This window comes from Gossypium hirsutum, chromosome D13 (assembly GCF_007990345.1).
Source record: "Gossypium hirsutum isolate 1008001.06 chromosome D13, Gossypium_hirsutum_v2.1, whole genome shotgun sequence".
NCBI classification, from domain to species: domain Eukaryota; kingdom Viridiplantae; phylum Streptophyta; class Magnoliopsida; order Malvales; family Malvaceae; genus Gossypium; species Gossypium hirsutum.
The window spans coordinates 4069249-4141337 of NC_053449.1; the positions used below are offsets into that span (position 1 = coordinate 4069249).

General features: G+C 34.3%; 4 protein-coding genes across 5 annotated transcripts; all 4 read left to right on the forward strand.

The window, feature by feature from the left end:
- Positions 1 to 7361: 7361 nt before the first annotated feature.
- LOC121225472 (cytochrome P450 CYP749A22-like) lies at positions 7362 to 7679 on the forward strand. The gene has a single exon (XM_041109789.1). It carries the CDS (start codon positions 7362 to 7364, stop codon positions 7677 to 7679), a length of 318 nt encoding a protein of 105 aa, XP_040965723.1.
- A 19683-nt stretch (positions 7680 to 27362) lies between these two features.
- Positions 27363 to 29479, forward strand: LOC107919925 (cytochrome P450 CYP749A22). Its single transcript, XM_016849367.2, has 5 exons — positions 27363 to 27752; positions 27838 to 28061; positions 28131 to 28352; positions 28434 to 28812; positions 28896 to 29479. The coding sequence occupies exons 4-5, from the start codon at positions 28483 to 28485 to the stop codon at positions 29334 to 29336; spliced, it is 771 nt and encodes a 256-aa protein (XP_016704856.2). The 5' UTR covers positions 27363 to 27752; positions 27838 to 28061; positions 28131 to 28352; positions 28434 to 28482; the 3' UTR covers positions 29337 to 29479.
- Positions 27440 to 28331, forward strand: LOC121225473 (cytochrome P450 CYP749A22). The gene is made up of 3 exons (XM_041109790.1): positions 27440 to 27752; positions 27838 to 28061; positions 28131 to 28331. The coding sequence occupies exons 1-3, from the start codon at positions 27440 to 27442 to the stop codon at positions 28329 to 28331; spliced, it is 738 nt and encodes a 245-aa protein (XP_040965724.1).
- Positions 29480 to 37485: 8006 nt separating the features above from the next.
- LOC107919924 (cytochrome P450 CYP749A22) lies at positions 37486 to 60446 on the forward strand. 2 transcript variants are annotated; one of them, XM_016849366.2, is made up of 5 exons: positions 37486 to 37783; positions 58829 to 59052; positions 59121 to 59353; positions 59435 to 59813; positions 59897 to 60446. In XM_016849366.2, the coding sequence occupies exons 1-5, from the start codon at positions 37501 to 37503 to the stop codon at positions 60335 to 60337; spliced, it is 1560 nt and encodes a 519-aa protein (XP_016704855.2). In that variant the 5' UTR covers positions 37486 to 37500; the 3' UTR covers positions 60338 to 60446. The 2 variants fall into 2 exon arrangements, with proteins under 2 accessions (XP_016704855.2, XP_016704853.2); XM_016849364.2 differs by lacking the exon at positions 37486 to 37783 and adding an exon at positions 58253 to 58745.
- Positions 60447 to 72089: the final 11643 nt, after the last annotated feature.

Here is a 72089-nt window from a genome sequence, read left to right on the forward strand (position 1 = left end):
GGGGCATCTCATTTCGACGGCTAAGATTACCGACTTTTTGACATTTTTCACAGGTTTTACAGAATAAGAAGGCGTCACGAAATATACTTGGCCAAAATAGTCCACACTCAAGAATTTTATGTGCGGTGCGTTTAGGTCCAAAGTGTCCTCCACATGCATAAGAGTGACAAAAAGTTAAGATAGACTGTACCTCTGTTTCTGCTACACACCGTCGAATTACCTGATCGGAGCAATGCTTCCATAAGTAAGGATCGTCCCAAATGTAATATAGAGAATCCTTTTTAATCTTATCTTTCCTGGACCTAGGTAATTCTGAAGGTATAGTACCTGTGATGAGATAGTTTACTATGTCTGTGTACCAAGGATGAACCACATTTGCTGAAAACAAGTTTTCATCTGGGAAGTTGTCTTTCAATGGTGTGTCATCTGTTGGAATCGATAATCGACTCAGATGGTCAGCTACTAAGTTTTCGCATCCCTTCTTATCCCGGATTTCAAAATCAAATTCTTGTAGGAGTAGAATCCACCTGATCAATCGAGGTTTTGCCTCCTTCTTCCCTATTAAATACTTTAAAGCTGCATGATCAGAAAAGATAATTACTTTAGTTCCCAACAGGTAAGATCTAAATTTATCTAAAGCAAACACAACAGCTAATAATTCTTTCTCGGTGGTTGTGTAATTGCTTTGGGCAGCATCCAAGGTTTTCGAAGCGTAATAGATAACATGAGGCTCTTTCTCTATTCTTTGGCCAAGAACAACTCCCACACTTCGATCACTTGCATCACACATGATTTCAAACAGGAAGTTCCAATTCGGTGGTTGTACTATGGGGGCAGAGACCCATTTCTGCTTCAGTACGTCAAATGCATCTTTACAAGTCTGGTCAAATTTAAATTCTTTATCCTTTTGTAACAGACTACAAAGCGGTTGCGCGATCTTTGAGAAGTCTTTTATGAATCGTCTATAAAATTCTGCATGTCCAAGAAACGAACGAATTTCCCTCACAGATGTGGGATAAGGTAATGAGTTAATAATATTCGTTTTTGCTTTATCGACCTCAATACCTTCCGAGGAAACTATATGACCTAAAATCAATCCTTTGTCAACCATGAAGTGGCATTTTTCATAGTTTAAAACAAGATTAAATTCTAGGCATCTTTGTAATATCTTAGCAAGATTATCGAGACATTCATTAAAAGAGTTACCGTACACCGTGAAGTCATCCATGAAGACTTCAATGATTTTCTCGACGTAATCAGAGAATATGCTTACCATGCATCTCTAGAAGGTGGCCGGAGCATTACAGAGTCCAAACGGCATTCGTCTATACGCAAACGTTCCAAATGGGCACGTGAAAGTTGTTTTGTCTTGATCCTCAGGTGCCACCGGAATTTGGAAAAATCCTGAATATCCATCGAGACAACAATAATGAGTCTTACCAGCTAATCGCTCGAGCATTTGATCAATGAAGGGAAGTGGGAAATGGTCCTTCTGGGTAGCTACATTCAACTTTCTGTAATCGATGCAAACCCTCCATCCATTCTGGACTCGAGTAGGAACTAGCTCTCCTGATGAATTTTACACCACTATCACGCCAGTTTTCTTGGGCACGACATGAACTGGGCTAACCCAATCACTGTCAGAGATCGGGTATATCATTCCAACATCCAACATTTTCTGGATTTCCTTCTTTACTACATCCGTCATGGGTGGATTAAGGCGCCTCTGAGCATCTCTTTTTGGTTTCGTGTTATCTTCAATGGAAATTCTGTGCATACACGTGGATGGACTTAGCCCTTTTATGTCGGCTATTGTCCAACCAATAGCTTCCTTATATTCTTTCAGAACTCGAACTAGACTTTCCTCCTCGTCTTTGGTTAGTCTGTTTGACACTATTACCGGTAAGGTGTCTTTCTCTCCCAAAAAGACATACTTGAGGTGGTCTGGTAACGCTTTAAGCTCCAATGTTGGTGGCTGCAAAATTGAAGGCAACACTTTAACTTGGGAAGGTAATAGCTCAAGATGGTTACCTCGACTCGTCAATGATGATTGCGTCTCCAAGTGTTTGACAATTTCTCGCAACGAATCTTCTATGACTGCTAACTCCTCGAGACGACTCAATACATCCATGTCAATGCTTCTGTAAAGGACAGTTTCCAACTCATCAAAGTCATGATATTCAGAATAATTTTGAGTTAAACAATCTATACTATCGATACTGGAAATATTTGATAATGAGTTAGGATGACTCATGGCTTCGTAAACATTGAATCTCACGATTTCGCCATCAAACTCCATTGTCAATGTTCCACTCTGGACATCAATTTTTGCACTTGCGGTGCTAAGGAATGGTCTCCCAAGCAAAATGTCGGACGAATTAGTTGAGTTATCGTCCTCCATATTAATAATGTAGAAATCTGCAGGGAAAACTAATTCGTTAACTTTAACAAATACGTCTTCAAGCAACCCTTCGGGATAGATGACTGACCTGTCCGCCAACTGGATTATCACTCCTGTCTTTTTCAGAGGACCCGCGTTAATCAACTTATATATAGGATAAGGCATAACATTAATGGAATCCCCTAAATCACACATGGCTTTCTTAATGCCTACATTACCTATCTAACAGAAAATAGTGAACATATATTGGTCCTTGTATTTGGGCGGAATTTCTTTTGCAGTACTGCGGAGACATTTTCTCCTACATTTACTCTTTCGTTACCTATTAACCTCCTTTTGCTAGTGCACAATTCCTTGAGAAATTTCGCATAACGAAGGATTTGCTTGATAGCGTCGAGCAAAGGGATATTTACCTCCACCTTCCTGAACGTTTCGAAGATTTCTTTTTTCTTCTTTTCTTTCTTATCCTTCGCGAGTCTCCCTGGAAAAGGAGGTGGCATCACAACTGGTTTCTGAATTTCTGATTTCGGTCTGGCTTTTGGATCAGAGATCTGCTTTTTCCGTTCCTTGTCTTGCCCATGACGTTTGTCTGGAACTGTTTCCAGAATTTTTCCACTATGAAGAGTTATTGCACTCGCATTCTGTCGAGGATTCGGCTCCATCTGGGAAGGTAATTTACCTTGAGATTCCAAACGATTTACCGCCATCGAGAGTTTACTAACTTGATTAGTTAACTCTTATATTGATGTATCTGTCCTTTGTTGGTATTTTGCAACATCGACGGCAAGTCTTTCCACAATAGCTTCTAGAGATGTGCTCGGCTTGGGTGGCAGTTGCGGTGGTCTTGGCTGGAACGATGGATTATATCGGGGATTAGCTTCGTAACTCAAGTTGGGATGATCCTTCCACCCGGGATTGTAACTGTTGGAGAAAGGATCATAGCGTCTTTGTGGAGGTCCCGGAAAACCTCCGACAGCATCGACATGTGCCGTTGAATTTTCGTTAAGGATTGGGCACAAATCCGTCGGATGTTCAGACATAGTACATATCCCACACAATTGGGTACGATTCTTCTTTTCTGTAAGCATAGATTGAACAACATTAGTGAGCTTATCCAATTTATCTTTTAAGGATGAAACGTTTACCCCATTAACCCCTCTTGTGGGTTCTGAATTCGGCCGATACTGTTGAGAATTTGCTGCCATGGTGGATATCAGTTCTCTTGCCCTTTGAGGAGTCATATTGACAAGCGCCCCTCCACTAACAACGTCAATCATCTTTATTTCCATAGGGAGCAAACCCTCATAGAAATATTGAAGAAGTGATTGCTCGGTCAAACCGTGTTGAGGACAACTTGCACACAGTTTCTTGTATCGCTCCCAATAGTCGTAGAGCGATTCACTCTCCAATTGGCGGATTCCCACTATGTCTCTCCTTAGTTCAGCTGCTCGTGATGCTAGGAAGAACCTGTCAAGAAAAGTACGAGATAAGTCATCCCATGTTGTAATTGAACCGGGGGGTAAGTAAAATAACCATTCTCTTGCTGTATCAACTAAAGAAAAAGGAAAGGCCCGAAGTTTAATTTCATCTTCGGTTACTCCCTGTGGTTTCATGCTTCAGCAGACCATGTGGAATTCTCTCAAGTGGGTATGTGGATTCTCATTCTTCAAGCCTCGAAAAGTAGGCAAAAGATGGATCAGGCCTGACTTCAACTCGAATGGAGTTTCTCCGGCTGGATAGTTGATGCATAACGGTGTTTGTTCGTTGGGAGCAGCAGCTAGTTGACGAATGGTTCGGTTTGCCATCCTTTCTGGTTCACCGAGGTTGTCTTCTACTTCTTTTGTTGCAGGAGGTGGTTCGGTCTCAGGATCAACCACTTCGACTTGTTTTCCACGTTCAATTGCTGCTACACGCTTAAGAACTTCCGTCTCTTTACGTCGTGCTCGTGCTAATTTTTTGATCTCTGGGTCGTATTCGAGATCTCCGGATGAAGATCTGGTCATGAAGATAATTTAAACAATTTGTAAGTGTTGCCAGTCCCCGGCAACGGCGCCAAAACTGATGGGTGTCGAATTCACCAATATAAACCTACGCCTTAGTTCGCAAATTATGCAGTATAGGGAGTAGGGTCGATCCCTCAGAGACTGGTTTACTGCAAATTGTTCCTCTCTTGACCAGATTTTTGTCGGGGCAGCTGTCGTGCCCAAGACGTTCGGGGGATAAAAATCTGAAAACCTGAAATTAACAGAAAAATAATGTCAAAAGTAAAAGTTGAAAACAGAATAATAAAAACCGTGAAATAAATATTAAGAAGAATTAATTAGAATGAGCTCAGCTTTAGGCGCGAATTTTCCTCGTCTTTGAACCGATCCTCGAAATTGGATGAACCCTTCTTTTCCAATAAGCTAGTTATAGCTACCAAGGATGCCTCGGACACCAACTCTTCCTCGTGTAAATTAGTTATGGAACGTCCAATAACTAACTCTTACCGATCGAACAATCAAGAAACGTTCGTGACTTAGAACTCCGGCAGCTTTGCGTTCTATAAGAGCCTAGCTCGAACCAATGCCCTCAACCGCGTGGGACATTTAAATCCGGTTACTACTTCCCTTGACGGAACCAAACAGCAGCCTCCACTTGGCACGCCAATGTGTTCACAGAAAACCGATTAGAAACGTTCTTTTCGGAATTCCAACTGTACGTCCAATCACACCAAATCAAACGACGTCTTTTTTGACTTAGTGTTGATCTGACTTTATGAGCTGACAAAATCATACTCTTAATCCGTAGAAGTAATAAGTACTGGAATTTTAGGAGTTAAATGGCTCGGGTTCGTAACTCACGGGTTTTGACGAGGTTAATTTCGGCCTAAAGCTGAAAATGGGTTTAGTTGGCTAAGGTTTGGGACATGTTGGTATTTCATAAATTAATTAAGGTAGAAAAGGTGAAAAGATGGGTGGTGTAATTGAGAATGGGGGTGGTTGAAAAAGGGAATTTGAAAAAAGGTGTTGTAATTGGAAAGTAGTAAAAGCTGGAAGTTTTTAGGAATTGAAAGTTAAAGAAACTAAAGACAATAAATAAATTTGTGAAAAGTTGAAAATAAAGGTGAAATGGATGGTAGGCTACTGGAACTAATAAAAATTGAAGGAAAGCAAGCTAAGAAATAACAAAGGCTACGTGAGAAAGGAGAGAATTGAAAGACAAAAGCTAAAATATTTTTTGATTCATGAAATGATGAACAATACAAGCTCTATTTATACTAGTTGATTTACTAAATTAGGAGCCAACTAGTCATAGGAAATTAAGGAAAAAATATCCCAAAATAAAATAAATCCCAAAATATTCTCCCACTAACTCAAAAATTTCAGCTAATTAATCTTGGAAAAATTCTTCTTTGGCCCTCCTTTTTCGCTTCATTCTTCAATTCAGCCCAATTGTTTCATTTTTCTTCTATTTAGCCCCAAATTACATTCCTGCACAAAATTCAATAAATATGGCAAAATTAGTGGTGCATTCTCATAAATATACCAAATTAATTACATAAAATATGTAATTTTAGTATTTAATCAGCAACAAATGAGAATTCTTTAAATTAAATAATCTTCTGGATCTTTAATGAATGTCCATATGAATTTTCAATTAACTTTTGAATCATATATTATCCAAGATGGTCTAACTGGTTACGCCAAGTAGTAAATGCATTTGTATTAGTAAACTTCTGGTTTACTTTAACATGTGTTTCAATTGTACTAAATTGTAATAAATTGATAATTTTATTGTCTTTCTTTTATTTTGTATCCACATATAAATACTATTGTGACATTTACTACTAGAAATGTCTAAATCTATGTGAAGTCTATAATGTCACTAAGTCAATAAATAAATATAATTTCAAAATAATTATATATAATATTCGCTTTAGGGAATATGTCAAAATCTTCAAATATAATAAATTTGGTCTAGTGTTATGATTCTCGCTTAAAGTGTGAGAGGTCCTGAGTTTGATTCAAAATATAAATTACTCAATTCTCTTTTGATTCATATCATATATAATCTTTTCCTCATTCACAATCTCAACATGAGATGCATTATGAATATCTTTCAAAACTAACGCATTAACAATCACAAACTTTGTGCTTTTTAGATATTGATATATTAGCTCTTCTAGAGCTTTCGACTAATTTTTTACTATCAAATATTCTAATATATTTGTTTATTTCAGTACCAAATAATATAAATATTTTCTACCTGTAACGATAAAATTTATTACTACATTCTCATATCCTTCCTTAAAGAATATTAATAGAGACAAAATATTTGGGCATACACCACATATGTGGCCAATAATCTTTCATATCATATTCATAACATAAGTTATATTTACCTTTTGAAAATTTATATTGACAACTCTCATTGTTCTCTTATTTATTACTACGTTACCACTTTTAGTGGTCTATGAGTATATCTTTTATTTTTTTTATGTTTACATTCACTTCGGGGAATGCAACAAATTTAAAAGGATTACTTGTAAATGCTTATCACGAGGAGGACAAGAAATATAGGCTTTCAATACAAGATTTGCTAGATGAGTGTAAAACTTTCTATTTTTCTGGGCAAGAAACAGTCAACTCCTTGCTTGCATGGGCAACCCTGCTTTTAGCAATACACACTGATTGGCAAGATAAAGTAAGATCAGAGGTGATTGAGGTCTTTGATAATCAAAACCCAGATTCTGAAGGGCTGGCCAAATTAAAAACCGTAAGCAAACTATACAAATTCAATAGCTTGAAAACTAACACTGACCATTTATATTGCCTTTTGGATTTTTTTTCTCCAACAGATTACCATGATTATTAATAAAACTTTACGGCTCTATCCTCCTATAAGTGCCGTGATAAGAAAAGTAGGAAGAGAAGTCTGATTGGGAACACTTTTCCTGCCTACTCATTCAGAGGTTGACATGCGAATCATAGCACTTTACCATGATCTTGACTTATGGGGAGGTGATGTTGATCTTTTCAAACCAGAGAGGTTTGCTGAAGGGATAGCTGAAGCTACTAAGTACAATGCAGTTGCATTTAAGCCTTTCGGATTGGGACCTCGATCTTGCATAGGCATGAGCTTTACAATCATTCAAGCGAAAATTGCACTTCCCATGATTCTGCAACGCTACACTATCAACCTCTCCCCTAGCTTTGTTCATGCACCTTTACAACGTCTTACACTCAAGCCACAATATGGGATTCAGTTGTTTCATTCACTACATTATGATGCTTAAAATTCTAGGCCGTTGGTCTCCAATATAGTAATATATAATAAAATGTGGATAATATTGTATTTTGTAACCATATGATGATATATGGTATTAGGATTTCATGTTTTGGTGACAAGATTATATGTTTTTTTTGTTGATTTTGTTGAAGGTTAAAAAGGTATTACAGCAAATGTCGCCACCACAGGAGCAGGCCCTACAGTCCTGTAAATAACATAATCGACAACAAAATAGTCCACCAAAGAAAAATCAATTCAAACTACCCCAAAAAGCTGAACAGCAGCAGCAAATCAAGTTAGCTCCCTGAACATCATACAGCAACAAGAATATCACAACCCAGTCATATACACGCCATGAAGACATTAGGCTCTACATTTTGCTAAAGTATCAGCAAAGCAGCTAGATTATCTATACACATTATGTTGAGTATGACTCCTATTTCAGTCAAATTGAGAAATAATCTTTCAGTTAAACTTTGTTTATTTGTTTCAATCAAACTCTGATTAGTCTAGATTATTTTATTATTTAACCTATGAATTTAGCCTATAAATAGACTCTTTTACAACCTTAGAAAATACACCCATCAGATATTAGAACTCATAACACATTTAGAGAATTTTGTGTTTACGTTTTGAGGGTTCTTTATTTTTGAGTTTTTGGGTTTTAGTTTTTATCTTCATCTTTTGTACTCTTTGTTTCTTTTGCCATTATAGTAAAATTATTTTTTCCCGTGATTTTTTATCATCTTTGGAAGATTTTTTTCACGTTAAATTTGCGTGTTCAATTTCTCAATTTCTTCTGCTATTTTTACTTATTCCTTACTTAATTGGGTCAATACCAACAAGTGGTATCATAGCTAGTTTAATTTTTATAGATCATCCCATTCAGAGATTACAGCAACAAGGTTTGAAATTAAGAAGTTCGATGGTGAGACAAATTTCAATATGTGGCAAGTTCGGATGATGGCAATTCTAGTTCAAGCCGGCTTGAAAATGGTTGTTACCGGGAAAAAGCCTAAGAATCTAAATCAAACAGAATAAGAAGAGTTTGATGAAAAGGTCTTGTCTACAATCTAATTGTGCCTCACGAATGCGGTATTACAGGAAGTATTGATGGAGAAGACCTCATCCGCATTGTGGAAAAGGTTAGAAACTCTTTATGCAACTAAGTCTCTGGCTAATCGTTTAGTGTTGAAAGAAAATCTATTTACTTTTCGCATGAATGAAGGTGAGCTTCTTAGAGATCACATCAATCAATTCATTACTCTTTTAAATGATTTAAAGAACGTTGAGGTTCATATTGACGATGAAGATCAAGTTATGCTATTATTGTGCTCTTCACCCTATTCATACAAGTTTTTCAAGGAGACCCTGATTTATGGCAGAGACAAACTCTCATTTGAATATGTGAAGGGTCATTTGTTGAGTAGAGACAAACTCAACAATGAGTTTGGTTTGGATAGCAAGACAGATAAGCAAGCTTCCATTTTGGTAGCATCAAAAAAATGAGACAAAAGGTGTCGCTATTGTAAAAAGTTAGGTCACATCAAAGCAGGTTGTTATAAACGGCGAAATAAAAAAGCTACTAAGAGTAACGAGAAAGATGTAGCTGGTGCTAATTTGGCCGATGAAAGCGGTGATAATTTCTTGTTAGTGTCAACAAGCGATAAATCTAAGCTCACGCCCGAGTGGATCCTAGATTCGGGATGTTCTTTCCACATGTGTCATAATAGAGAATGGTTCTCCACATATAGTTCGGTTGAAGGTGGAGTTGTGCACATGGGAAACGATTCATCTAGTAAGGTAATTGGTATTAGTACTATTAAAGTTAGGATACACGATGGGACGATTAGAACACTCTCAAATGTCAAGTATGTACCTGATTTACGAAAAATTTTCATCTCCTTGAGTATTTTAGACTTGACAGGATGCAAAATCAATATCGAGTCGAACGAAATTAAAGTATCTCGTAGAGCTCTTGTTTTGTTAAAAGGTAAAAAAACCCGAAGTCTTTATATTCTGAAAGGTTCTACAGTGACCGGTTAAATCAGACGTCCCTCGTCCGTTACGAAGTCAAAGTTAACTCATTTGGAGTGGAGGAAACTTGGTCATCGGAGGGAAAAAGGTATAACCGTTTTGTTGAAGAGATGTTCTCTTTTGGATGCAGGTTTTGAAAAGTTAGGGCACTGTGTTCGTGAAAATCAGACTCGGGTTAGTTTTAATTTGGCAGTGTACAAGTCGAAGGCTAGAAGGCTTCAAGTTTCTAAGCTCAGATTCGACTAAATTAATTCCCTGCATAGGTCAATATAGGCCCGTGGTGGGCTTTGACAAAGATGGCATTGTGAAAATATGGGTCAAGGTGGAGATTTGTTGAGTATGACTCCTATTTTAGTCAAATTTGAGAAATAATCTTTCAGTTAAACTCTATTTATTTGTTTCAATCAAACTCTGATTAGTCTAGATTATTTTATTATTTGACCTATGAATTTAGCATATAAATAGACTCTTTTACAACCTTCGAAAATATACCTATTAGATATTAGAACTCCTAATACATTTAGAGAATTTTGTGTTTACGTTTTGAGGGTTCTTTATTTTCGAGTTTTCGGGATTTAGTTTTTATCTCCATCTTTTGTACTCTTCGTTTCTTTTTCCATTATAGTAAAATTATCTTTGCCCGTGGTTTTTTATCCTCTTTGGAGGAGTTTTTTCACGTTAAATTTGTATGTTCAATTTCTCAATTTCTTCTGCTATTTTTACTTGTTCCTTACTTAATCGAGTTGATCTCTAACACATTAGATTCTCTATACACATTCACAACGGAGACATTGTGGGATCTCATTACACTGCTTGGAATATGACCCATCTAGCGTTTGAGAAATAGTGAAGATGTCAAGTCCAGGAGCTCTGAACAATGCCTCAGCCGGTGGATCCTATAATTAGGTGTCTTTCTTCCATTACCACTCACTCCTGGAGCTTGCCATTACATTGCTTGTTTTCATTTTTAATTTTGTAATATAATATATTCAAAAATATGAATGGTCAACATTAAAATTTATTGCTATTACCATTGCTAAAATTTTATTTTAACAAAAAAATTCGTTGCGAGTTCATCGTGTATACCTCCTTTGTATAAAATATGCACAACGGTTTTGGAAATTGAAAAGTCGTTTTTAATTATATATATTGCAACAACTTTTTTCGTTTTAAAATATAATTTTTTTTTGTAATGATATAATTTGTTTATCTAAAACTATTTTTAGTTATAATAAAATTTGTTACAATATCTTTAACACAGTGATAATATTTACAAATACTATCACGTAAAAATAGTATATTGGTTGTAAAATAAAATTTGCAACAATGTAAAATTAAATTGCTACGTTTTTTACGTAACAATAATAATATTGATTACCAAATATTAATTTGTAAGAATATTTTATTTGGTTGTGTATTATATTGTGCACTGATTATATTTCATTGTCAAAAAAATATTTTAACAACCATTAAACGTGGTTGTCAAATCATTTACGTAACAATAATACTATTGGTTGCTAAATATTATTCTGCAACGATGTTGTAATCACTAAATTTTGTCCGGCTCGATATTCGTGATTTTTTTAAAAAAATTCAAAAAAATATAAAAATAAAAAATTGCATTTTGACCCCTAAATTTTCCTAAAATTATATTTTAAGCCCTAAAATTTTTTAAAATTACATTTTGACCCATCAAATTTTTGAAATTACATTTTGACCCCTAAATGTTCTTGAAATTATGTTTTGGCCCCATAAGTTTTGCTACATTTACAATCTGGTCCTTCTGGCAGCCAAACGCGATTTTCGCACCTAATCCCTACGATTTTCAGCCACCGGCCAAGGGTATGGCCTCCCTTCTCCCTAGCAACCTGCCACCTGCAAAAAGAAGCAAATAAATCCCTATAAAATGGGTTTAAAACCCCAAAATCGGAACACCCCACGAATCAAAAAAAAAGAAAGTTTCAAAAAAAAAATTCAGCAGCAAAAAGAAAGAGGAGAAAGAGGAAGAGGAAAGAAAGGAAGAGAGGGGAGGAGCGACGGCGGTGCAGCGGCGGCGTGAAGGAGGCAGCGGCGCAACTAGGGTTTGAAGAAGAAGAAGAAGAAGAAGAAGAAGGAGAAAGAAGAAAAAAAAAGAAAAAAGAGAAAAAATAAAATTATTTTAAAATAGTCGGGTCGACCAGACCAGACCCGACCCGCAACCCAAAACCAACAGCCCAATCAAAAAAAAAAAGAAATTAAGCAAAAAAAAAAGCAAAAAGCAGAAAAAAAAAGGCCACAACAAGCTAGCCCAAAGAAGCAGCCTAGTAGCGCAGGCCTACCTGCAGACCCAGTCCAGCAGTGCGGCCCAGTGCAGCAGCAGGCCCAGCAGGCCCTCAGGCCCAGCGCAAACAGTCCAGCCCAGTCCAGAAAAAAAAGAAAAAAAAAAGAAAAGAGAAGAAAAGAAAAAAAAAGGAAAAAGAAGGGAAAAAAAGGGAAAAAAAGGAAAAAAGAAAAAAAAGGGGGCCCAAGTTGTGTAACGTGTTCGACCAGACTCGTATTTTTGGACATTTTTTGGTAATTTCGTTTATTTCACTTTTAATTTAATGCATGTATTTTTATGCCATTTCGTTTTAATATTATTGGTATTTTTATGCATTTTTATATTTTTGTATTTATGTTTTTAATTTAATTTATTGTAATTTTATTTTAAATAATTTTAATAAATAAAGCAGCGAATCGATTTAACATTAAATCGTGGATTTCATCGCTATGTTGGGTGAATATCACTGGTTTGCATTAATACGATACGCCCTTTTAAAAATCGAAAATATTCAAAAAATTTCGTGTTTTCAAAAAAAATTCTTGTGTTTCAAAATTTTCGTATCTTCAAAAAAAATTTCTAGTGCCTTAAAAAAATATTCGCGGTTTCAAAAAAAAAATAAGGCAACGAATCAGTTTGAAACTGATTCGTTGATTTCATTGTTATGTTGAGTGAATATCACCGGTTCGTGTTAAATACGATACGTGCTTAATAAAAAATAGGAAAATTTGTGTAAAAAATCCTCGTATTTTCAAAAATTCCAGTGTTTCAAAAATTTTCGTGTTTTTAGAATTCCAGTGATTCAAACATTTTTCGTGTTTTCTAAAAATTTCTGCATTTCAAAAAAATTTTTGTGTTTACAAAAATTTTCATATTTTCAAAAATTTTCGTGTTTTCAACAATTCTCGTGTTTCACAAATTTTCGTGTTTTAAAAAAAATTGTGTTTTAAAAAAATTTTCTTGTGTTTTAAAAATTGTCGCGTTTCAAAAATCTTCGTGTTTTCAAAAATTTTCGGGTTTTGAAAAATTCTCGTGATTCAAAAACTTTCGTGTTTTTTTTTTAAATCGTGTTTCAAAATTCTCGTGTTTTTTAAAAAAATTCTCATGTTTCAATCGGATCACAAATATTAAATTGAATTCGTATTTTTTGAAAATTAAGACAACATGCGTTTAACGAGATACCAATCTTGGGCGTCGCAAGGGTGCTAATACCTTCCTCGCGCATAACCGACTCCCGAACTCTAATTTTCTTTGGATTTTCGCGTAGACCTAAAATTACCTCCTTTTTTAGAAAATTTTAAAAAATTTTAAATTTTTCTTCTAAAAAGAGAATTTATTAGGTGTCCGATCACACCTTAGAAAAAAGATCGGTGGCGACTCCTTTTTCAAATAAAATCGAGATTCGATTTTCAAGTTTTCAATAATTACTTCGACTAGTGCCCATTGCCAAATTTTTAGGTCGCTACAGCTGGCGACTCCGCTGGGGACCTTTTTTTTTAGAGTCGAGTCTGATATTAAACGCGTGTTGTCAAAATTTTTAAATTTTCTTGTTCAAATTAATTTTTAATCATGATCCTTGAATTTTATTTTTGAAAAGTCATGCATCTGCATTCGGTTTTTAAATTAATATTTTTCTAACTTGTTTTATTTTTCTGTTTTGTTTCAGCTCTAAGTTTTACGTATTTTGGTTTGTTTTTTTTAGTAAAAATAAAAAAATAAAAAAAAGGTTTGTGAGTTTCTCCCCACACACCGTGCACTTACATTCTTGCATAACATAAGCTCTCTACCCGGGCTCTATCATTTTAAGTGGAAGTAAACGCTACGCCTTCGTGAGTTAACTCGTCCCTCCGCACAGGCTAGTGAATTACTTTCGGGTTATATATGACTTATGCTTTCGTGAGTTAACTTGTCCCTCCGCATAGACATAAGTAAATGTAATCCCTCGAATTGAGCTCGCAAGCCCATGACGGGTGATAACCGAGGCTCCGTACTAGCCTTAGTAGGTGACAGTATAGACAATTTGAGTATTTTTTTAGAATCAAAACCACATATAGTGAACTATATGAGCCACCCGATTAGAGCCATGTCGAGCCTCTGTCCGTTAGATAATTACCAAATAAGTACATGGGAGAAATGCCTCTTACCTTGTATTTCTTTTACATTTACACTTTTTGCAAGGGAATCAAGTCTGTTTAATAAATTTGATCGAGTAGATTGATGAGCATGTGGGGTAAGTTTATTTTTGTAAAGCATGATAGGGTAAAAAACCAAAAAAAATGTAGGTCGGTTTGTTAGATTTTCCATAGTTTTTCTTTGTTTATATTTGTCGTGATTGCTAACTAAGTTTATTTGTCTTAATTTTATTTTTCATCATGCATCATAGGCATCTCATTAGGAATGTGTTGATTAGAGACTAGTTGCCAAAAATGAGTTTCTGATGGAGAAGTCAATTACGCAAGTAATCGAGAAAAAATGCCGTAGTCAGAGACTAGTCATTGAGGACCCAGAAAGCAAAAGGGACAATTTAAAGGACAGATATATCTCTGATCTTTCCGGGAAGGCGACTTCGAATGCTCGTCAGAATAACCCCGAAGATTTGACTAGGATCTGGAAATAATGAGACTCAGGGGCATCTTCATTGGCAAAATATTTTGTAATGGACTCTTTTGATAAATGAAACGCCAAAATATGGGGCTATCTTAAAATCAACACCATTTTTGCATATTTACACATGACTAGCATCCATTGGTCATTCATTCATTCATTCATTCATTACATGTACATATCACCATTGCCATTCACTGAGGCTAAAACAGTGTAATTCACAGTTGCGACACAAGTCTGGAATCACGTCATCCTTACAGGACACGTCTAAGAACTAGAACTATGGATGCTGAACTTAATGAAAGAATCGAAAGGATGGAAAGGGTTCAAAAAGAGTTACAAGAGCAATTGGCCAAGTTACAACAAGAGGCAAGAGATATGATGGTGAGATCTCGAGAAGAATCACTCGAGCAAAGAGATCAAATGGCTTAAATTATGGAAATGATAACAGCTTTGGTTAAAGGAAAGGGACCCGTGCAAAGCCCTGACATCATGGAGCCTCAGTCAAGAGCTAATAATGATCAAGATTCGTTTTACCCCCTAGGATTCATCCACCTCACGCTCATGCAATGCAAAAAGGATATCCTCAAAGGGAATCTACAGTCCTAGAACAACGTCCTGTACCACCTGCTCATCTAGGGCAAGGTATATTTGTATCGAACCCTGAGGCTAATCCAGTAGATCCAATTGTTCCAAATCTGGACGATCCGGTGGAAATAGCAAAGTTGAAAGCTAATGATTATGACGCTCAAGATAGGTATAAAATCTTAGAAGAAAGGCTCAACGCAATAGAAGGTACTGAAGTCTTTTCTGCCTTGAGTGCTAAAGAACTCAGTTTGGTGCCTAATCTGGTTCTACCCCCGAAATTCAAGGTTCCAGAGTTTGAAAAATATGATGGAACGAGATGTTCAAAGGCACATCTTATCATGTTTTGTCGAAAGATGACTGGCTATGTGAATGAGGACAAATTACTGATACACTGTTTTCAGGACAGTTTAGTTGGATCGGCTCTTCGGTGGTATAATCAGCTTAGTAGAGAAAAAATCCAATCATGGAAGGACTTAGCATCGGTGTTTTGCGAGCAATACAAGCATGTATCAGATATGGTACTCGATCGACTAACCTTGCAGATGATGGAAAAAGCCAACGGAGACTTTTAAACAATATGCGCAAAGATGGAGGGATGTTTCAGCTCAAGTGGAACCCCCGTTGACTAAAACGGAGATAACAGTCCTCTTCATCAATACTCTAAAGGCACCGTTTTATGATAAGTTAGTAGGAAGCGCCTTGAAATACTTTGCAGATATTGTAATATCTGGGGAGCTTATAGAGAATGCCATTAAGAGCGGGAGGATGTAAGACCTTGAAAGTTCAAAAAGGGCAGTACCCGCGAGGAAAAAGGAGGCAGAAACCCATATGGTCGGAAATGTAAGCCACCATACTTCCAACCCTTACTCATCTCAACCACGACCTCATTACCGCCCGCCTTCAAACTTCTACTTTCCTCATCAAGGTCATTACTATCCAACACCTTCTCCTTATCCTGTATATGCCATGAATAATCAAAGACCGTTCGCTATGTTTCCACCAAACACCATCCCCACACAAAGCCAACCCAAAAATGAACAAAGGCTAGCAAGACCTAATTCTGAAAGACCTCAGCTTACACCAATTCCTATGTCATATGGAGAATTATACCCGAAGCTATTGGAGAAGCAATTGATATCCCCACATTACATGGCACCCCTGAAGCCCCCATATCCGAAATGGTATGATCCTAACACTAGTTGCATGTATCACACTGGAAATCAAGGGCATTCTACAGAAAACTGCATTGCCTTTAAAAGAAGGGTTCAAGATCTCATCGATGCTAGCATTCTGCAATTTGATGGCATTAGTAATCCTCTTCCTAACCATGCTGATGTGAATGTGGTAACAAATGAAGATGAGGGGCAAGATAATCCAAGAAGTGCTTTGATTGAAAAAGGTCTTCAGAACATCAGCATAAATGTTGTTGACAGCGGGGGTGATGCAATTGAGGATGTTTCAATGATACGCCACTGTCCTCCAGGATATGTTTTGAACAACTGGACTGCTGTGGACCTCCTTGTAGTTTCTAAGTCTTCTCCAGAGTAATGCCCAATGTTAATTCTCCATTATTTTGTGTGTTCCTAAATAATAGGATTCCTTTTGTAAGAGCTTATGTTTGCTCTTTATCATTTCAATGAACATTAATGAAGATACATTTTGTCATGGTCTTTTCATTTCAATTAGCGTCGCAATTATTCCCGCTTCTCATAGCTTTTTCCTACACATATATCATATCATTCCATAATATTGTGTATGTTGATTCCAATACTTTGATGCTCCTCTATAGTTTTATTTCCCATTCACCTTTCAGGTGCTCAGATATCCATGGTATGAACAATCCCATTATAAGTCCTAAAATTGATTTCGAGAAGGCTCTTTGTTTAGGAGAATTTGAAGCCGATGAAGATGCTGAAGGTTTTGTCTCGTCTCATGACTTACTGAGAATGGTAAAACAAGAAGAGAAACAGATTCTAACCCATCAAGAATCTATTAAGACAATGAACTTAAGGAGTGAAGACAAGAAATAAGAAGTGAAGATTGGGACTTCCATTTCAAGGAACACCAAACAAAATTTGATCGCCTTGCTCTATGAGTACAAAGATGTATTTGTCTGGTCGTATCAGGATATGACAGGGTTGAATGAGGATGTGGTGGTCCACAGGCTTCCATTAAAACCAGAATGCAAGCCCGTTCAGCAGAAATTGAGAAGGATGAGACCTAAAATGCTGTTAAAGATAAAAGAAGAGGTTAAGAAACAATATGATGTTGGCTTTTTACATGTCTCTAAATATCCGGAATGGGTAGCTAACATAGTCCCGGTACCGAAGAAAGATAGAAAAGTACGAATGTGCGTAGATTATCGTGATTTGAATCGAGCAAGCCCTAAGAAAAACTTTCCTTTGCCACACATCGATACGTTGGTAGATAACACAACAAAGCATTCATTGTTTTCTTTCATGGATGGTTTCTCGGGTTATAATCAGATTAAGATGGCTCCCGAAGATATGGAGAAAACTACATTTGTTACAATGTGGGGAACGTTCTGCTATAAAGTGATACCGTTCGGATTGAAGAATGCTGGGGCAACATATCAAAGAGCCATGGTGATGCTGTTCCATGACATGATGCATAAAAAAATAGAAGTTTATGTCGATGATATGATTGTCAAATCCCGGGGAGAAGAAGAGCATGTTGGGAACCTCAGGAAGCTGTTCGAAAGATTAAAAAAATTTCAATTGAAGCTTAATCCAGCCAAGTGTACATTCGGGGCTACCTCGGGAAAATTGCTAGGTTTTATTGTCAGCGAGAGAGGTATTGAAGTTGATCTAGACAAGATAAAGGTCATACAAGAACTGCCACCTCCGCGTGCACAAAAAGAAGTCAGAGGATTTTTAGGAAGGTTGAACTACATTGCTCGATTCATTTCTCAACTTACCAACCAACGTGATCCAATTTTTCGACTCATTCGAAAACATAATCCAGAAGAGTAGAATGAGAAGTGCCAAATGGCCTTCGACAAGATAAAATAATATCTGTCTAATCCTCCGGTGCTAGTATCGTCGACCTTTGGAAAACCCTTAATATTGTACCTGACCGTGTTTGAAAACTCAATGGGTTGCGTACTGGGGCAGCATGATGAGTCAGGGAAAAAAGAAAAAGCGATTTACTACCTTAGCAAAAAGTTCACAGAATATGAGGCAAAGTACTCGTCAATTGAAAAATTCTGTTGTGCATTGGTATGGGTAGTTCGAAAGCTCAAACAATACATGTTGTATCATACAACATGGTTAATTTCAAAGCTAGATCCATTAAAGTACTTGATGGAATCACCCGCACTCTCAGGGAGAACGGCACGATGGCAGATCCTATTATCTGAATATGACATTGTGCATGTGAGCCAAAAGTCGAAAAAGGGAAGCGTGATAGCTGACTTCTTGGCAAGTCGAGCAATGGAGGAATATGAGCCGCTGAGATTTAATTTTCCAGATGAAGACTTGATGGGTATTTCCGAAGGTGAATCATTAAAAGATCAATCATGGAATATGAGTTTTGATGGTGCATCGAACGCGTTGGGGCACGGGATAGGAGCAGTCTTAGTGTCACTAGAAGGAAACCATTACCCGCTCACTGCCAGATTGAATTTCTTCTGTACTAATAACATAGCAGAATATGAAGTTGCATCATGGGACTTCGTGCAGCTATTGAATGGAAAATAGAAATCTTAGAGGTGTATGGGGACTTAGCGTTAGTGATTTATCAAATTCGCGGAGATTGGAAAGTGAGAGATTCAAAATTAGTCAAGTATCGCGATTTCATGGCGAAATTGGTCAAAGAATTCAAAGAAGTGACTTTTCAATACTTCCCACGAGAGGAAAACCAATTGGCTGACGCCTTGGCCACCTTGGCTTCAATATTCAAAGAAAATAGAGAAACAGAAATAATGCCTCTCCAAATGAGCATATATGAGGCCCCCGTACATTGTTTTAGCATTGAAAAGGAATCAGATGGACGACCATGGTTTCATGACATATTGGAGTACATTAAGAATCAAAGGTATCCCGAGCAAGCAAACGAGAATGACAAAAGAACAATCAGAAGAATGGCGGCTGGTTTTGTTCTTGATGGGGATATCCTATACAAAAGAGGAAAGGATCAAATGCTCCTGAGATGCGTGGACAATGTTGAAGCTAGAAGAATACTTGAAGATGTCCACAAAGGAATTTGTGGAACGCATGCCAATGGGTTTACTATGGCTAGGCAGATTATGAGACTTGATTATTTTTGGTTGACGGTGGAAAGGGATTGCATTAGCTACGCACGAAAATGCTACAAGTGTCAAATATAAGGCGATAAAATTCATGCAGCTCCCTCACCTCTTCATGTCATGACTTCGCCGTGGCCTTTTTCTATGTGGGGCATGGATGTCATAGGGCCAATCTCCCCGAAGGCCTCCAATGGGCATCGATTCATTTTTGTGGTTATAGATTACTTTACAAAATGGGTAGAAGCCGTTTCATTTGCTAATGTGACGAAGACCGCAGTCTGCAGGTTCCTTAAAAAGGAGATCATATATCGATATTGTTTGCCTGAGAGGATCATTTTAGATAATGCTTTGAATTTGAACAACAAAATGATAAAAGAAGTGTGTGAGCAATTCCAGATAAAGCATCATAATTCCTCATCTTATCGCCCGAAAATGAACAGAGCTGCCGAAGCGGCCAACAAAAACATTAAGAGGATTATCGGGAAGATGACTGAGACATATAAAGATTGGCACGATAAGCTACCATTTGTTTTGTACGTACACCGCACCTCTATACGGACATCTACAGGAGCAACTCCATTCTCTTTGGTGTACGGAATGGAAGCTGTTTTGCCCATCTAAGTAGAAATCCCATCCCTAGTGTCTTGATGGAGATGAAGTTAGAAGAATCAGAGTGGGTTCGAGCTCGATATGACCAGCTAAACCTTATTGAAGGGAAACGCTTGAAGGCAATTTGTCATTGACAAATGTACCAGAAGAGAATGATCACAGCCCATGATAAAAAGGCGCGGCCAAGAGAATTTCATGAAGGGGAACTCGTACTAAGAAAGATCCTGCCGATACAAAAAGACTTTCGAGGAAAATGGTCACCAAATTGGGAAGAGCCATATGTTGTAAAAAAGGCATTCTCGGGAGGGGCTCTAATTCTCACTGAGATGAATGGGAAAGAATTACCTAATCTAGTGAACTCAAATGCTGTGAAGAAGTATTATGCCTAAACACACACAACAAAAAACAAAAAAAACAAAAAAAAAGAAAAAATTAAGATGAAAACCCGAAAGGGCGTCCTAATGAAATGGGCTCGAACTTAAGGAGCAAGACGACTTGAATAGGAAGTCGAATGGCGAGATTACAATATTTGAAGCATTCTCAGAAGATCGAAATCTTCTACACAGGAAGCCATGCTCGAAAAGATCCTTGACGAAGAAACGTGGAGAAGTTCATATGTTGGATATTTAGAGTATTTGTGGCCATTGAATTTGTTTTCCTTTCTTTATGATGCTTTCTTTATTTGAATTACTCTTTGTTAATTTTCTTTGTTTGTTGTTTTTGAAAAGAATATGAATGTGAGGTATTTCTTTCATGCCTACTGTGTCATTTTTCATGCATCTCGTGTTTGATTCATTTAAATGATAAATAGTAAGATGACATACTCTAAACAAAAGGAATGTTGAGCATTACCTGGATGAGAATTTGATAAATACAAGGACTCTGAAGCAAGAACAAAGTTCAACAAGGGGGCAGGAAGGTGGTATACGAATATGTGGATAACTCACAGAACTTGAGGATGAGTACAAAACTGGAGAGAAAAGTCAAGAATTGAGGAAATAAAATCGGACCCTCACGAAAATCAAAAGTGGGGCACGTGACAAACAGCCTATGGTGCATGGCATTATCATGTAGACACAAAAGCATTTAGGACAAACACGTGCATATCATAATAACATCATACATGACATATACAAGTATACCAGTAGAGCAAGGAATATTGGGAGAAAGCTGCACAGAATCAATGAAGAAGAAGGTTTTTAGTTTCACCTGATGTTTTTTAAAAAACCCTGTTTCTTTCAATAAATATTTTTCAATTTCTATTTTTTTTTTTCAAAAATCAACTCATATTGCGAAAGGTAAGTTGAGCCTCGGACTCACGCCGATGTATTTCTTTTAAATTTCTGTTTTTCAAAAATTAACTCATATTGCAAGAGGTGAGTTGAGCCTCGAGCCACACGCCGAGGTATTTTTTTTAAATTTCTGTTTTTTCAAAAAATCAACTCATACTGCGAGAGGTGAGTTGAGCCTTGGGTCACATGCCGAGATATTTCTTTTAAATTTCTGTTTTTCAAAAAAATCAACTCATAATACGAGATGTGAGTTGAGCCTCGGGTCACGCTGAGGTATTTTAAATTTCTATTTTTTAAAAAATAAACTCATATTGCGAGAGGTGAGTTGAGCCTCGGGACACACGCCGAGATATTTTTTTTAATTTCTGTTTTTCAAAAAAATCAACTCATAATACGAGAAGTGAGTTGAGCCTCGGGTCATGCTGAGGTATTTTCAATTTCTGTTTTTTTTAAAAATTAACTCATATTGCGAGAGGTGAGTTGAGCCTCGGGTCACACGCCGAGGTATTTCTTTTAAATTTCTGTTTTTCAAAAATCAACTCATATTACGAGAGGTGAGTTGAGCCTCGGGCCACACGCCGAGGTATTTTTTTTAAATTTCTGTTTTTTTCAAAAATCAACTCATATTGCGAAAGGTGAGTTGAGCCTCGGGTCACATACCGAGGTATCTTTTAAATTTCTGTTTTTCAGAAATAAACTCATAATGCTAGAGGTGAGTTGAGCCTCGGGCCACACGCCGAGATACTTTCAATTTCTGTTTTTCAAATAAAAAGAAAATTTTTGGATAGTCGAACAAAATTCAGTGCTTTTAAGTCTTTGCTCTATCCTTTTTTCACAGCGATGAGCAAAGAGGGGCAGCTGTAATCACTGAATTTTGTCCGGCTCGATATTCGTGCTTTTTAAAAAAATTCAAAAAAATACAAAAAATAAAAAAATACATTTTGACCTTTAAATTTTCCTAAAATTATATTTTAAGCCCTAAAATTTTTTGAAATTACATTTTGACCCATCAACTTTTTGAAATTACATTTGACCCCTAAATTTTCTCAAAATTATGTTTTGGCCCCATAAGTTTTGTTACAATTGCAATCTGGTCCTTTTGGTAGCCAAATGCGATTTTCGCACCTAATCCCCGCGATTTCCGGCCTCCCTTCTCCCTAGCAACCTGCCACCTGCAAAAAGAAGCAAATAAATCACTATAAAATGGGCTTAAAACCCCAAAATAGGAACCCCCCACGAATAAAAAAAAAGAGAAAGTTTCAAAAAAAATTCAGCAGCAAAAAGAAAGAGGAGAAAGAGGAAGAGGAAAGAAAGGAAGAGAGGGGATGAGCGACGGTGGTGCAGCAGCAGCGTGAAGGAGGCGGTGGCACAACTAGGGTTTGAAGAAGAAGAAGAAGAAGAAGAAGAAGAAGAAGAAGAAGGAGAAAGAAGAAGGAGAAAGAAGAAAAAAGAAAAAAGAAGAAAAAAGAGAAAAAATAAAATTATTTTAAAATAGTCGGGTCGACCCGACCCGACCCGATCCGCAACCCAAACCCAACAGCCCAATAAAAAAAAGAAATTAAGCAAAAAAAAAGCAACACAAAAAAAACCCAAAATAGCCCAAACTAAAAGAGAAGGCCCAAAGCAGAAAAAAAGGCCACAACAGGCCAGCCCAAAGAAGTAGCCCAGTAGCGCAGGCCTACCTGCAGACCCAGTCCAGCAGCGCGGCCCAGTGCAGCAAAATTCGTGTTTTCAAAATTCCAGTGATTCAAAAAATTTTCGTGTTTTCTAAAAATTTCTGTGTTTCAAAAAAATTTTCGTGTTTACAAAAATTTTCATATTTTCAAAAATTTTCGTGTTTTCAACAATTCTCTTGTTTCACAATTTTTCGTGTTTTAAAAAAATTTTGTGTTTTAAAAAAAAATTCTTGTGTTTCAAAAATTATCGTGTTTTAAAAATCTTCGTGTTTTCAAAAATTTTCGGGTTTTCAAAAATTCTCGTGATTCAAAAACTTTCGTGTTTTTTTAAAAAAATCGTGTTTCAAAATTCTCGTGTTTTTTTTAAAAAAATTCTCATGCTTCAATCGGATCACGAGTAAATATTAAATTGAATTCGTATTTTTTGAAAATTAAGACAACATGCATTTAACGAGATACCAATTTTGGGCGTCGCGAGGGTGCTAATACCTTCCTCGCGCGTAACCGACCCCCGAACTCTAATTTTCTCTAGATTTTCACGTAGACCTAAAATTACCTCTTTTTTAGAAAAATTTAAAAATAAATTTTTCTTCTAAAAAGAGAATTTATTAGGTGTCCGATCACAGCTAGGAAAAAAAATCGGTGGCGACTCCTTTTTCAAATAAAATCGAGATTCGATTTTTAAGTTTTCAATAATTACTTCGACTAGTGCCCATCGCCAAATTTTTAGGTCGCTACAGATGTTTTAATTGGTTGTGTACTAATTGCGCAACAATATAAAAATTTATTTAAACAACCATAAAATGTTGTTGCCAAATACTTTACCTAACAACAACAATAATAATATAGTTGTTAATGCTTTTACATAACAATTTTTACTTAGTTATGAAATATTAATTTACAATGACATAATATTTGGTCACGTCTTATATTACATGATATTTAAATATTATGCAAAGTTAATTTTAACAACCATAATATTTGGTTGCAAAATTTTTATATGTAACCATATTATTATGTTCGTTGAAATTTATTTTGCACCAAAATGTTATCTAATCGATAATAAAAAGAAGTAATTACAAATATTAAAGAAACTAGTTATTTGTTTAAAAACAATATTATCAAAATTTTAAGCTCGTTTGTTAGAGTCTGGCTTGAGAAGTGGGTCTAAAATTTTTCTCAAGCCCAGCCCAGATAAAAATGCTAAACTCGGTCTGACCAGGTCATATTAATTTTTTTATATAATTTTTTTAAAAATATAATACATAAAAATACTAAAAATATTAAAATAAATATTTCCCAACAAATTGAAAATAAATTAAAAAACAATATGTATAGTTAAATAATACTAAGATAAGGTGCAACTTAACAAGCAAATGCCTCTAAAATAACAACAAAATTAACAAAACAACAGTTATACAATATCCAAAATAGTAACAACATAATAGTGAAATGGTAGCAAAATAGTGAAAAAACAATAAGAAAATAGCATCAAAACAGTAAAAAAAAGAGAGAAAACAACAAATTTTTTTTTGCATATTTAGGTCGGGCCGGGCTTAAGCAAAAAAAGCCTTAGCTGAAGCTTGGCCTGTTTTCTAAATGGGCATTATTTTTTTGTTCAAACATATTTTTCGAGTCTAATTTTTACCCAAACCCTTCCATTTTTCGAGCGAGCCATCCGGCCCGACTCATAGACAAGACTAATTTAATTGCAATTAAAATAAAATAAAAATTAACAAAATTAAATAGATATATATAATAATCTAATAAAAATAATTTTGAAACTAAAATTGAAATAACCCATAAAATTTAAAGTCTAAAAACAAAAAATTTATATGTACTGTATGGTAATAAAAACATTATTAAAGTTTAGATATATTCTCCCTTTTCACTTTTAACAATTTTTTCAGGTGAATTGTAGTGGAGAAGGTAAAACACATTTCAATAAAAAAAATCACATTACTTTCCATTAATTTTTAATCCATTCGGGTGATTAATTAAAATCTTTTTACAAAATTCATTTTAATTCAAAAATTTTAAAAAAATATTCAAATTTTAAATTAAATAATTCGAGTTATTCGTGTTAATGGAGTTATTCGGATTAACTCGAATAAAAAAATTAAAATTTTCAGTTTAACTCGAATATGAATTATACAATTCAAGTTATCTGAAAATCCGAATAAGAAAATATAAAACTACGTTTTTTGATAAATATTTAAAATATCTAAATTTGAAGCCAAAACCATTAAGTTAAAAAATAAAACAGTTTTATTGTTTATGTAGTTATATAATCTTGTATTTCGTCTACTAGTTAAATAATCGTTTATGTAAATGCAACATTGAGTATAAATAATAAGATTTGTTAACTCGAATCGACTTGGCTCGAAATTTTTGACTCGATTCGATTCGAAAAATTTTAAAATTGAGTTTGGTTGCTAAAATAGGATTTGTCAACTCAAGTAACTCGAAATTTTTTTACTCGATCGAATATTCACCCCTATTTCTAAACTATAACAGTTAATGTAAACTCGTTAAGTCATAAAAAAATTCAAGTAAATGTTTTAAACTTGAGTTTTATGAATACAAAAAATAATTTTAAAAGCTATTTTAAATTATAAAATTTATTTGATATAAATTAAAATTGTATACAAAAAATAATTAGATTATTTCATAAAATATAATTTTTTAAAAATTTAAAGGTGGGGAATTTGAAGGATTTAAAAGAGATAAAATAAGAATAATTGAAACAAATTCTACATTAAGATATAAATAGTTATTTATCTAATTTTCATTTTCCACATCTTTTCGTAGAAAAATCCAATCATTAATTTGTTTTTTATTATGAATCATCAAACTCGCTTAAAAAAATAAATTATTAGAAATATTAATTTTCAGTTGATTTAATTTTTTAATTAATTATCAAACAAGCCCTCGGTTAATGTTCTCCAAGTTCAAGTGCCATTTATGTCAAAAAAAAGTTTTAGTAATAGTAACATAAACATCCATTTTATAACAATAAAGTTACAGCCATGAAATTTTTTTTTAAAATCAATTAAACCCTTGAATGTTAAAATTTCAATCAATTAAGCTCTTTGATAGTTAAAGTTAACAGTCAATTGTTATAGTTAAAATTTCAATCAATTAAGGCATGGTGTAACTTTTGTTTACCTCATCCTTTAATCATATGATTGAGAGTTTGATCCCCACTTATGGGAATGGAGCACATTTTATGGTCAGTCATTTATCTATTTGGAGAGCACTCGTAGCAAGGAGATTAACCACCGTTGTTGTTGGTGGATGCCCTAATTATGAAAAATAAAAAATAACAATTACCATTTTTTTGGATTATTTTTGCCATGTGCCATGTTATGATTGTGCCACGTGGTATAAAATTACAAAAATCATATAAAAATTATACAAGAATTATATAAATGAATAAAATTAGAAAAAAATATATAAAAAAATCTATTTTTAAAAGGTTAATAAATTTTATATTTTATTATTTTTAAAAGGATAATAAATTTTTAAAAAGTTTTTTTATTCTTATAATTTTTGAGGACAATTTAAATTTAATTTCAAAATAGGGCATGCCTAATATATTAATAGAACTTTAATTGGTGTCCAAGAGGAATCACGTCACTCCTATTTTTCATCTAGTTTAAAAATGATAATTACTTCATCAGGTATCTAAACGTTTTATATAATTATTCTTCAGTTCGATGTCACTGATAGCAACGACAACACCCAAAAAGATTATTTTTTTAATCTAGAGGTGGTGACACTAATGGCAATGACATCACCGATATTTACTGTTCAAAATGGGTCATTTACGTATATAATTTCAAAATAAGTCATTTTTATAAATAATAAAAAGTTTTGGGTATTTTTAATAAAAAAGCCTAAATTTGATGAATGGCGTCAGGCATTATCTAGGTCTACTTAATACGTAAACGAAGGCTTGGTTTTGTTGGCCAAACGGAAAATACCTTTTGGGTTTTACTTTGCCCAAATTCTAGCAAAGTCTTTGCATGCATTTGTTTGATTGGAAAAGTGAGAAATAGATGAACATGGTAAGCACAAATTCTAGACATTACCATATCACCTATAAAATTTAGTTATCTTTTTAATTTCTTTTGGCTTATTATAAACAAAAAACAAGAAAGTAAATTTCTAACAATGCCGTGATTAACAAGAAAATCTTGTTCATTGAATGATAACTAGAACTCAAATCCTGCACGCTTCCCATTTCTGTGTATTAAATTGGCTGTAATTTTCAGAGAACAATATACTAAATAAACGGGACACAATGACATGAACCTTGAAGAGGGACAAGTGTAGTCTCTTGATGCGAAATGTGTTGACTGTCACCTTGCAAAACCTAGATTACCATAACAGATGCAAAATCTGATCGGCGAAGATAAGAAAACGGAGACCATGGGAATTCTTCTAATCCTGTTTACAGCTTCTTTATGCCTCTACCTTTTCGTTGCTTTGCTCAATGTTTTCTACAAGTATTGGTGGATACCTCAACGGGTACAGTTCGCCATGAATTCACAGGGAATCAGAGGACCTCCTTATGAATTTATCCATGGAAACAACAAAGAAGCTGCCCAAATGCTCATGGAAGCATCTACCAAACCTATGGCCTTGACACACGATATATTTCCCAGAGTCATGCCTCATGTTTACTCCTGGATCAACAAATACGGTGAGAATGTCTTTTTTTTTCTTTTTTGGGTAGTATTTTCTGATTAATCTCCACTTTCCATGAAGAGAAATCATTTTTCTTTCAGGGAAGACTTGTCTTAGTTGGAATGGGATTCGAGGTCAACTGCTAATTACAGAGCCAGAACTGGTCAAAGAGGTCCTTAAAAACAGTGACAAAGCTTTTCGAAAGACAAAGGCTTCATATTTCTTCGACAAGCTACTAGGCGATGGGCTTGCTTCAACCGAACGTGAGAAATGGGCAAGGCAAAGGAAACTGGCCAATTATGCCTTTCATGGGGAGAGCTTAAAAGTAAATCATCTCTACCTTCTAATCTAATTATTGTAGTGGGACATTTACAAACTTGATAATTTTTTGCAGAATATGACTCCAGCAGTAGTTGCTAGCGTTGAAACCATGCTTGAGAAATGGAAAAGTAAGGAGGGCAAAGAGATAGAAGTGTTCCAAGAGTTCAGATTATTGACTTCAGAAGTGATATCCAGAACCACCTTTGGTAGCAGTTACTTGGAAGGGGAGAAGATTTTTGAAGTTGTCAGCAATTGCAGGCAGAAATATTTTTAAAGCAAAGATTCCAATCATCAGGTAACTTCATCAAATCTTTACTTTGTTAATCAACATACTTCAGCTTACAATGGGTTGATTTAATCTGGTTGTCCTTTTCAGCAAGTTTTGGAAATCTGCTGATGAAATTGAATCAGAAAGAATTGCCAAAATGATACATGATTCTGTGATGAGGATTGTTAAAAAAAGGGAAGAGAGAGTAGTGAACGGAGAAGCCGATAACTTCGGTCGTGATTTTCTGGGATTACTTGTAAATGCTTATCATGAGGCGGACCAGAAAAACAGGCTTTCGATTCAAGATATGGTAGATGAGTGCAAAACTTTTTATTTTGCTGGGCAAGAAACAGTCAATTCCTTGCTTGCATGGGCAACTCTGCTTTTAGCAATACACACCGATTGGCAAGACAAAGCAAGAGCAGAAGTGATTGAGGTCTTTGGTAATCAAAATCCAGATTCTGAAGGGATGGCCAAATTAAAGACGGTAAGCAAACTATACAAATTCAATAGCTTGAAAACTAGCACTGACCATTTATATTGCCTTTTGGAATTCTTTTTCTCCAACAGATGACCATGATTATCAATGAAACTTTACGGCTCTATCCTCCTTTAAGTGGCGTGATAAGAGAAGTAGGAAGAGAAGTTCAATTAGGAAAACTTGTCCTGCCTACTCATTCAGAGGTCGACATGCGAATCATAGCACTTCACCATGACCCTGACTTATGGGGAGATGATGTTAATCTTTTCAAACCAGAGAGGTTTGCTGAAGGGATAGCGAAAGCTACTAAGTACAATGCAGCTGCATTTATGCCTTTTGGATTGGGATCTCGATCTTGTGTTGGCATGAGCTTTGCAATCACTGAAGCGAAAACTGCACTTTCCATGATTCTGCAACGCTACACTGTCACCGTCTCCCCTACCTATGTTCACGCACCTGCACCACGTCTTACTCTCAAGCCACAACATGGGATTCAGTTGTTGTTTCATTCACTACATTCTGATGCTTAAAATTCTAGGATGTTGGTCTCCAATATAGTAATATATAATAAAATGTGGATGATAAAATGTGGATGATATTGTATTTTGCAACCATACGATGATATATGGTTTGGGGATTTCATGTTTTGGCAACAAGATTATATGCTTTTTTTGTTGTTGATATTGTTAAAGGTTGTTAGAGTTGTGTGACCCAAATTCTAAGAGATTACTTGCAAATCAAGTTAAACAAAAGTATATTTTCTTTCTAGAAGATTTAGTATTTATTAGTATAATATATTTAGTATTTATTAGCATAGTTTATTTGACTTAGTAATTTAGCTTATAAATAGACTCTTTTACAACCTTAGAAAGATACATCCATTAGATTAGAACTAATAACACATTTGAGAATTTTGTGTTTACGTTTTTTGTGTTATTTGTTTTTTGGGTTTTCGGAGTTTAGTTTTTATCTCCATCTTTTGTACTCTTCGTTCTTTTGCCATTATAGTAAAATTATCTTTGCCCGTAGTTTTTTATCCTCTTTGGAGGGGTTTTTCTACGTTAAATTTTGTGTTCATCTTCTCAATTTCTTCTGTTATTTTTACTTGTTCGTTGCTTAATCGGGACGATCCTAACAAGTGGTATCAAAGCTAGTTTAATTTTCATAGATCAACCCGTTCAGAGATGGCAGCAACAAGGTTTGAAATTGAGAAGTTCGATGGTGAGACAAATTTTAATCTTTGGCAAGTTCGGATGATGGCAATTCTAGTTCAAAACAGCTTGAAAAAGGTTGTTACAGGGAAAAAGCCTGAGAATCTAAATCAAACAGAATTGGAAGAGCTTGATGAAAAAGTCTTGTCTGCAATCCAATTGTGCCTCGTGAATACAGTATTATAGGAGGAATTGATGGAGAAGACCTCATCTGCCTTGTAGAAAAGGTTAGAAACTCTTTATGCGACTAAGTCTCTGGCTAACCATTTAGTGTTGAAACATCGACTATTTACGTTTCGTATGAATGAATGTGAGCTTCTTAGAGATCACATCAATCAATTCATTACTCTTTTAAATGATTTGAAGAATGTTGAGGTTCATATTGACGATGAAGATCAAGCTATGCTATTATTGTACTCTTTACCCTCTTCATACAAGTCTTTCAGGAAGACCTTGATTTATGGTAGAAACAAACTCTCATTCGAAAATGTGAAGGGTTATTTGTTGAGTAGAGACAAACTCGACAATGAGTTTGGTTAGGATAGCAAGACAGATAAGCAAGCTTCCGTTTTGGTAACATCAAAAAAACGAGACAAAAGGTGTCGCTATTGTAAAAATTTAGGTTACGTCAAAGCAGATTGTTATAAATTACGAAATAAAAGAGCTGCTGAGAGTAACGAGGAAGATGTAGCTGGTGCTAATTTGGTCGATGAAGGCTGTGATGATTTCTTTTTAGTGTCAAGGAGCGATAACTCCAAGCTTACGTCTGAGTGGACCCTAGATTCAGGATATTCTTTCCACATGTGTCCCAATAGAGAATGGTTCTCCACATATAGTTCAGTTGAAGGTGGAGTTGTGCACATGGGAAACGATTCATCTAGTAAGATAATCGGTATTGATACTGTTAAAATTAGGATACACGATGGGATGATTAAGACACTCTCAGATGTCAGGTATGTACCTGATTTACGAAAGAATCTCATCTCCTTGAGCATTTTAGACTTGAAAGGATGAAGAATCAACATCGAGTCGAGCGGTATTAAAGTATCTCATGGAGCTCTTGTTTTGTTAAAAGGTAAAAGAACTGGCAGTCTTTATATTCTGAAAGGTTCTACAGTGACCGGTGAATCGGACGTCCTTCGTCCATTACGGAGTCAAAGTCAACTCGTTTAGAGCGGAGGCAACTTGGTCATAGGACGGAAAAAGGTATGACCGTTTCGTTGAAGAGAGGTTCTCTTTTGGATGGAGGTTTTGAAAAGTTAGGGCATTATGTTCTTGAAAATCAGACCTGGGTTAGTTTTGATTTTGCAGTGCACAAGTCAAAGGCCAGAAGTCTTCCAGCTTCTAAGTACAGATTCGACTCAGTTAATTCCCTACATAGTTCAAGATAGGCCCGTGGCGGGTTTTGGCAAAGATGGCGTTGAAAGAATTCGTGTCAAGGTGGAGATTGTTAGAGTTGTGTGACCCAAATTCTAAGAGATTGCTTGCAAGTCAAGGTAAACAAAAATATATTTTCTTTCTAGAAGATTTAATATTTATTAGTATAATATATTTAGCATTTATTAGCATAGTTTATTTGACTTACTAATTTAGCCTATAAATAGGCTCTTTTACAGCCTTAGAAAGATACACCCATTAGATTAAAACTCATAACACATTTAGAGAATTTTGTATTTATGTTTTGAGGGTTCTTTGTTTTTCAGGTTTTCGGGGTTTAGTTTTTTTCTCCATCTTTTGTACTCTTTGTTCTTTTGCCATTATAGTAAAATTATCTTTACCCGTGGTTTTTTATCCTTCTTGGAGGGGTTTTTCCACGTTAAATTTTGTGTTCATCTTCTTAATTTCTTATGCTATTTTTTACTTGTTCGTTGCTTATTCGGGACGATCCTAACAAAGGTTAAAGGGGTATTACAGCAAACATCGCCATAGTAGGAGCAGGCCCTACAGTCCTGTGAATAAAATAATTAACAACAAAATAGTCCACCAAAGAGAAATCAATTCAAACTACCCCAAAACACTGAAACGGTTGCAGCAAATCCAATCAGCTCCCTGAACATCATACAAAAACAAGAACATCACAACCCAATCATATACAGGCCATGAAGACATTGGACTCAACACTTTGCTAAAGTATTAGCAAAGTAGTTAGATTTTCTATACACATTCACAACGGAGACATTATGGGATCTCATCACACAGCTTGGTATATGACCCATCCAACATTTGAGAAATAGTGAAGATGTTAAGTCCAGGAGCTCCAAACAATGCCTCAGCTGGTGGATCCTATAATTAGGTGTCTTTCTTCTGTTACTACTGCAGTAGTGAAGTTTTTATTCCACTTGGTTCCCTTCTTCCAGAGTTTCTGCTTGAAACACTCACTCTTGAAGCTGGCCATTTCATTGCTTGTTTAGCTTTCATGGAAGGCTCGAAGCTCATTAGACCAGAAACATTATTCCTTTGCCTATGTATCTTTTTGACATATTCTCTTAAGGAATAGCTACTTATATGAATGCTCCATCTTTCTGAGTGGCAGGGCAAAATTCCATTCTCCATGAAAAACTACCCATTTCCACTAAAGCACACTAGCTTTCGCCATCCCATCCGCGAAAGACCTGAAATGATACACCAGAAACTCCCCCAAGATAGACAGAGCCAAGACACTATCTCGCTAATCCCCATTAAACCCTCCAATTAAGCAAAGCCATTTCATATTTCAACCTAATGGCCACCACAATTGCCATACAAAATTTACAAATTAAAATGCAAAAAGTAATACAGAAAAATACGCAGCCAAAGCTCCAAAATGTCAAAATATGAGCCAAATTTAGATTCCAGTTTAAAAACTTGAATCTAATTGGTTTTTAATTTTTTAATATAGTATATTCACTACAAAATATGAATTGTCAACATTAAAATTTATTGCTAAATGTTGTATTACCGTTACTAAGATTTTATTGTAACAGCAAAAAAATTGTTGCGAGCTCATTGTGTATACCTCCATTGTATAAAATATGCACAACGATTTTACAAATTGAAAAGTCATTTTAATTATACATATCGCAATGACTTTTTTCATTTTAAAATATATATTTTTTGTAACCACTTAATTTATTTGTCTAAAAATGTTTTAGTTATAATAAAATTTGTTATAATATCTTTTTACACAACCATAATACTTTAGTTACAAAAACTATTATGTAACAATAATATATTGGTTGTAATATAAAATTTGCAACAACTGTAAACTAAAATGCTAAGTTTTGCACGTAACAATAACAATATTGATATGTCATTGTATTACACTACTCAATGATTATATGTCATTGCCAAAAAAATATTTTAATAACCATAAAATGTGGTTGCCAAATCATTTACTTAAGAACAATACTACTGATTACTAAATATTGTTCTACAACTATTTTAATTTGTTGTGCGATATTATTTTTAATCAAAGGGCTATATATAACTTAATCAAATTTAAAAAATATTCTTAATAAAATTAAAAAAAAAAGTTTCTTCATCCTCTAACTTAATAAAATTAAAAAAATTCTTCATGTTAGATTGAACTGACATTGAGGTTATATATTGTCATCGATCAAGCCAAAGAGAATAGCTCTACCAAAATAAAAAAATTATTTTTTATTAAAATTTAAAAAAAAATTAATTGCAGCATAGTAGTTACATCATTTTCTCTATGACTCTATCAAATCAAATAATAATTTTAATTTCAAATTAAAAATAAAAATTACTTTTAAAAAATTGACATAATAAAAGTGGTGTGACCAATTTATTTGGCTCCCGAAATATTATTATTTATTTTCTAGTTCCCAAAATATTTAAAAATATTGGTGTTAGAGTGGTATTTATACGGGTGAAGCCAAATAAATTAACTTTACCTACAAAAATTAATTTTTGTTATAAAATAAAGAGAGATAGAGAGAATGAAGAACAAAGAAAATATAAAAGCAATAGAGAATATACTTTATTGATGAAATGGATGATTATAATGCTTCATCGGAGTCTCTATTTATAGGCATAAGAAGTATAAAAGAAGTAGAGATCTAATTCTAATAACTATTAGAATTTAAGGTATATCAAAGCTTTATCTTGATCATGATGGACATCCACTAAATAAGATATTTATAACGCTCCCCCTTGGATGTCCATTGGTAGATAATGTGCCTCGTTAAAACCTTATTAGGAAAAATCCTGTGGGATAAAAACCTAATGAAGGAAAAAGAGTACACAATATTCTATTACAAGTTGTCTCATTAAAAACCTTTACCAGGAAAACCCAATTGGACAATATCTTGGTTAAAGGAAAAGAGTACAACTTATTTTAGACTCCCTCTAATGGCAACATTACATTACATCTTTGAGTTGACGCATTTCAATCTTGTGTAGTAGTCTTTCAAATGTCGAAATTGGCAATGCCTTAGTAAAAATATATGCTAAATTATCACTAGAATGAATTTGTTGAATATTTATATCACCTCTTTTCTGAAGATCATGGGTGAAGAATAATTTTGGTAAAATATGTTTCGTTCTATCTCCTTTGATGTAACCACTCTTCAATTAAGCTATACATGTTACATTATCTTCATATAAGATAGTTGGCATCTTTTCCTATAAAGGTAAATTACATATCTTTTGGATATGTTGGGTCAATAACCTTAGTCAAACACACTCTCGACTTGCCCCATTCATTGCAATTATTTCTACATGATTTGAAGAAGCAATAACTAATGTTTGCTTTGTCGAACGTCATGATATGGTAGTACCCCCCTCACATGTAAATAAATATCCTGTTTAAGATCGACCTTTATGTGGATCTGGTAAGTATCCAGCATTAGCATAGCCAACTAATAGGTATTTTGAATCATCTGAATAAAATAACCTCATATCAATGGTCCCTCTGAACTATATAAATACATGTTTAATTCCATTCCAATGCCTACATGTTGGAGAAGAACTAAATCTTACTAACAAGTTTACAGTGAAAGTTATATCAGGTCTTATGCTGTTTGTAAGATACATCAATGTCTCCATGGCACTTAGATATGGTACTTCAAGACCAAGAAACTCTTCATCATTCTCGCAAGGATGAAATTGATCTTTATTCACATCTAACAATTGTACAACCATCGGAGTAGTTAATGGGTGTGTTTTATCCATCTAAAATTTCTTTAATATCTTTTTCATATAAGTTGATTAATGAACATGAATTTTATCTTTTAAATGCTTGATTTGTAATCCAAGATAAAACTTTGTTTTTCCAAGATCTTTCATCTCAAATTCTTTCTTTAAATAATTTATTGTATTTTGAAGCTCTTCAGGAGTTTCCAATAATATTTAGATAATCAACATAAACAAAAATTATTACAAAATCTTATCCAAACCTTTTTATAAAGACACATGGAAAAATTGGATCGTTTTTGTAACCTTACTTTAACAAGTGTTCACTAATACGAACGATTGTACCACATACGTCCAGATTGTTTTTATCCATATAAACTTTTCTTTAATTTGATTGAGTAATTTTCTCAAGAAACTCTATATCTTTTTGGGATTTTAAATCCTTCGAGGATTTTCATATAAATTTCACTATCAAGTGTACCATATAAATAAGATGTAACAACATCCATTAAATGCATGTCAAGTTTTTCTCGTACTGCCAAACTAATAAGATGTCTCTTCATAATCAATGTCGGGCCTTTGCGAAAATCCTTGTGCTACAAGGCGAGCTTTATATCTTATGACTTCATCAATTTCATTTCGTTTTTGCACAAATACTCATTTATATCCTACCGACTTTACACCTTTAGGTGTTTTGGACTATAGGTCCAAAAACTTCACGTTTAGAAAGTGAATTCAATTCTGCTTGAATTGCACCTTGCCATTTTGACCAATCTTTTCTATTTTTACATTCCTTAGTAGATTTGGGCTCAGGATCCTTATTTTCTTTTGTTATTTCAATAGCAACATTATAAGCAAAATTGTTGTCGACAACTTAATTTTTTTTCGGTTGCATCTTTTTCTCGTATTGACATAATATTTGGGCATGCACCACATATGTGACCATTAATCTTCATATCACATTGATAACATAAGTTATATTTACCCTTTGAAAAGTTATCTTGAGAGCTCTCATTGTTCTTTTATTTATTACTATGTTCCCACTTTTAGTGGTCCATGAGTATATCTTTTATTTTCTTTATGTTTACATTCATTTCAAGGAATGCAACAAATCTAGTAGGATGGACTTATAAACATCCCAATAGATTCTTTATTTCATAATCACCATCGCAAACATGCGTGAGATTTAAATCAAAATTTATCTATTCATATTGTCATGATTAGTCTCCAATTATAATAAACATGATATAATACATAAAACATGATAAAATATACCTGAAGATCTTTAACATCATCGTCATCATATTGGCTATTATCACGAGCACTATTACAAGTAATAAAACAACTTTGTTTTCGTAATAACATTTACAATCTAATAATAAAAATCATTTAATAAATAATCAAAATTGTTGTGTATCAAAATTTTCATGTACGATGCTTGAAATTTATCTGATACACATTGTATCAAATTTCAATACCACATATATGTTATAAAATCCTATCTTGCTCTAATAAAATATTTATAAGTTTAATTTAAAAGATATCATACAATTATTCAATATTAGAAAGTTAATAAGACTAAATAGATCCTATCAAATTTCCTTTTAATCCACAATGGTAGGTTAATAAGACTTTCCACCATAATTTTAATAAAATTTCAAGAATAAGTAACAAGAAAAAAATTTAAAACACAAAAATATTATGCATAATATAATTTAATTAAAAAAACTTTAAAAAATAGAAAAAAGAACATACCATATTAATAGCAAACATATCTAATCAATAATTATGTCTTTTAAGTAAAAAAAATTTACCCTAAAAAGCAAAAATCAAATACTATCAGAATGTGAAATTTATGTCAAATAAAAATTAATAGTAGTTATACCTTAATTGAAAAAGAAAATATGGCCGAAATATAAAAGTTTCTTACCAAATCTATACTTTACCCATACTTGTACAATAAATCAAAGATCGAGAATAAGAATCACAATCCATTCTGAGATTGAATTTTTCAACATCCTAAAAATGAAGTTGTAAGGGAGAAAGTTTAATGTGAAAAGGAATTTAATTTGTGGGACGACTTCGAAAGATTTTGAAAAAAATAAAGACTCATCGTGCTGATAACGTGTTATAAAATAAAGAGAGATGGATAGAATAAAGAATAAAGAAAACATGAAAACAATAAAAAATATATTTTATTGATCAAAGAGATTATTACAATGTTTTATCAGAGTCTATTTATAAGCATATATAAGAAGTATAAAAAAAATAAAGATCTAATTCCAATAACTATTAAGACCCATATTACCATAACAGATGCAATATCTGATCGGTGAAGTTAAAGAAAATGGAGACCATGGGAAATCTTCTAATCCTTTTTCCAGCTTCTTTATGCCTCTTCCTTTTCGTTGCTTTGCTCAATGTTTTCTACAAGTATTGGTGGATACCTCATCGTGTACAGGTCATCATGAATTCACAAGGAATCAGAGGACCTCCTTATGAATTTATCCATGGAAACAATAAAGAAGCTGCCCAAATGCTCATGGAAGCATCTACCAAACCTATGGCCTTGACACACGATATATTTCCCAGAGTCATGCCTCATGTTTACTCCTGGATCAACAAATACGGTAAGAATTTCTTTTTTTCTTTTTGGGGTTGCATTTTCTGATTAACCTCCACTTTTCAAGAAGAGAAATCATTTTCTTTCAGGGAAGACTTATCTTAGCTGGAATGGAATTTGAGCTCTACTGCTAATTACAGACACAGATCTGGTCAACGAGGTCCTTAAAAACAGTGAAAAGGCTTTTCCAAAGCCAAAGGCTTCATATTTCTTCGACAAGCTACTAGGCGACGGCCTTGGTTCAACCGAAAGTGAGAAATGGGCAAGGCTAAGGAAACCATGGGGAGAGCTTAAAAGTAAATCATCGCCACCTTCTACTCTAATTATTGTAGTGGAACATTTACAAACATGATACTTTTTTGCAGAATATGATTCCAGCAGTAGTTGCTAGCGTTGAAACCATGCTTGAGAAATGGAAAAGTAAGGAGGGCAAAGAGATAGAAGTGTTCCAAGAGTTCAGATTATTGACTTCAGAAGTGATATCCAGAACCGCCTTTGGTAGCAGTTACTTGGAAGGGGAGAAGATTTTTGACATGTTGATGAAGTTGACAGTAATTGCAGGCAGAAATATTTATAAAGCAGAGATTCCCATCATCAGGTAACTTCATCAAATCTCTACTTTGTTAATCAACATACTTCAGCTGCCAATGGGTTGATTCTACAGTATCTAATCTCACCGCCACCGCCTATCCAAACTCAGCCTGATTTTCCTTTTCAGCAAGTTTTGGAAATCTGCTGATGAAATTGAATCAGATAAAATTGCCAAAATGATACATGATTCTGTGATGAAGATTGTTAAAAAAAGGGAAGCCAAAGTAGTGACCGGAGAAGCTGATAACTTCGGTCGTGATTTTCTGGGATTACTGCTTATCATGAGGCGGACGAGAAAAATAGGCTTCCGATACAAGATTTGGTAGATGAGTGTAAAACTTTCTATTTTTCTGGGCAAGAAACAGTCAATTCCTTGCTTGCATGGGCAACCCTGCTTTTAGCAATACACACCAATTGGCAAGATAAAGCAAGAGCAGAGGTGATTGAGGTCTTTGGTAATCAAAACCCAGATTCTGAAGGGATGGCCAAATTAAAGACGGTAAGCAAACTATGCAAATTCAATAGCTTGAAAACTAACAGTGAACATTTATATTGCCCTTTGGATTTCTTTTTCTCCAACAGATTACCATGATTATCAATGAAACTTTACGGCTCTATCCTCCTTTAAGTGGCGTGATAAGAGAAGTAGGAAGAGAAGTCCAATTAGGAAAACTTGTCCTGCCTACTCATTTAGAGGTCGACATGCGAATCATAGCACTTCACCATGATCCTGACTTATGGGGAGATGATGTTAATCTTTTCAAACCAGAGAGGTTTGCTGAAGGGATTGCAAAAGCTACTAAGTACAATGCAGCTGCATTTATGCCTTTTGGATTGGGATCTCGATCTTGCGTTGGCATGAGCTTTGCAATCACTGAAGCGAAAACTGCACTTTCCATGATTCTGCAACGCTACACTGTCACCGTCTCCCCTACCTACGTTCACGCTCCTGTACCAAGTCTTACACTCAAGCCACAACATGGGATGCAGTTGTTGTTTCATTCACTACATTATGATGCTTAAAATTCTAGGCTGTTGGTCTCCAATATAGTAATATATAATAAAATGTGGATGATACTGTATTTTGCAACCATACGATGATATATGGTTTGGGGATTTCATGTTTTGGCAACAGGATTATATGCTTTTTTTTTTGTTGTTGATATTGTTAAAGGTTAAAAGGGTATTACAGCAAACATCGCCACCGCAGGAGCAAGCCCTACAGTCCTGTACATAACATAATCAACAACAAAATAGTCCACCAAAGAGAAATCAATTCAAACTACCCCAAAAAGCTGGAACGGCAGCAGCAAATCCAGTCAGCTCCCTGAGCATCATACAGCAACACAGCAACAAGAACATCACAACCCAGTCATATACACGCCATGAAGACATTGGACTCCACATTTTGCTAAAGTATCAGCAAAGCAGTTAGATTCTCTATACACATTCACAAAGGAGACATTATGGGATCTCATCACACAGCTTGGAATATGACCCATCCAGCATTTGAGAAACAGTGAAGATGTCAAGTCCAGGAGCTCCAAACAATGCCTCAGCCGGTGGATCCTATAATTAGGTGTCTTTCTTCCATTGCTACTGCAGTAGTGAAGTTTTTATTCCACTTGGTTCCCTTCTTCCAGAGTTTCTGCTTGAAACACTCACTCCTCGAGCCGGCCATTGCTTGTTTTCATTTTTAATTTTGTAATATAATATATTACAAAATATGAATGGTCAACATTAAAATTTATTGCTAAATGTTGTATTACCATTGCTAAAATTTTATTTTAACAAAAAAAATCGTTGCGAGTTCATCATGTATACCTCCTTTGTATAAAATATGTATAGAAATTGAAAAGTCATTTTTAATTATATATACTGTAACATCTTTTTTCGTTTTAAAATATAACTTTTTTCGTAACGATATAATTTGTTTATCTAAAAGTGTTTTAGCTATAATAAAATTTGTTACAATATCACAATGGTAATAGTTACAAATACTATTACGTAACCATAGTATATTGGTTGCAAAATAAAATTTGCAACAATGTAAAATTAAATTTGCTAAGTTTTTTACGTAACAATAATAATATTGATTACCAAATATTATTTTGTAAGGATATTTTATTTGGTTGTGTATTACATTGTGCAATGATTATATTTCATTGCCAAAAAAATATTTTAACAACCATTAAGCATAATTGTCAAATCATTTATTTAACAATAATACTATTGGTTGCTAAATATTATTTTGCAATAATGTTTTAATTGGTTGTGTACTAATTACGCAACAACTATAAAAATTTATTTAAACAACCATAAAATGTGGTTGCCAAATATTTTTCGCAACAACAACAATAATAATATATTTGTTAATGCTTTTACATAACAATTTTTACTTAGTTATGAAATATTAATTTACAATGGCATAATATTTGGTCACGTCTTATATTACACGATATTTAAATATTGTGCAAAGTTAATTTTAACAACCTTAATATTTTGTTGCAAAATTTTTATATGTAACCATATTATCATGTTCATTGAAATTTATTTTGCACCAAAATATTATCTAATTGATAATAAAAAGAAGTAATTACAAATATTAAAGAAACTAGTTATTTGTTTAAAATAATATTACCAAAATTTTAAGCCCGTTTATTAGAGTCCGCTTTGAAAAATGTGCCTAAAATTTATCCCAAGCCCAACCCAGATAAAAATGCTAAACTCAGTCCGACCCGCTCATATTATTTTTATATAATTTTTTAAAAAATATATAATACATAAAAATACTAAAAATATTAAAATAAATATTTCCCAATAAATTGAAAATAAATTTAAAAACAATATGTATACTTAAATAATACTAAGATAGGGTGCAACTTAACAAGCAAATGCCTCTAAAATAGTAACAAAATTAACAATAAAATAACATTTATGCAATATCCAAACAATAACAACATAATAGTGAAATTGTGGCACAATAGTGAAAAAAATTAAGAAAATAGCATCAAAACAATAAAAGAAAACAACATGTTTTCTTTTTCTTTTTTGCATATTCAGGTCGGGCCGGGCTCAAGCAAAAAAAACCTTGACTGAGGCTCGGCTTGTTTTTTAAATCGGCCTCTTTTTTTGTCCAAACACATTTTTTGAGCCTAATTTTTACCCAAATCCTCTCACTTTTCGGGCGAGCCATTCGGCCCGACCCATAGACAGGTCTATTTCAATTACAATTAAATTAAAATAAAAATCTAACAAAATTAAATAGATATATATAATAAACTAATAAAAATAATTTTAAAACTAAAATTGAAATAACCCATGAAATTTAAAGTCTAAAAATTAAAAATTTATATGTACTGTATGGTAATAAATACAAAATTAAAGTTTAGATATATTCTCCCTGTTCACTTTTAAAAATCTTTTTCAGGTGAATTGTAGTGGAGAAGGTAAAACACATTTCAAGCAAAAAGAAATCACATTACTTTTCCATTAATTTTTAATCCATTCGGGTGATTAATTAAAATCTTTTTACAAAATTCTCTACCAACCACACCTCTTCTTCTCGAATGAGGGTTAGCAAAATTCGATTTAATTCAAAAAATTTAATAAAATATTCAAATTTTAAATTAAATAGTTCGAGTTATTCGAGTTAATCCGATAACTCGATTAACTCGAATAAAAAATCAAAATTTTCAGTTTAACTTGAATATGAATTACACAATTCGAGTTATCTGAAAATCGGAATAAGAAAATATAAAACTACGTTGTTTTGATAAATATTTAGATTTTCTAAAGTTGAAGCCAAAACCATTTATTTAAAAAACAAAACAATTATATTGTTTATGTAGTTATATAATCTTGTATTTCGTCTACTAGTTAAATAATCGGTTCATGTAAATGTAAAATTGAGTATAAATAATAGGATTTGTTAACTCGAATCGACTTGACTCGATTCGATTTGAAAAATTTTTAAATTGAGTTCGGTTGCTAAAATAGGATTCGTCAACTCGACTAATTCGAAATTTTTTTACTCGATCGAATATTCACCATTATTTCTAAACTATAACAGTTAATGGAAACTCGTTAAGTCATAAAAAATTCAAGTAAATGTTTTAAACTTGAGTCTTATGAATACAAAAAATAATTTTAAAAGCTATTTTAAATTATAAAATTTAATTGGTATAAATAGGGGTGAGCATTCGATCGAATCGAATCGAAAATTTTCAAGTTAATCGAGTTTTCAAATCTCATTTTATCATCCTAACTTTATTTGAAGTTTTCTCGAATCGAGTCGAGTGAGATGGAATTCGAATCGAATATATTTGTTCTAGTTAAATTTTAAAAAATAATTTTGGGTCCTTGTAACCACTGTCACCCATCGTAATAAAATTTGTCCACCTTAATCAATTTTTTTATTAACTTTCATCACCTCATAATTTATTTATTAATTTTTTATATACTGGTTAGCTTCTTTGCTTGCTTAGTTGTTTCAATTATCTTCAGATTTTTGTCACTATGTATTTTGGAATTAAAAAATATATTAAATGTAAAAATATGATTTTTTAATAAAAGTTATTTTAAAAATAAAATGTGAAATTGATACCAATATAAAATTTTAACACGAATATTTTATGGCACAATTAATAATTCAATTTTAATATAAATATTCAATATGACTAAACAATTCAATAATATAAATAATATAAAATATGAAATTTAATTTAATTTAATAATATAAATAGTAGATATAAATAAAATTATTACTATTTATGTTTAGTAATTTTTTGGATAATTTTGATTTTTTATTTGAGAGTAAATGGTGAGAAGTAAAAGTTTAGGGAGGAAATAAAAAGTTTGGGGGAATAAAAGTTTGAGGGAAAGTAAATAGGGGGAGTAAAATTTTGGAGGGAAAATATTAAAAAAAAATTGGAGGGGGCAGGGCTTGGGGTAGATTAGAGGTGGGATGAGAAGGGAATAAAAATTTTAGAGAAAAAGTGGGAGGGAGTAAAAATTTTGGGGAAAAGTAAAAAGTTTTGAGGGTTTTTGGAGTAAAATTTTGAGAAAAAGTAAATGGGAGAGTAAAATTTTGGTGGGAAATGAATTTTGGGTAGATTGGGGGGTTGGGAGGGGAGGGGAGTAAAAGTTTTGGGGGGAAAGTGGGAAAGAGTAAAAGTTTTGAGGAAAAAGTAAAAAGGTTTGAGAGTTTGGGGTAAAAATGTAAAATATTATAATTTGATATTCGAATTATTCGAGTTATTCGAATTCGAAAACTCAACTCGAAATTTGAAAAAAAAAATTGAGTTGATTCGAATAACTCGATTCGTTTAACTCGAAATTCGATTTTTTTTCGATATTTTCGAGTCGAACCGAATTTTGCTCACCCCTAGGTATAAATTAAAATTAAATACAAAATATAATTAGATTGTTTGATAAAATATAATTTTTTAAAAATTTAAAGGTGGGGTATTTGAAGGATTTAAAAGAGATAAAATAAAAATAATTGAAACAAATTCTACATTAAGATATAAATAGTTATTTATCTACTTTTCATTTTCCACATCTTTTCGTAGAAAAATCCAATCATTTGTTTTTTATTATGAATCATCAAACTTGCTTAAAAACATAAATTATTAGTTGATTTAATTTTTTTTAATTGATTATCAAACAAGTCCTTGGTTAATGTTCTCCAAGTTTAAGTGCCATTTAGGTCAAAAAAAAATTTTAAGTAATAGTAACATAAACATTCGTTTTATAACAATAAAGTTAAAGCCATGAATATTTTCAAAAAAATATTCAATTAAGCCCTTGAATGTTAAAATATTAATCGATTAAGTTCTTTGATAGTTAAAGTTAACAGTCAATTGTTATAGTTAAAATTTCAATCAATTAAGGCACGGTGTAGCGTTTGTTTACCTCATTCTTTAACCATGTGATTGAGGGTTCGATCTCCACTTATGGAAATGAAGCACATTTCATAATCAGTCATTTACCTATTTGGAGAGCACTCATAGTGAGGAGATTAACTACTGTTGTTGTTGGTGGATACCTTGATTATGACAAATAAAAAATAACAATTGCCATTTTTTTGGATTATTTTTGCCACATGACATGCTAAGATTGTGCCACGTGGTATAAAATTATAAAAATCATAAAAAAATTATACAAGAATTATAAAAATGAATAAAATTAGAAAAAATATATAAAAAATCTATTTTTAAAAGGTTAATAAATTTAATATTTTATTATTTTTAAAAGGATAATAAATTTTTAAAATATTTTTTTTATTCTTATATTTTTAAGAGCTATTTAAATTTAATTTCAAAATAGGGCATGCCTAATATATAAATAGACATTTAATTAGTGTCCAAGAGTAATGGCGTCACTTCTATTTTTCATCTAGTTTAAAATTGATAATTGCTTCATCAGGTGTCTGAACATTTTATATAATTATTCTTTAGTTCGATGTCACCAATAGCAACGACGACACCCAAAAAATTTATTACTTTTTTAAAACTAGAGGTGGTGACACCAATGACAATGACGTCACCGACATTTACTGTTCAAAATGGGTCATTTACGTACATAATTTTCAAAATAAGTCATTCTTATAAATAATTAAAAGTTTTGGGTATTTTTAATAAAAAAAAGCTTAAGTTTGACGTGTAATACCCAATTTTCGCCCGGCCCATATACCTTATAAAAAAACCAAATAATTAAAAATAAAAAAATAAAATGAAAGTCCAATAGCAGACTCAATTGATGTCCATTGGCCCAATAAACAGAAACCCTAAAATCTAATAGCTTCCAGCACAGCCCCAACCGCCACACTTCCACGTATACCGCCTGCAAGAATCCAATAGCAACAAAAACACAGTGTAAAAATAGAGAAAAATAGAAAATAAGTTGTATTTCTAGGCTATAAAAAGAGCCAGATTTTCTGTTTTAAAGAAAAAAAAGGGGGTATTCATAAAAAATGGAGGAAATCAGTGTAAAGGGGGAAAATCAGTGTAAATGGAGGAAAAAAGAAATCAAAAGGTTTTAAAGAAGGTGATTTTTTCACTTTTTCTTCTATATTTTTTTGTTACGTTTTTACTTTTCTATTTTTTTATTAATCTTATATGAAAAAGAAAAGAAGCGTTAGGAGATGAGAAATCTACCTGGCTTTGCCTACTCCGTTGCAATTGGAGTCGGGCAGAGTTTCAGATCGTTGAAGCGGCAGAGGGCAGAGAGGGTTTAGTTTTTTTTTCCTGATAGTTAATGTAAATAAAAAATGTTCTAATTTTAGGTTTTAAGTGGCTTTTATATTGTGCATAAAACGGCACCGTTTAGGGCCTGTTTTAGTGGCTCTAAAATGGTGCCGTATTGGCTGTTTAGCCTCAGTAACCCGCGCGGTGGCCTGACCCGGGGAAGGATCCGCGCTTTTTGTAACGCTTCGAAAAATTGCGCAAACAGTCCCTTTTCTTTCGTAGGGTATTTCAAATCGATTCTTTTATTTCATTTAAATTTGGTCACGCTTTTTAGGTTTCTTTCCAATCTGATTCATGTCAATATGCTGCGCTTTGAGGGAAGGGAATATTTCCCATTCGGTCCCCATGTTATCCACGCGTCATATTTGGGCCCTCATTTTTGTTTTATCCTCATTTTTTCCTTTTAATTTTGCTTTAAATTTCAATTTAATCCTCATTAGTTTAATTTGATTTGCTTGTGTTTTATTTATTTAAGTATCGATTATTATGCTATTTTTTAAAAAATTTTAAATCTGATATTATTTGAATGTTTATACTTATTATTATTAAATTAATCATTAATATTATCTAAGTGTATTGTATATTATTATTTTAGATTTATCATGTTTTATTATTTTTAATTTATCAATATTATTATTTTAAATTCATTGTTAACATTATTTTAAATTTATCATGTATATCTATTTCAAATTTATCATTAATATTTTTAAATTTATTGTCGAAACCATTTTTTAAATTAGAAAAAAGGGGGATCGACTTTGAAAATATAATGGGAGTCGTCATCGATCTTTTTTGAGATGCGATCGGATCACCTTGAAAATGATTTTAGGTCTGCGAATTTTGAGAAAACAAGTTCGGAAGTCGGTTACGCACGAGGAAGGGTTAGCACCCTCGTGATGCCCAAAACTGGTACCGAATTGATTGTTTAATGCCTTAGTATCGAAAACTTGAAAAGATTTTAAAGTACGATCCCTTGAATGAAATGAATTGGATGATGAGACTCATTTATTTCGAAGACATAGATTGTCACACCCAGTAAGTTAGAGTGTAACATTTTAAATCCGTGAAATTAAGTTTATCTCTTAACTTTTAAAACTTATGCATTTTGAGAAGGATATCTGATTATTTGGGTCAAATGAGAGAATCGAAACCTAGTAAGTTAGGGTTCGATTTCACAAAATCCCTAAATATCGAACATTGCCTTTATTTTCATTTGTTAGAAATCCTCGTCTCGAGAAAACAACATGTCATATCCAATGCGTTAGGACACAACGTATTGAATTCTCAAGAATGAGCTTTTTATTTGTATGTTAATTAAAATATATTCGGTTTCTTAGATCCCGAGGAATATTGGAATCCAGTGAGTTAGGAGACAATCTTTTCGAGGATCACAAATTCCGAGTGTCGCGTTGTTTTGGAGGCTTTTTGAATAAAAGTGTTTTTGATATTTAAATAATAAACGTAACCTTTTAAGCAGATATAAGGCAATAAAACGTTAATGTACAACGCGAATCGATTATTCGTAAATTTAAATATACACCAATGAATACAAACAATCAATAGATAAATACAAATAAACAAAGTAACAATAGCCTCCATTATACCAATGTCAACATCAACATTCAAAACAAATACTATATAAAAAATCAATCAAAATACATTAAATCATATACATATATTAATTCAAATAAATAATACATGTGGGAGGAAAATTTTAATAATAATATAAATGATAATGTATACATAATAATATACAAAAAGGTTGAAACAAGCAAAATATATAAAGTAGGGTTTTTAAAAGAAAATAATTATATGTATATATAGGAATAAGTAAAAATATATAATAATATATACAAAAGTTGAAATAAACAAAATGAATTAAAATAGGGTCCTAAAAAAATAAATTATATATATGTATAGATAAATAAAAAGATATAATAATGTATTATATACTCGTATATCTTTTAATAAAATGATTTAATATAAATTGTGTATAGATATAAAATAGTATTGTATAAAAATGTTAAAAACCTAAAATAATATTACATAATAACATAAAATAATTTATATACGTAAATAATGGCAATTAAATATACAAACTAATATAATAACAATATCAATAATAATATCAGTAGTAATAACGGTGATAATAATAATAATAAATTGATAATAATAATAGATTAATAATATTACTGAATAGTAAAAAAAACAAAAGGGACTAAACTGCAAACAGAACAAAATTAACAGGCCACAAAAATGATTTAAAAGAAATGGAGGGTCAAACTGCAATTCGCGAATTACGGGGGGAGCCAAATGGGAACTATCCCGCTTTCCCAAAACGCAGCGCAGTGACATGGACCAAAATGTAGCAAAAGCAAAATGAAGCATGAAATTCATAAATAAGAAAAAAATGATATGAAAACACCACGAAGAAAAGGGGACCTTATACGCTAATAGACCAAACGACCAAAATGCGCGGATCCTTTCCCGGATCGGGTCACCGCGCGGGTCGTTGTGGGCAAACGGCGCAGTTTCTTTCGTGGTTAAAAAACAAAAACCTAAGCTATTAAACATTTTCCTAATCTAACAAAAAAACCTAAAGAAATGAGAGAGAAACTCTCTCTTTGCGCCGTTCGACGATGAACATCTGGAGGCGCCTAAACCACCGCTTGATTTTGACTGCGACAAAACAAGCGACAGTCCAGCAAGCCAGGTAATCTCTTTTCCTTAAACCTCTCTTTTTATGTTGTTTAATGTTTCCTAAACAAAGAAACCAAAAAAAAAAGAACAGTGAAGAAAAACGAAAAAAGGAAAAAACGAATATACCTCTCAAATCCCTTTTTTGTATTCAATCTCTCTGTGTATTGATATTGTGTGTAGAGGAAAAAGAACGCCTTTTACAGATTCAAAAACGGCTTTATATAGCCGGATCCAAATAAAAATTAAAAATACAATCATAAAATTCCACATTATCCTTACTGTTCTTTTCCTTTTTTGCGTGGTTGTTTGTCTCTGTTTGTTTGTGTCTGCTGTAGGTACGGCCGTACGGAGGTGTGGGCGTGGAGGCGTGCATGGCAGTGTATGTGAGGCTACTGTTGTGGTGGCTCGCGCTGGGGCTGAGGGAGTTGCGGCACTTGGTCCGTTCCAGAAACCCTAGGGTTTTTTGGAAGCTGTTTAGGCCTATCAGGGTTTGGGTTTGTTGGGCCTGTAACACGATTGGGCTAAGGATTGTATTTGGGTTTAGGTTAGCTGTTTAATGGACTGTTAATGGACTTTGTATTATTTTTAGTATTTGGTTTTTATATTTGTATCGGGCCGGGCAAAATTTGGGTATTACAGCTGCCCCTCTTTGCTCGTTGTCGTGTAACAGGAATGGAGCAAAGACTCCAAAAATGACCAATTTTGCCCAGTCGTGCTGGATCTTGGTGCTCATCTTCTTTGAATTGCCTCATTCCATCTTACCGCAACATCGGGGAGATAAGATTTGTGGCTTCAATCTACTCCACTGTAATCTCGGGGAGGTAAAATCTGCCATCTTCAGTCTGCCCCACTGCATCTTCAGGGGATAAGACCTGCTTACTCAGTCTGCTCCACTGTAACCTCAGGGAGATAAGATTGGTTTCTTCTGTCTGACTGCAATGTCGGGGAAACAAGATTCGCCGTTGTGGCTTTAATCTACTCCACTGTACCGCCAGGGAAGTAAGATTCGCGGTTGTAGCTTTTATCTTTTTAACTGCAATGTCGCAAAAGCAAGATTCACCGATGTGGCTTTAATCTGTTCCACTGCATCGCCTGGGGAGTAAGATTCGCTGTTGTAGCTTTAATCTTTTTAACTGTAATGTCGGGGAAGCAAGATTCATCGATGTGGCTTTAATCTGTTCCACTGCATCACCTGGGAAGTAAAACTGATATTTTCGATCTGTTTCGTTGTCGATGCAGGAAGACAAGGTCTGCTATCTTCACTGATCTGTTCCCTGGGGAACTTGACCTATATAATGAACCTAATTATGCCTAAAGATTAAGATGGCATGATCAAAATGAATCCAATGCTCCTAACTAGACATGTGAATAATGTTTGCATGAATGCAGAGTTTTATTTTTTTCCGAGAATGATCCCGCTTAGGTTGTCATTACTCCAAGTTTATTAAGGCTTTGTGACTGACGTGCTACAACGCCTTCTCGCTTGACTGGCTTTTCTGAAGAAACATTTAGCCAGATTGGCCCCCACTGTAAACCTCAAAGTTTAATCCATTAGGGCGCACAATTTGTGCCATCATTCTTCCACTGCAATTCAAGGGTAGAAATATATGGCTTTTCCTCAATCCTCTCTTATCAAAATTCAAGGATACAGGATCTAAATCGTTCTAGTTTCTCACACCATTCTTAAGCTGTCATACCTAAGGCTCATACACAACTGAAGGCTTTCTTCTCCGAGGAAACCTCTTCCTGTTGCCTGGTGATCATTACTTACTTGTTTATTCAAGCTTTGTTATCAACATGACATTCTTGTCATTTTGTTCAATCATGTTTTTGACAACAAAATCCAAAGAGAAAGTCCAAATTTAGACTCTTCCTTCTCAAATTTCCAACCTTTAAATTTGGTGTGCTCTAAACAATAGTCCTGTTTCATGTTCCTATATTATTTAGAAACGTTTCAGAGTAATATGCAAAACTTCCTTTGTGAAAGTTTTATTAGTCCATTAATCATTATTCCAATGCAACATGCTTTCAAAAAGGGTCATAACAATGGATAAGAATAAAATTGGTTCTGGGCATAGCTCAAAATGAATAAATTATCACAAATAGTAAAGAAGGATAATAAAGAAATTGATTGGAAATGTATATCTTGGAAAATAAAAAATATTCCAAGAACAACAAATTCAATATAAATAATATGAGAATTGGGTGCCGCAGATATCGCAGCTTGAACTTCTCTGTACAAACTTTCTAAAAACCATTTTGAGTTTGACATGTGTTTAGGAGATCTACAGTGCTTTGTCGATGCCCCAAGATGTCGCCTACCCTTTCCTATTGATTCAGGTATAACAAGATTACTACATGCACAAAGATTCAAGTTGCTTTGATCGCTTCATGCCCCATTCTGATCAATATTTGAGCCGCCCTTTTCAAGTTTTCAACTTAAATCCCCTTTGGCCTAAGGTGCCCTTTGCGGGTTTTCCCTTTAGCCTCTCCATTTTTACTTTTTCATTTTTTCATTTTTCATTTTCATTTTTTCATTTTTCATATATATATTTTTGACTCAGAGTGCCCTTTGCGGGTTTTTACCTTGGTCCTTTCTTCTTCTTTAAACGAAGTGTTTCTAGACTGGATCCGAGTTTATAGGATTAGCCATCTCACTCAGGATTAATACTCCTCTGAAAAAGGTCTTCTTTAGAACACAGGGACATCCTTGGCTTAGCATTCATGTCCTTCTAGAATCCTTTAATTGAGGAAGGATCTTTTTCAACATCCAGCCCTCTCGTGGAATTCTCTGAGACGACATTGTTTATTATGGGCTCATATCATTTGGTACATCCGACCCTAATGAATAGCTTTTAACCCTTTTCCTAGGTCCAACTGATCACATCGCGATTGGATCAATTCTGCTTCATCCAATTCTAGCTCAATTAATACCCGGAGAGAGTGGATTTCAATAGGTAAAACTACTCAATCTTGTAAACCAAATAGAGAGGTGTTGCCCCAGTATAGATGTTCGACAAGAAAGAATGGCAAATGGTAATTTCTCATGCCGGTCATTGCAAGTCTCAGTCATTTTTTCACAATTCAATACAGTGATGAACTACGGTATCTGATTTTGACTTGATCACAGACCTTAACTATCATACTAACATTCATGATATCGTATTCTCTGTAATTCTATATCGGCATATGATGACATTGACGCATGAAGCAGCCTCTACCTGTTTGACAAAGTAACTAATGATCTCAAAGATGAAGCAATGCCCATTAGAAAATTTCGATGATGATAACGACCATGCCCCATTTTGCTCAAAATTTGCCCTTTTCGAGTTTTCAACTCAAAACCACCTTTGGTCACAAAGTGCCCTTTGCGGGTTTTCACTTTGGCCTCTCCTTTACTCTTTCATTTTTCCTTTTTCTTCTCTTTTTTTTCATTTTTATTTTGACTTTGACTTTGATTTTGATTTTTCTTTCTCTTCTTTTTGTTTTTGATTTTGATCTTGATTTTTTTTAATTGGATCTGAACTCATAGGATTTGGTAAGTCTTTGTTATCCCTTTTGACCAAAACCAATATTTTTCTTGATAAAATCTCCCATATAAGATCTTCCACTTTCATCTTGTATGTGAAAAAAACCCCTTTGGTATTAGATTTCTTTCATAGAGCCTTTTGGGGCGTAACTATGGCAAAAAACTTTGGATCTTCCTCTTCAATCAAAGTAAAATCCAACAACAACTTGAAGGGATGGAAACTTGACTTCAAATGGGCAAAGCTATGTTGAGTCAACGAGAGAGGCATTGCCCTGGTAAAGAATTACATCGTTCATACTACAAATTTTGACATCGTGCTGTTGTGCAGATTTCATTATCAGTGCTTAACCCGGGCATATCCTGGTATAACCATACAAAGACATCCTTGAACTCTAGAATAACTTAATGAGGTCTCACTTCATCTTTGTGGTCATGTCAATTCCAATCTTCACCCAGCTCACAATTTCTAATGGTTCATCGCGAAGTAGGATCTGTATGTCCTCTTGTTCTACCATCGTCAACAAGTACGGCGATAAGCTACGATCTATGACAATTTCAAAGTCATGAGATCCCTCTAAGACATGCCTTGCCCAAAAGGAAAATCTGAGTCTGTAGCAGCGTCATTCATGTAGTTGATATCTGGGGACCCATAGTAAGTACCGAAGAATATATAAAAGAATGTATAAATTCATGAATAATTATTTGTACCATATGATTATGAATGAATGAATAATAATTTGGAAGAAATGCCAAAAGAATGAAAGAATCTGGAATTATTTGTAAAGAATGAAAATATTGGCTCAGCAATAATTGCAAAAGATGTATTTCATTAAAATAAACGTTCAGACATGAGCCTATTTCACAAAGGAATTTCTATCATTTTTAGGCTAAAAACAACAAAGTGTTCTGAACATTACTCTAAATAAGCTCTAAAAACTACAGGGATTTCTTTCGCAATTTAATTGCTTAGAACACTCCCAGGGTTATAAGGGCGGATATCTAACAAGGTCCCTTCTTCAGTTGCTTTTCGTCAATATGAGCATTTCCCACTCTTCTTCATGCATTGCATTCACCCCATTATCAATTATAATTGGGTAACGAATTTTCTGCACTGGAGTCATCAAACTTGACAACACCCATGTTAATAAGCCTTTTAACAAGCTTTTTAAAGATGGTGCAATTTTCTATCGAATGTCCCCCAATTCCCGCATGATAATCACACTGTGCACTCGCATCATACCATTTAGGGTACAGAGGTTGCAGGGGTTTGGAGTAGAAAGGGGCAATAATGTGCACATCGAATAAGCGTTGATACAACTCCTTATACGACATCGAAATTGGTGTGAACTGGAGCTTCTCAGTACTTGGTTTCACTCCAGATTCTTATCTCAATGAACCTTGTTGACTAGTGACCCCTTTACCTAGATGACTTACTGACATTGAGTAACCTATGTTATTCATCTCATCTTCTTTTCTCCTTACGACTGATTTTTTGTTACTCTCTCCACCCTCTATTCTTCCATTTCTGATGGCGTTTTCAATAATTTCACCATTCATGATTATATCTGAGAAACTCTTTAAAGCACTTCCTAATATGTGCGTGATGAACGGGGCCTTCAATGTGTTGATAAAGAGCATAGTAGTTTCTCTTTCTAGGAGCGGCGGCTGGACTTGATAGCGACTTCCCTCCATCTTTGTGCGTATTGCCTGAAACTCTCACTCGGTTTCTTCTCCATGTTTTGTAAAGTGATCCTATCGGGAACCATATCTGTCACATGACTGTATTGCCTCATGAATGCTTGAGCTAGGTCCCTCCTTGAACCAATCTTGGTACGACTCAATTGATTGTACCATTTGGATGCTGCCCCTACCAAACTGTCTTGGAAGTAGTGTATTAGCAGCTGATCGTTGTTAATGTAGCCAGTCATCCTTCTACAGAACATAGTGATATGGGCTTAGGGGCAGCTAGTTCCATTATATTTTTCAAATTCAGGCATTTTGAATTTGGGAGGAAGTACTAAGTCTGGGACTAAGCTTAGATCTTTAGCGTCAATTCCCTGATTACTATCAGTGCTTTCCAAGGCTTTAAATTTTTCCTCCAACCATTTATACCTATCTTTCCATTGTTTTGACAATTCCGCATTCGCCTTTCCTTCTTCAGCCGTTTCATCAAAATCTGGGACGGCAAGATTAACCTGATTATCACCAGGGTTAGGACCTGATCTGGCCAGAAATTTTATCGATATTGAAACATCGATTTAAAACCGCTGAGGCCCAATTGAAATAGAGGATCTGCGCGGAGGTACTCGGTCTTAACTTGCGTATGCAGAGGCGTAAAGCCTGGAGGATAGATAGGTCTATCCTTGTCTTCATCATCATCATTTACCATAGGACCATTCCCCTTATTTACTCCTTTAGTCAGTAGATGGGTCAATTCAGCCATCGCATCTTTTTGAGCCTTGATCAAATTTTCCATCATGTCTTCTAGGATTTTATCTAGCCGCTATTGCATTTGTACTTGTAACTGTCCTTGCATATCCTATTGCATTTGCTCCAATTTCTCTAATCTTTGATCCATTTCCTTAGTTTTGCGACGAGTACCGTAAGGATGTTTGGTTGGTTGGTTGGTTTTCCAGATTAGCTGAAATAAATTTACTCAATTAGACTCTTTCAATGGATTTTAATGCATATCATGCAGATGTATGAAATGAATGCCTAAAGAGACGTTGATTCTGATTCAATTACATTTAGGAAACTTTTCTAGAAGATAAATTTCTTTACATAAAGCGGATATATATACGGCCTCGCCCTTATATTCCAAGAGACAACATCGATCCCCTCCTATATGTTAAATCTTGCTAGTTTCCAATAAATGTCTCTTATTGCTCCTTTTCTTGATCTTGGTCGCGATCCATCATCTGCCCATCTTCATAGAGCTCGTTAGCTTCTTCAAGGGAGTTGAAACGTTGAAGGCCCTTGGACAATCGTCTCGAACCTTTAGGCCAGTAAGCAAAGGTCACGAACTCTTTCATCACCCTTCTTGTGTTTCTCAGAATATATTCAGACAGCCATATTGTTTTCCACTTTATCAAGGAATCCGTATTCCATGACAAGCTTTCTAAGTTAGTAATCAAACTTGAATCAATATCTCTTTCCTAAGATGCAAATGCAATGCAATCATAATCAAAACAAAACAAGATGGGTTAGTACAAAACAGAAGCAAACAAGGAAAACAAAAATACCTAGTTAGGTGACCATTAGGGGTTTGGAGTGGCTCTACCTAGGATGGGTTCCTAAGGTCTTCTATATGCGGTTTGGCTCTAAAGTTAAAGTACCCGAACCAGCAGATTCCTCGATCTTCACCCATTATAGACTCATACAGACCGAGTTCAGTTCAGGGGAATACATTTCCCTATGGCTGCACGGAGATGAAAATCTCACGAAGACATAGGTACGGATGTATCCCGAAAGTGATCCACTATCCTGCACGGAGGTGAAAACCTCACGAAGGAGTAGTTTCTCACTCCCACTTAAAAGGGGAAGACAAAACAGTCTTTATGCAATATGATGCCAAGATATAGAGCTTAATTTACAGTAATCATGCAAGCAAATGCAAAGAGAATATCGTAAATTTTCAAAATCAAATTTTTAATTTTCAACAATAAGACAAAAGACAATCAATTTTGCGGCTTGACTCTTGAATTCCCTAGTGGAGTCGCCAAGCTGTCGAAACCATTTTTTAAATTAGAAAAAAAGGGGATCGACTTTAAAAATATAATGGGAGTCGCCACCGATCTTTTTTGAGATGCGATCGGATCACCTTGAAAATGATTTTAGGTCTGCAAATTTTGAGAAAACAGGTTCGGAAGTCGGTTACGCACGAGGAAGGGTTAGCACCCTCGTGACGTCCAAAATTGGTACCGAATTGATTGTTTAATGCCTTAGTATCAAAAACTTGAAAATATTTTAAAGTACGATCCCTTGAATGAAATGAATTGGATGATGAGACTCATTTATTGCAAAGACATAGATTGTCACACCCAGTAAGCTAGAGTGTAACATTTTAAATCCGCGAAATTAAGTTTATCTCTTAACTTTTAAAACTTATGCATTTTGATAAAGATATCTGATTATTTGGGTCAAATGAGAGAATCGAAACCCAGTAAGTTAGGGTTCAATTTCACAAAATCCCTAAATATCGAACATTGCCTTTATTTTCATTTGCTAGAAATCCTCGTCTCGAGAAAACAACATGTAATATCCAATGCGTTAGGACACAACGTATTGAATTCTCGAGAATGAGCTTTTTATTTGTATGTTAATTAAAAGATATTCGGAATTTGTGATCCTCGAAAAGATTGTGTCCTAACTCACTAGATTCCAATCTTCCTCGGGATCTAAGAAACCGAATATCTGTTAATTAACATACAAATAAAAAGCTCATTCTCGAGAATTCAATACGTTGTGTCCTAACGCATTGGATATGACATGTTGTTTTCTCGAGACGAGGATTTCTAATAAATGAAAATAAAGGATTTGTTCGATATTTAGGGATTTTGTGAAATCAAACCCTAACTTACTGGGTTTCGATTCTCTCATTTGACCCAAATAACCAGATATCCTTCTCAAAATGCATAAGTTTTAAAAGTTAAGAGATAAACTTAATTTCGCGGATTTAAAATGTTACACTCTAACTTACTGGGTGTGACAATCTATGTCTTCGAAATAAATGAGTCTCATCATCCAATTCATTTCATTCAAGGGATCGTACTTTAAAATCTTTTCAAGTTTTCGATACTAAGACACTAAACAATCAATTCGGTACCAATTTTGGGCGTCACGAGGGTGCTAACCCTTCCTCGTGCGTAACCGACTTCCGAACCTGTTTTCTCAAAATTCGCAGACCTAAAATCATTTTCAAGGTGATCCGATCGCATCTCAAAAAAGATCAGTGGCGACTCCCATTATATTTTCAAAGTCGATCCCCTTTTTTTCTAATTTAAAAAATGGTTTTTACATTTGTTATATACTATTATTTTGGATTTATCACGTATGATTATTCTAGAATTATCATCAAAATTTTTAAATTTTATATGTATTATTATTTCAAATTTATTATATACTATTTATTGTAAATTATCCGATTCATTTAAAATTGTAGATATTATTTGTATTAAATTGTACATTCATATATATTATTTGTTTTAATTCATGTATTGTTTTAAACTTCATTCATATACGTACTATTTATTTTGAATTATACATATTACTTATTTTTTATATTACTTTTCTATATAATGTATATTCTAATTTTTCTTCATACTTCATTTGCTTAAATATTTTTGTATATTGTGTTTTATTAGTTGTTTTAAACAATTTATTAAATGATTTATTTCAATTCATTTCACGTATTCATTTTATATTAAATTGATTTGCATAATAGATTTTTTTAGCCTATTACTTCATGTTGTTTTATTTATGTACCCTTTCTTTGGAATTAAGTTTGTTTTATATATTATTTCGAGTTCGATAATTATTCTACCCATGTATATTATTCCATGTTTAGACATTTGTTTTTCAGTTCCGAACATTACATCATAGTTAAAATTTTCGATTTATTTGCCAAAATTTGATTATTTCATTTCTTTTCATCTCGAATAAATCAAGTTTATATCATTGTTAATATTGCATTAAACCTTCGCTTTGATCCAATTTCGTAAAAAAGGGAAAATGAAGTTTGCAATATGTCGTCTTTGGAACAATGAGAAATCGTGCTCTAACTTACGGGGTTTCGATTTTCTCATTGAACTAAAACGACTAAACATTTTAGTTTTCAAATGCACAAAGTTTCAATAAAGATTTTTTAAAAGGTTAGCTTATGCTCGGGAATTCAAACGTTGCATCCTAACTTACGGGATACGACATCTTGTTGCCTCGGGATGAGAAACTCTTTTACATTCGTTCAAATCTATCCAAACATTGTTTTAAAATATGGCATTAATAAAAGGGGAATCGTTTCTAATCTTTTCAAATTTTTGATGTTGGACTTTAAGACATTAATAAATCAATTCGGAACTAATTTTGGCGTGCGTAACCGACTCCCGAACCTATTTTCTCAACATTCGTAGACCTAAAATCGTTTTTAAGATGATCCGATCACACTTCAATAAAATATCGGTGGCAAGTCGACCCTGTTTTTTCAAAATAAAAATGGTTTCGACATGATGAATGGCGTAAGCCATTATCTAGGTCTACTTAATACGACGGCTTGGTTTTGTCGGCCGAAAGGAAATTACCTTATGGGTTTTGCTTCGCCCAAATGCTAGCAAAGTCTTTGCATGCATTTGTTTGATTGGAAACGTGAGAAATAGATGAACATGGTAAGCACAAATTCTAGACATTACCATATCACCTATAAAATTTAGTTTATATTTTTAATTTCTTTTGGCGTATTATGAAAAAAAGAAAAAAAGAAAGTAAATTTCTAACAACGCCGTGATTAACACGACTTGAAGAGGGACAAGTGTAGTCTCTTGATGATAAATGTGTTGACTGTCACCTTGCAAAACCCAGATTACCATAACAGATGCAAAATCTGATCGGTGAACATAAGAAAATGGAGACCATGGGAAAACTTCTAATCCTGCTTACAGCTTTTTTATGCCTCTACCTCTTCGTTGCTTTGCTCAATGTTTTCTACAAGTATTGGTGGATACCTCAACGGGTACAGTTCATCATGAATTCACAAGGAATCAGAGGACCTCCTTATGAATTTATCCATGGAAACAACAAAGAAGCTGCCCAAATGCTCATGGAAGCATCTACCAAACCTATGGGCTTGACACACGATATATTTCCCAGAGTCGTGCCTCATGTTTACTCCTGGATCAACAAATACGGTGAGAATGTCTTTTTTTTCTTTTTTGGGTAGTATTTTCTGATTAACCTCCACTTTCCATGAAGAGAAATCACTTTCTTTCAGGGAGCACTTTTCTTAGTTGGAATGGAATTCGAGCTCAACTGCAAATTACAGACCCAGATCTGGTCAAAGAGGTCCTTAAAAACAGTGACAAAGCTTTTCGAAAGCCAAAGACTTCATATTTCTTCGTCAAGCTAATAGGCGATGGGCTTGCTTCAACCGAACGTGAGAAATGGGCAAGGCAAAGGAAACTGGCCAATTATGCCTTTCATGGGGAGAGCTTAAAAGTAAATCATCTCTACCTTCTAATCTAATTATTGTAGTGGACATTTACAAACTTGATAATTTTTTGCAGAATATGACTCCAGCAGTAGTTGCTAGCGTTGAAACCATGCTTGAGAAATGGAAAAGTAAGGAGGGCAAAGAGATAGAAGTGTTCCAAGAGTTCAGATTATTGACTTCAGAAGTGATATCCAGAACCGCCTTTGGTAGCAGTTACTTGGAAGGGGAGAAGATTTTTGACATGCTGATGAAGTTGACAGTAATTGCGGGCAGAAATATTTTAAAAGCAAAGATTCCCATCATCAGGTAACTTCATCAAATCTTTACTTTGTTAATCAACATACTTCAGCTTACAATGGGTTGATTTAATCTGGTTGTCCTTTTCAGCAAGTTTTGGAAATCTGCTGATGAAATTGAATCAGAAAGAATTGCCAAAATGATACATGATTCTGTGATGAGGATTGTTAAAAAAAGGGAAGAGAGAGTAGTGAACGGTGAAGCTGATAACTTCGGTCGTGATTTTCTGGGATTACTTGTAAATGCTTATCATGAGGCGGACCAGAAAAACAGGCTTTCGATTCAAGATATGGTAGATGAGTGCAAAACTTTTTATTTTGCTGGGCAAGAAACAGTCAATTCCTTGCTTGCATGGGCAACTCTGCTTTTAGCAATACACACCGATTGGCAAGACAAAGCAAGAGCAGAGGTGATTGAGGTCTTTGGTAATCAAAACCCAGATTCTGAAGGGATGGCCAAATTAAAGACGGTAAGCAAACTATACAAATTCAATAGCTTGAAAACTAGCACTGACCATTTATATTGCCTTTTGGATTTCTTTTTCTCCAACAGATTACCATGATTATCAATGAAACTTTACGGCTCTATCCTCCTTTAAATCGCGTGATAAGAGAAGTAGGAAGAGAAGTCCAATTAGGAAAACTTGTCCTGCCTACTCATTTAGAGGTCGACATGCGAATCATAGCACTTCACCATGATCCTGACTTATGGGGAGATGATGTTAATCTTTTCAAACCAGAGAGGTTTGCTGAAGGGATTGCAAAAGCTACTAAGTACAATGCAGCTGCATTTATGCCTTTTGGATTGGGATCTCGATCTTGCGTTGGCATGAGCTTTGCAATCACTGAAGCGAAAACTGCACTTTCCATGATTCTGCAACGCTACACTGTCACCGTCTCCCCTACCTACGTTCACGCTCCTGTACCAAGTCTTACACTCAAGCCACAACATGGGATGCAGTTGTTGTTTCATTCACTACATTATGATGCTTAAAATTCTAGGCTGTTGGTCTCCAATATAGTAATATATAATAAAATGTGGATGATACTGTATTTTGCAACCATACGATGATATATGGTTTGGGGATTTCATGTTTTGGCAACAGGATTATATGCTTTTTTTTTGTTGTTGATATTGTTAAAGGTTAAAAGGGTATTACAGCAAACATCGCCACCGCAGGAGCAAGCCCTACAGTTCTGTGAATAACATAATTAGGTGTCTTTCTTCCATTACTACTGCAGTAGTGAGGTTTTTATTCCACTTGGTTCCATTCTTCCGGAGTTTCTGCTTGAAACACACACTCCTGGAGCCGGCCATTACATTGCTTGTTTAGCTTTCATGGAAGGCTCGAAGCTCATTAGACCAGAAACATTGTTCCTTTGCCTATGTATCTTTTTGACATATTCTCTTAAGGAAGAGCTACTTATATCAAGGCTCCATCTTTCTGAGTTGCAAGGCAAAAGTCCGTTCTCCATGAAAAACCTACCCATTTCCACTAAGTCCCCGTTCTCCTTTGCTTCTCAGATGACTTTTGCAATAAAAAGTCATTTTCCCTTAAAAGCAATGGAGAACAGACACCATTTTAGAATAATTTTTAGCTTAAAAAAAGTATTTTTTTGTAGATGGAGAAGTTGAAAATTTTAACTTTTCTTCAGCCAAAAGTGCTTTTGGGTGATAATTTCCATTTTTAACCTATCTTCTCCCAAAAAAGTTTTTTTCTCTGGTTCTTTGGAGCTAAACCTATACCCATTTTTTTCACATTTTCTCTTTCAAAGTTCTTTCTTCTGGTTCTTTATTCCTCTTCTGCCGGTGAGTTTCTTTTCTTCTTCTTCTCTTTAATTTTTCATTATACTTTAGTTTTTAGTTGTTTTCTGATTGTTTGATTTTTACAGAAATTTTACAGAAATTAATTGACTGATTTTACAGAAATTCTATCTCCTTAAAATCATTTTAGAAAGTTTCAGAAGATTACAGGAAACAAAGAAGCAAAAGAAACCCAAAGCAAAATATTATTATTAGTAATGCATGCGATTAGAATCATGAAAAGTAACTCTTCCAAAAGAAAAAAAAAAGAGGGAAAATTCTGGCTTAGTTGTATGGTCAAAGCAAAAAAAAAAATCCCCCAAAACTTCAAGGGAGTGTCGGACATGAACTCTGAGAAGTGTAGGCCCTACCACTTAAAAGTTCAAATAGGAATCTTTGTTGACTTGGTTGGGACTTAAACAAACTAAAAGATTCAAGTTATGTTGCTTACATTGATTCTTTGAGTCATTGTAAGCATGGAGATAATCACTGATCAAATAAGGAGGCATAAATAGCACTTACGGTGTCACTGCTGCCTCTTTTGCTTTACTGCTTTGCTCTGTTTTGTGCCTCTGCTGCTTTGCTCTGCTTTGCTTTACTGATTGTTAGATACCCAGGAGTGTTTAGAGTTAAACCTACAGGCCCAAACTATTTTAGTTGATGAAAATAAAAGAAATATAGACTAAATATTTGAATATTTAATAGATTAAATACTGATTATTTTACTGATTAAATACTATTTTAGAGTTTACTGATTACTTTACTGATTGCTAGATCCCCAGGAGTGCATATCAATTTGGTTGCCGATACATATTACGCTCTATTCACTTCCATATGATAGATTGAATATTTAAAGGAGAGAATAATACTAAATTTAACTATAGACTTTAAGTGCATATTGAGAGGAGACTGCTATAAACATGCATTAGAGGTTGATTAGAAAACTAGAGCAATTTTGAGTAATGGAGATCTAAGTCACATAGAAATTTCAATTAATAATAGATGAAGAGATTTATGGACCTGCTAAACTGTTAGGATTGTCTTCAGATCACTGAACCACCAAGCAATTCTTATTGATCTTATACCTGAAAAGACATTAATGAGTTCCAACCTGTCTCTACAGGCACAAGTATGAACAAATACAAAAAAAAGGAAAAAAAGGTATTTTAATTTATACCAATGCATGCTGGGAAATATATGCCTTCATTCAATATAAGAGCTCATATACATAACCACTGCCTACAACTATATGCATGGTCAAGCAAATACTTTATCAGTATACATACATAGGCCCTAACAATTTGAAGGCCATACATGCTATAACCCACATGCAGAGTGTTGTTCATCACAAAAAGAAATGCAAATAGTAAAGTTTAATACCAATTTTTAACCCTTTGAAATGTCGGTAACATATCAACAAAAGTGAACCTTCAACAAAAAGGATGCCACTAACCTCTCCACAAAATAGGATGCAATAGAACCAGTAACAGCATGTGCAGGAGCTAGCTTTCCAAGCTTTTCCTCCAAACCTGGAGTTGTAGCCTGTAATAGAATTAAAGTTCAACAATACCATTATTCATTGATTAACATCGAAAATAACAACCTTAACATAAGAAAAATCAATGAAAAAAATTCAAAGATTGATAAATAAACTACAAACCTCCAATGTAGCTTTAGACCAAGCCCTTTGCTTTATATCCATCAAGTTCATCCCTACACCATCAGTTGTATCAATACAAGCATAAGCCCCTAAGAATAGACATGCCATGAAAGAGCTAACAAGAGAGATCCTCTCAGTGTTCTCATAAGTTTCTTGTTGTGTCTCAAATATCTTCCAAATTTGTGGCCCTATATATCTCTCATAAGCATGAGAACCAGTAATTTTAGACAACTCCAATGCACCACTGACAGCTTTCTTTATTTCTCTACACTGAGCAGTTGTGCTGCAGTCCATCCATATCGGTGATTCCTTCGGTTGCTTATAGGCTTTATAGGCTTACAAGAGTTAGTGTCTTATATGCTTATTGTTGTCTTAACATACCAAGGAGTTACTCTTCCTACATTAAAATGCCTTTAAATCACAAGGAAATGTTGTTGATTGATAAGTCATTCATTATGCCTCTCGTTTGTTGTTACACTGCTAATTTTTTATGCTTTTGTTTTCTGTAATGTGTAAGCTATTAAAACTACAATCATAATGAACGCAAAATGATTGAATGAAATACTATAAATCACAGTATGCTTTTTTTTATGTTTTATCCTTCAGTTGTTTCCATGCACTGCCCTGCTTTGTTTCCTTTCTACCAATTGATTTCATGACATAAATGTACTATAAAAATTAGTATATATGAGTGAACTCATTTGATTTATTTATTTGACGTTTCCAATTTTCCATAAATATCAGTAGTTGCATTTGTCTCCAAGTACACTTTAGGTTTTTTCAATTATAAATTCTTTATTCTATGGATGAGAATGGATTTTAGAGTGAATTTATTGATAAAATCAGTAGTTAGTACAATATCTTTTGTAAATGATTGATTTGGTTTAATTTATTTCCCCTTGACCTTTTTGTGATTCAAGTGATAGCTTTGCTCCTGCAGTTCTGTCTTTGGTTCTAAGGTTTCATTTGTGAATGTTATTTGAATCAATTTAATATAGTAGTATGGTATTTTTGTGTTCTGTTGCAGGTTCTTTTCACCTACAATAAACTACTTGACTTCAAAAGGGCACAATCTTTACCTACCATTGGTTCTTGGACTTGACAAAGTAAATCCCAGGTTTGTGAGCTTATTACGTTTCTTTCATTGCTTCTGCCTTGGATTCTGAATAGTTGGATATAGTTAATATTTTGATACACATGTAAACAAATATACTTATGTGACATTTGATTTTCTTGATTGCTTAACTGGCTGAAACGAATCTGTTCGTATACACAATAGATGAGTACTTCGGCAGTTGAAGTTAGTGGTGAAAAAGTGAAAGCAATGTGGGATAAGAGATTGACAGAAATATTTTGTGATATTTGTATTAAAGAGATATTGAAAGACAATAGGCCTGGTACTCATTTCACAAAAGATGGATGGTTGAAAATAATGACCAACTTTGAGAAAGAAACGGGCAAGTGTTTTTCACAAAGACAACTTAAAAATAGGTGAGATGCCCTAAAAAAAAGAATGGAAAGCTTGGAAGAAACTTAAAGGCGAAGATAATGGTCTAGGGTGGAATCCTATAAAAAGAACCGTTGATGCATAAGATGATTGGTGGGAGAGTAGGATACAAGTACATTGATAATTCTAAATATTTTTTTGTTTTTTTCTTATTTATGAGGTTATTGATAATTACTGTTATTAAACTATCATTTTATATGTAGGTTGTGCCTGAAGCTCACAAATTTAGAACATCGGGCATTGATCCTGAATTCAAAGGGAAGTTGGACCAAATGTTAATGGGGATAGTTGCAACATGTGGTAAAGCATGGGCACCAGGTGATAAAGTATGGGCACCTTCTTCTGGTACACTCCGTAGTGATTTTTTTGAGGATGTTAACAACGAAATACCTAAAGAGAATGAAGAAGAAAATATTAGAAATGATGTTCACATTTCAAATGATGTTCAATTTGATGGAAACGATCAAAAAAGAAAAAATCCTGAGATATCAATGTTGACACCATTTTTTTGATAAAACGAGGTCGACTTAGGTTTTAGAAACGAAAACGAAAACGGGAGTCGCCACCAATCCTTTTTGATGAGGTGTGATCGGGTCACCTCGTAAAGTGGTTGTTTTTAATAAACAATTTGATTTTTATGAAAAACAACGATTTTGGTCAACGAAATTCAGAAAAATGGGTTCGGCAGTCGATTACGTACGAGGAAGGATTAGCACCCTCGTAACGCCCAAAATTGGTACCTAGTTGATTAATTAATGTCTTAGTGTCGAAGATTGAAAATTTTAAAGAAATTTAAAATACGATCTTTTATTGAAATGTTGAAAATTTTCGGGAAAGGCATATTTTACGTTAATCGAGAAAGAGAATTATATCCAATAAGTTAGGACACAATGTCTTGAATTTCTGATACGCAAATGAATACCAAAAATCTGCTTATTTAAAAGATATTTAGCTATCTCGGTTTCAAAAAAGAGATCATGCCCAGTAAGTTAAGACAAGATCTTTTCTTAATTCCCGAGATCATTTAAAACTTTGTTTGAAATGATTCGCGTATTTAGATTTATCGAGAAAATTGAAACCCCGTAAGTTAGGGTACAATTTTTCGAATATCAAAATACGAAAAATAATTTTTGATATATCGAGTAAAGTAAAACAGGATGTCGTAAAAAATGCGAAAACAAATTATATAGGATACGCATACGAAACAATAATGAATACGAAAGTGTAACATAATACGAATGATAGTGACAAAAACATGATAAAAAAAAGACGAATGAATAGCATGCCAAATAACTAGTGTATAAGCAAAATAAAAGTGAAATATTTTTAAAATAATAATGAAAGCGTGAATAAATAGATAATAATTGAATTATAATTATAAAAAAAAGCAATAGGATATATGTATATGTATATGTATATGTATATGTATATGTATATGTATATATATAAAGTATAAGATATAATAAGGAATATGCAAGCATGTATATATATATGAAAATTAAAAATATGTATATAAAGAGATATAGATAAATAAGATATAAAGTATATAGATGTGAAAATGAAAAAATACGTATATAAAGATATATATATGATAAGATATAAAGTGTATATATATATAAAAAAAATTATAGACGTATATATATTATAAAATTTATGATGGATATAGATATATATATGTATGTATAACAAAACGTATGTGTGTGTGTGTGTATATATATATATAACAAAAATTTGAAATTAAAAGGACATAGTTGAGTAAATAGTAATAATAATATTTATAATAATATAATATAATTGTAATAATAATATGTAAAATGATCAATTTAACAATAAATAACTAAAATACCAGATAGAGGACTAGATTAAAAACTAGGCCAGAATGTGGGGTCAAATCGCTAATAAAATAAAAGAGGGAACCTTTATGAACCCGCGCATAACATGGAGGGACTAAAATGAAAATTTTTCCTTCTCCTCCAAAACGCATCGTTCCAGGAGGGACCGAATTAAAAACGCAAAGAAAAACGGGGTAAAATTGCAAAAGTAAAGAATATTCAATTGAAAACACAGAGAAAAGCGGAAGGGCTAGGGTAGCAATTATACCCTAGTCACAAAACACGCGGATCCTTCAGGTAATGGGTCGGGTCACGCGCGGGTCGCGCGAAACGGTGTCGTTTTGGCGCTGAGGCTCCCATGTGAAACAACGTCGTTTTTCATTTGGTATAAATGTTTAAAAACCCTAAAAATTCATATTCATCCCTTTTTTTAAAAAAAATTCAGAGAGCCAAAGCTCTCTCTCAAACCCCAAATCCGTCCACAGTTGCCGGCTGTCCGTCCATCGGACTGGCGCCGTGGCCGGTGGCCGATGACGGACCAAATGTGCTTTTGAGCCCCGTTTTCGATGATTTGAAGGCCAATCCTTCTCAACCAAGAAGAAAACCGAAAGAAAAGACCCTCACCCCTTTTTAAGGCTGATTTTGACGACAGAGAGAGGATCCCCGACGACGTGGCCGCGGGACATCTCAGGTGAGCCTTTATTTTTCCTTTTTATCTTTGTAGGTAGAAATAAAAATAAATAAACAAAAAAAACTCAAGAACAAAATAAATAGAAATAACAACCGAAAATCACCTTTGAAGTTTTGTTTTTTTTTTTATTTTCTAATATGTCTGTAGTAAAAAAATACATTGACTTGGTGATGGCTTTTTCTAGCCGAAATTGATACAACATTTTTTCTTTGTTTGCTGCTTGCGTTTTTGTTCTTTTCTTGCAGGTGATTGACGAGCGCAAGTGGCAGAGGCGATGAAGTGACCGTGGCGGTGGCGGCAGGTCAAGTGTGAGAAGACCCTAGGTGCGGCGCGCCTAGGGTTAGGGTTTTCAGACCCTTTTTCTTGCTTTGGGCCGTGGGAAATTGTGTTGGGTTGTATTTGGGTCCGTTTGGGTTAGGGTTAGATTTGGGCTTACTTTAGGTTTGGGTTATTTTGTGTTTTATTTGTTTATAATGGGCCCGGGTGAAATTGGGCTTCTACAGCTGCCCCTCTTTGCTCGTTGTCGTGTAACAAGAACAGAGCAAAGACTAAGAAAGACCAATTTCGCCCGGTCTCGTTAATTCTTGATTTGCTCTGGTGCTTCTCTTCTTCAAGTAGCCTTCTTCTAATCTACTGTGTCTTGTTGCTTCGATCTACTCCACTGCACTTTAGAGAGATACGACTTGCAGCTTCAATCCACTCTACTGCAACTTCAGGAGGACGAGATTCGTGGTTTTAGTCTGCCCTACTGCAACGTCAAGGAGATAAGACTTGATGTTTCAACCTGCTCTACTGTGACTCTAGGGAGATAAGGTCTTAATATGATAAGATCCATTATCAACAGTCTGCTCCACTATGACTTTAGGGAGATAAGACTTGTAGTCGGTCTTCAATTTGCTTCACTGCTTCTTCATGGAAATAAGACTTATATCTTCAACCTGCTCCACCGCAACTTCAGGGAGATAAGGTTTGCTATCTTCAGTCTGCTCCACTGTAACTTCAAGGAGATAAGACCCGTAATGTCAACCTGCCCAACTGCTTCAGGGAGATGAAGTTTGATATGATCTACTCTACTATAACTTTAGAGAGATATGATCATTAATTTATAGCTTCAATCTGTTCCACTGCAACTTCAGGGAGATAAGATTCGTAATTTCAACTTGCCTCACTGTAATTTTAGGGAGATGAGGTTTGATATGATCTACTGTACTACAATTTTAGAGAGATAAGATATGTAGTTTATAGCTTCAATCTGTTCTACTGCAACTTCAGGGAAATAAGACTCGCTATCTTTAGTCTGTTCCACTGCAACTTCAGGAATATAAGACCCGTAATTTCCAATAAAGTCTGATGTGATCCGTTCTACTACAACTTCAGAGAGATAAGATTCATCTTTTTGACCCGCTCCACTGCAACTTCAGGGAGATAGGACTTATATCTTCGACTTGCCCTACTGGAACTTTAGGGGGATAATGTTAGTAACTTCAACCTGCTCTACTGCAATTTTAGAGAGATAATGTTTGTTATTTCAACCTACTCTACTGCAACTTCAGAGAGACAGGGTTTGTAATTTATAGCTTCCATCTATTTCACTACAACTTCAAGGGAATAAGACTTGCTATCTTCAGTCTACTCTACTGCATCCTCAGCGAGATAGAACTTGTGGCTCCAATAAAGTCTGATGCGATCTGTTCTACTGCAACTTCAGAGAGATAAGATCCATCATTTTAACATGCTCCACTGCAACTTCAGGGAGATAAGGTTTGTTATCTTCAACCTACTCCGCTACTACTCAGGGAGATAAGGCTAGTGATTTCGATCTGCTTCACTATCAGTACAGGAAGACAAGATCTACAACCTTCGACCTACTTCACTACTGCTCAGGGAGATAAGGCTACTGGCTTAAATTTGCTTCCCTACTACCTTGGGAAGATAAGATTCACCGTCTTCGATCTGCTCCACTACTGCTTAGGGAGATAGGATCTGCAATTTTCAACCTACTTGCTACTGCTCAGGGAGATAAGGCTAGTGCTTTCGATCTGCTTCACTGCCAGTACAGGAAGACGAGATCTGCTACTTTTAGTCTACTCTGCTGCAAACTCAGAGAGGTCAGGCTTGTGTCTTCGATCTGCTTCACTGCCAGTACAGGAAGACGAGATCTGTTGCTTTTAGTCTGCTCCGCTGCAAACTCAGAAAGGTTAGGCTTGTGTCTTCAATCTGCTTCGCTGTCAGTACAAGAAGACGAGATCTGCTGCTTTTAGTTTGTTTGCTGCAAACTCAAGGAGGTTAGGCTTGTGTTTTCGATCTACTTCGTTGTCGATACAGAAAGACGAGATCTGCTGCTTTTAGTCCATTCCTCTGTAATTTCTGAGAGATAGGACTTGTTATGACGACTTCAATTCATCCCACTGCAACTTCAGGGGTATGGGTAACTTCATTAATATGTTCTTTGGGGAACATGACCTGTAAAGTCCATTTTATAAACCTATTTATGCCTAATGATTAGGATGTTATGATTAGAACGAATCAGATTCTCCTAACTAGGTGTGTGTGAATTATATTTGCATGAATGCAGAATGTTATGAGAATGATCCCTTTTAATGTTAGGGTTGTCATTGCTCGTTATTCATTAAGGCTCCATTACCAACACGTCAGAACGCCATCTTGTTCGGCTGGTAGCACTCATCTCTTACTTAAACGGATTGCCCCCACTGTAATCTTCAAAGTTCAATCCGTTGTAATCTTCAAGGTTAAGTCCACGGTAATTTGTGGACATAAAATTCGAGCCATCTTCCTCCCACTGAGTAAAAGATTTGGCTCTTTCTCAATCCTCTCCCACTGTAATTCAGGGACACAGGATTTGAATCTCTTTGGTCTCTTACACCATTCTTAGGGTGTCGTACCAAATATTTATGCACAATTGTAGAACTTTCTCTTCCAAGAAACCTCTTTTTATCACTTTGTGATCATTACTCATTTGTTCATTGAAGTTTTTTCACCAGCACGACATTTTTCGTTTTGTTCAATCCATGCTTCCGAAAGGATAGTCTTAATTTAGACTTTTCCTTCTTAGACATTTCACCCTTTAAACTTGGTGTGCTCTAAACAATAGTCATGTTTCAGGTTCTTGTATTGTTTAGAAGCTTTCAGAGTAATATGCAAAACTTCTTTTGCTTGAAAATTAACAGCCCATTAATCTTTATTTCAATGGAAAATGCTTGAAAAAGATTATCACAATGGGAAAGATGAAATTTTATTGAGAGTAGAACTCTAAACAAATAAATTAATCAGGATAGAAAATTTTGCTAAGATTCAAAATGAATAAGATGAAAAGGATTATCACAATGGATAAGATGGAATTTTATTGAGAACAAAGCTCGAAATAAATAAATAATCAAGATAGCAAATTTTTCTAAGATACGAAATGAATAAGATGAAAATAGGTGCCCCAGATATCACAATATGAGCTTTTCTGCATAAGCTTCTTGAGGACCCTTTTGAACTTGTTATGTGTCTAGAAGTCCTAAAAGACTTTGTTGATGTCCCAAGATGTAGCGTCTCACATTCTTTCTAATTTAGAGAGGACAAGGCCACCGCATGTCCCGCCTTTGATCAAAATTTAAACTGCCCATTCCTGGGTTTTCAATTCAAAACCCCTTTGGTCTCAAGGTGCCCTTTGTGGGTTTTCACCTTGGCCTCTCCTTCTTCTTTTCTTTTCTTTTCTTTTTTCTTTCTATTTTTTTTCTTTTTTTCTTTTTTTTAACATTCTTTGATTGAATTCACCCTCATAGGATCAGGTAAGTTTTTGCTATCCTTTCTAGTCGAAATCAACACTTCTCCAGATAAAGCCTTCAACATAAGGTTCTTTTCAGTTTGATATCCTCTTTCTTCTAAAGTTCTTTTTGTATGGAAAGGATTTTCTTCGATCTTAGGTCTCATTCATGGAATTCTCTAGGGCAAACTTTCTTTGGTGAGCTCATGTCTTTTTTTTGTAGATTTGACCAAGATAGATAACTTTGAACACTTCTCTTCAATCGAGATCTGATCCAACACTCGAAGAGAATGAATCTTGACCTCAATGAGTAAAACTACGATGAGCCAATGTGTTGCCCCGGCAGTAGTTTTTCCTCTCATTTTTTTTGTTTTGTTTTTTTACTCCCACTGCGCCGTGCATTTTGGGGCAAAATGTGTTAATCTTGAACAGACTGTAAACTTATGACATTGTGCTGTTGTTTAATTTTAGTGCATTGTTAGATGTGCTTCTTTTTGGCATTTCAAATTGACACATGATTTTTCAAAAAATCGCAGACTATTGACCTTGCAACATTGGCATATGAAGCAGCTTTTGCCTACTTAGTGAGGTAATTGATGACCATAAAGATAACCGTCAAAAACCTTAGGTGAGATCAGCCTTATGACATTTGTGCCCCATGTAGAGAAAGGGCATGGCTTCTATTGATTCTGTGTAAAATAGAATCTTGTTCTCTCGTTTTTAACAAATCAGGAGATAAGTTACAATCTCAGTTATCTCCAAAGTCTTGAGGTTTAATCTGGACACATATCTTGCTCAAAAGGAGGTTCTGAGTCAATAGTAGTGTCGCTCATATCATTGATATTTAGAGACCTGTTATAGGACGAAAGTAGATCCAAAGAATAAAAGAATCTAAGAATATTTATCTGTATCGTATGATTATGAAATGGAAAAAATAAAAGAATATTTGCTCCAAGTGAGAAACAAATATGCATTTTTTTGAAATAAAGATGTTGGACATAAGTCTATCTCACAAAAGGATTCTTATTGCCCCTAGGCTTAGAGCAATAAGTGTGTTTTGGACATTACTCCGAATTAGGTCTAAAATATACAGGGATCTCTTTCACAGTCCCACTATTCAAAACACTTCCAAGTGTGTTCTTTTCACCAACCTCCTTCTTGGATATGATGTTAATGCTTTGATAGCCGGCGATTATGACCCTCGGTTGGCCCACAGTGACCGATTTGGGATATCTTTCATTATATATGCTCAAGTTGCTTACTTCATTTTCTTTGTTCTTTAGGGTTGATCCTTTGACGCTTTCTCCCGTATCTATCTTCCCACTTCTTATGGCATTTTCAATCATCTTGCCAAACATTACCATATCTGAGAAGCTCATGGTAGCGCTTCCCAACATGTGGTTAATGAATAAGGCTTTCAAAGTGTTGACGAAAAGCATCGTTGTTTCTTTTTCTAGAAAAGGTGGTTGGACTTGTGTCG

Excerpts from the sequence above, each read along its gene's own strand:
- LOC121225472 (XM_041109789.1), top strand. The coding sequence starts at position 7,362 with ATGCGAATCATAGCACTTTACCATGATCTTGACTTATGGGGAGGTGAT.
- LOC107919924 (XM_016849364.2), top strand. The coding sequence starts at position 58,433 with ATGCAAAATCTGATCGGTGAACATAAGAAAATGGAGACCATGGGAAAA. Across the intron at positions 59,053-59,120 it reads TTCATGGGGAGAGCTTAAAA|AATATGACTCCAGCAGTAGT; the intron begins GTAAATCATCTC and ends AATTTTTTGCAG. Across the intron at positions 59,814-59,896 it reads GGATGGCCAAATTAAAGACG|ATTACCATGATTATCAATGA; the intron begins GTAAGCAAACTA and ends TTTCTCCAACAG.
- LOC121225473 (XM_041109790.1), top strand. The coding sequence starts at position 27,440 with ATGCAAAATCTGATCGGCGAAGATAAGAAAACGGAGACCATGGGAATT. Across the intron at positions 27,753-27,837 it reads CTCCTGGATCAACAAATACG|GGAAGACTTGTCTTAGTTGG; the intron begins GTGAGAATGTCT and ends TTTTTCTTTCAG. Across the intron at positions 28,062-28,130 it reads TTCATGGGGAGAGCTTAAAA|AATATGACTCCAGCAGTAGT; the intron begins GTAAATCATCTC and ends AATTTTTTGCAG.
- LOC107919925 (XM_016849367.2), top strand. The coding sequence starts at position 28,483 with ATGATACATGATTCTGTGATGAGGATTGTTAAAAAAAGGGAAGAGAGA. Across the intron at positions 28,813-28,895 it reads GGATGGCCAAATTAAAGACG|ATGACCATGATTATCAATGA; the intron begins GTAAGCAAACTA and ends TTTCTCCAACAG.